At 39.4% G+C, this 72,089-nt stretch overlaps 1 protein-coding gene and 1 non-coding gene across 2 annotated transcripts; both read left to right on the top strand.

The window, feature by feature from the left end:
- The first annotated feature begins 21,813 nt into the window (after window positions 1–21,813).
- On the top strand, window positions 21,814–66,175 carry UGCG (UDP-glucose ceramide glucosyltransferase). The gene is made up of 9 exons (XM_053565900.1): window positions 21,814–22,316; window positions 45,469–45,610; window positions 55,274–55,376; window positions 57,036–57,137; window positions 58,516–58,628; window positions 61,493–61,671; window positions 63,243–63,329; window positions 64,110–64,299; window positions 64,917–66,175. The coding sequence occupies exons 1-9, from the start codon at window positions 22,219–22,221 to the stop codon at window positions 65,085–65,087; spliced, it is 1,185 nt and encodes a 394-aa protein (XP_053421875.1). The 5' UTR covers window positions 21,814–22,218; the 3' UTR covers window positions 65,088–66,175.
- LOC128580329 (small Cajal body-specific RNA 21) lies at window positions 57,820–57,958 on the top strand. Its single transcript, XR_008378625.1, has one exon. It is a non-coding gene; the product is annotated as a small Cajal body-specific RNA 21 (non-coding RNA).
- Window positions 66,176–72,089: the final 5,914 nt, after the last annotated feature.

Genomic DNA, 72,089 nt, shown 5'->3' with positions numbered 1-72,089 from the left:
GGAGTCCTATTGGATGTCACATCTGTGAAGGGGAAGGGACAGAAGCAAGATTGAATAGAGGAATAAGTCAACCTGTGATGTAGTCTCGGTGGAGACCTTAGCTGCCATTATGTCCCCATCAGAAACTGGGATGGCCCAGCAGAATTATCTCAAGTTAGGGTGCTAGAACTGCGCCTTTATATCCCCATACTGATCACCCATTGGATAAGGTTGCCCTGGGAGTGGAGAATGACCCCTGATGAGGCCATTCATCTATTTTGTAGCCTTTTGTGCTAACTCATAGGCCTTTTTATAACATTGACCTTCAGAACTTCCACGTACCACACCCTTGAGTACTCAGGGTCTCTCAACTAATTTTCCCAGTTTACACTGGGAAAGGTAAGATTAAGATGAGGCTGACTGCCCTCAGGCCCATCTTCCCAGTCACCTACCTCTTAGGTCCCGCACGGACTTTTGGCTTCTTTATAAGACTTGCATCTTTTCAGAGGTCCTCAAACTTTTTAAACGGGGCCAGTTCACTGTCCCTCAGACCATTGGAGGGCCAGACTATAGTTTAAAAAAAAAAAACTATGAACAAATTCCTATGCACACTGCACATATCTTATTTTGAAGTAAAAAAACAAAACAGGAACAAATACAATCACACCGCCTCATGTGGCCCATGGGCTGCAGTTTGAGGACCCCTGTTAGGTTCTTAGGTCTTCTTACTCTACTACCAACAGGTATTGTTTTAGGAAACTTTCCAGAAACTCAGGTAGTATTTAAGGTCTAGTAAAATCCCCTTCTCTGCTAGTCAATTATATTCTTATTTTGGGGAGTAGAAAAATAGCCCCCTATATTAACCCTCACTGTCACCACATTGATCCAAAAATTTTATGGTAAAATTTCATGCTCTGAGTTCCTGAGTTTTGCCCCCTTCCTTTTTTAGCTTACTTTTATGATAGGTAGTTATGCCTTTATGCCCTTGTTTTTATTTTAAGCCAATTTTTTATTCTTTTTCCTCGTAAGCACCAGGCCTGTGAAGTTGAAAACTATGACTTTCAAGACTATTATCAATGCTATAGATATACAAAAATCTACTTAAAATCTCAAAATCTAAATAATTCAACTTGTGTGTGTGTACACATGTGTGCGCATGTACCCACATATAAAAATCTCTTCCTGCTCTTGGATAGTGGTAAGAATCATCTGAGCAAAAGGAAAAGGAAAAAAAAAATCACATTGTTTAAAGTCAAATTCTACCCTGTTAAGCACATAAGTTTGCTCAGTCTCATTTCACCTGAAAATGAGACTTACTCTTACTCTTGCTCTCGGGGATCATTGCCCAAATAAATTATCTGTATCCAAACAGGGATACTCAGTGAAGGGAAGTATATTCCTCAAAATTTCTGTGCATTCACCAAGATGTTACCTCATGAACTGGTTCCTCATGATCTTCCGTGTATACAGTCTCCTTTTGAACTTCCCACACTGCACACCCTGCTACCTACAACTCTTATTAGAGAGCTGAGTCACTGGCCACAGGGCTCTCTCTTGAAGATCACACTTGCAACCATCAGCAGACCCACTTTGGAAATTGTATAATTTAGCACAGCTCAGAGATCAGTCTATACCTTTTAGTGGGACTATGGTGAATGGTTCAAGAATCATGGAAGGATCACACAACAATGAGAATGATTTGTAATCATTGTTCAAGTCCAGATCTGTCCTGAGGTTTCTTCCTGATAGGGCCAACCCTTGGCCTTGCTCTTCCACTGCCTCCATGGCCAGGGGGTTAGTTCACAACTCTACCACTGAAATCAATCCCAGTATTTCCACAACTCAAACTTTCAGGCCAAACTGGCCCTCTGCTCTCAAAAACAAGGGTTGTTTTTCCTCCTACCTCATTCTAAAACCCTCATAAGTTCTCCATGTCTTTTTGTAGTTCAAAAATATTCCTTTCTCTTAAGATAACTATAAATGGAATGTGTTTTACCTCCAGGGAAACAAACTCATAGGCATGCATGTGATCTGTTTCTGCAGAGCAAACAGGACACAAGCACACAATATTTACAATCAGTATGTTTTCCAAATCTTTTCTGAAATGTCATATTTAGGTAATCCATGTCCAGTTAAGTCTAGTAGTACCCTGATAGTTTCAACATCTGGGTCATCTCTGGGACGATGTAAAACTTAGCTTGGTTCTTTTTCATTCTCTTTTTATTGAACATTTAAAAATCTTAAGGTCCTATCTCACCCAGATTTTGTCACCTTGTAACAAATGTATGTGAAAGAAGCGGAAAGTTGGACAATATTTGGTTAAAAGTGACAGAAATCTGACTTATGCTAGATTAATCAGAAAAAGGAGAATTTATAAGCTCACATAAAATCATGGAAAGGAAGGGAATGATGTTCGTCTTTTTTTTTTTCCATTTTCATTTGTCTGAATTTTTTTTTTTTATTGTTAACTCATAGCTGTGTACATTTGATGTTTGTCTTAAGCGTCACTGGAACAAAGCCCTTGAATGCCATTAGCATGCTCTCCCTTCCATCTCCTGCCTTTGCTTCTTTTCTCTTTACCAACTTTATCTTTGTGAGCTCTTCCATAGAAGCTGCACAGCAGTTGTGGTCTTACGGCCTTATCGCTTCTTTTAAAGTGATTAGAAATAACTTAAAGTCTCATATTTCTTTTAAAAGAAATAAATAATCCCTTCTTTTAAAGTGATTAGAAATAACTTAAAGTCTCATATTTACAATAATTTTTCTCATCTCTAATATTCATTTCTCTGAGTAGCTCCAAATTTCCGTCTGATAGCATACTCCTTCCGCCTGAAGAACTTCCTTTAGCATTTCTTAATGTGCAGGACTTGTAGCAATTAATTCTTTTGACTTTTGTTTATTTGAAGAAAGTCTTTAGTTTGTCTTTTTAAAGATATTTTGGATTGATGTAAAATTTTGGGCTTTTTAATTTATAATATTTTACTTTCTGGCCAGAAGCAGTAGTCACATCTGAAATCTCAGCACCCTAGAAGGCCCCATCTCTACTAAAAAGAGAAAAACTAGCCAGGGGTTATGGAGGGTGCCTGTAATCCTAGCTACTCAGGAGGCTGAGGCAAGAGGATTGCTTGAGCTAAGGTGTTTGAAGCTGCTGTGAGCTATGATACTGCCGTACTCTAGCCTGGGTAACAGAGTGAGACTGTATCTCAAAAAAAATTATTTATTTATTTTTTTTTTTTACTTAAAGATTCCACCCCATCGTGTTCTGGCATGGGTAATTTCTAATAAGCAATAGGATTAAAATTACTTTTTCATTTTTTTTCTATTTTTAAAATAAATTTTCTTTTGTATAATAAGGTATGTTCTGAAATACAGATAGATGGTAAAATAGTTGCTATAGTAAAGGAAATTAATGTATCTATTATTTCACATAATTATCCTTTTTTTTTTTTTTTTTTTTGTGGCCAAGGGAGCTCATTCACCCCTTCCACAAGGTCACAGAGAGAACACACCATCTATAAACTAGGACGTGGGGTTATCACCAGATGCAAATCTACAGGTGTCTTTTTTTTTTTTTTTTTTTGTAGAGACAGAGTCTCACTTTACCGCCCTCAGTAGAGTGCCATGACGTTACAGGACTCACAGCAACCTCCAGCTCTTGGGCTTCTGCGATTCTCCTGCCTCAGCCTCCGGAGCAGCTGGGACTACAGGCACCCGCCACAACGCCCGGCTATTTTTTGGCTGCAGTTCAGCCGGAGCTGGGTTTGAACCCACCACCCTCGGTATATGGGGCCGGCGCCCTACTCACTGAGCCACAGGCGCCACCCTCTACAGGTGTCTTGATTTGGACTTCCCAACATCCAGAATTATGAGAAATAAATTTCCGTTGTTTATAAGCCACACTGTTTATGGTATTTTGTTACAGCAGCCAGAATGGACTGAGAAAAGGGCTACTATGGCAGTAAACAAGACAGGCTACATCCCTTTCTACATGGAATAGACCTCTCATTCTGAAGTCGGGGAGACAATAAAAACATAAATCAATAAGCAAAGAAAAATCAGGCATAATAAATATGAAAACTAAGCAACTTTATAATTGAAGGTCCAAGCAGGCTTCTCTGAGGAGGTGATATTTAAACTGAGACTGAAAAAAATTAAAAAGGGACAAAAAAGAGAAAGAAGTAACTTTATGCATTATGCCACTAGTATAATCAGAAAAATAATTTCACAGACTTAAAAGGTCTTATATTCTTTGTATGACCACATGATGTAATTCTTTCCTCACATTGAAAATAACCCCCACTCACACACCTAGACATTCTCTTTTTGGGTGGGGGTATATTAAGTTCTGGTTTTTGTTAACCTAGTCAATGTCTAAGCAAGTAACATGCCCTATATTTGTTTATTTCTTTTAAAATTTTAACCAAGGGGCATAAGTAAAAATCTAAGGAGAGAAAGGCTGGATGGGGAGGCTCACACCTGTAATCCTAGCGCTCGGGAGGCCCAGGCCGGTGGATCACCTAAGCTCAGGAGTTCGAGACCAGCCTGAGCAAGAGTGAAACTCCGTCTCTAAAAAATAGCTGACATTGTGGCAGATGCCTATAATCCCAGCTACTTGGAAGGCTGAGGGAAGAGAATTGCGTGAACCCAAGAGTTTGAGGTTGTTGTGAGCGACAATGCCACAAAATCTGCGTCACCAGCATTTACTAAGTGTGACGTGGATGGTCACTCTGTCACTCTCTCCCCTTGTCAGAGTAGCATATCCTTTTTGGGATGCTTCTCTTTTATTTCTCTTATTCATAGCATGCCCTGCCACTACAAATGTTCTAGATAGACTTGCTCTAGTGAGCAGCAACTTAATTTTAAATCATTTATAATTTTGGACTTGGTAATAAGCTCCAGATGGAACAGTACATTTCTTTAGGCTTTTTGTTTTCAGGACTTAAACGTGATCACAAAATTGACATTGAACCACCATAAAGATTCTTTAGCACAAGTGGATTGGAGCTCATTTTAAAAATCACTATTCATTTTCATTGTCCCTAGAGTCTTAATATTAATGATGTTAATACTAGACCACCTTGAGCACAGCTACATGTGTTAACTGTGAAAAAGGTTATATGTTTTAGAATGACCTTCAAACACCTTCAAGCTGATTTTATTTTTAGCTTTTGCTTATAAGAAACTAAGATTTATCTTTGAGACAGTATTTTATCTGGCATAATTTCTTATGCTCATCCATGAAAATAAAAAATCCAAATCAGTTATTTCAAAATGTAATCAAACATCTTGAACCATCCTTATCTGCCTACAGATTCACACATAAAATTATGATAAAGTTTTAAAAGTTTTTATCTTTGAATTCAATAGTTCTCTACAAATTTCATTTTTACTAATATTCCCCCAAAGCCTTTTTCAAACCAAGGAATAAGAGGATCAATTTTCTATTTGTTGTTTCTTAGATATGGGGCAGTCAGGGTATAGCTAAAAAGCTAAGCAGGAAGAAGCTTCTCCCAAAGTACAAATGTTCTGTCACGTTTTCAGACATCAAAAGATGGATATGAAACAAAGAGATCTCCACAGCTTACCATTCTGATTGTGTACTTCATCAGGCTAGGTCTCCATATTGCAGATATTACAAGAATTTCCTTTCCTTTTTTTTTTTTTTAAGACAGTCTTACTCTGTAACCCTGGGTAGAGTGCTGTGGCGAGTGCTGTCGCATCATAGCTCACAGCACCTCAAACTCTTAGGCTCAAGTAATCCTCTTGCCTCAGCCTCCCAAATAGCTGGGCCTACAGGTACCTGCCACAACGCCAGGATATTTTTTAGAAACAGTGATCTAGCTGTTGCTCAGGCTAGTCTTGAACTCATAAGCTCAAGTAATCCACCTGCCTTGGCCTCTCAGAGTTGTAAGAATTTCTGGTTGACAATATACCTGATCCTGATTTGGGGAAGATCCAGGGTTTAATTAAAATATTTGACCAAGTGTGGTGGCTCACACCTTTAATCCTAGCACTCTGGGAGGCCAAGGCAGGAGGATCACTTGAGGCCAGGAGTTTGAGTCCAGCCTGAGGAAGAGAGAGGCTCCATCTCTACAAAAAATGGAAATAATAGCTGAGCATAGTGGAGCATGCCTGTCGTCTCAGCTGCTCAGGAAGTTGAGGCAGGAGGATTACTTGAGCCCAGGAATTCAACACCAGCCTGGGAAACATATGAGACTCTTCTCTACAAATAAGTTATAAAATCCAGGTATGGTGGTGCATCCCTGTGTCCCAGCTTCTTGGGAGGCTAAGGTGGGAGGATCAGTTGAACCCAAGACTTTGAGGCTGGCACTATGATCATCCTACTGCATTGCAGCCTGGTTGACAGAACAAGACCCTGTCTTTAAAACTAAAAAGTTAAGAACAGCTAAATATCTTATATAGTCTAGCAGTGGGGGAAAAAAAGAAAAGAAAAAAAAAAAAAGAACAGCTATGTAATTTCATTCATGCCTTTAAGTTCCATTTACATGTAGATGATCCTGGGATTTATATTTCTAGCACTTGGATTTGAATCCAGTTATTTACAGCTAAGTAACAAATCGTAGCATGAAACAACAACTGTTTTATTATATCTCATTATGCATTCAACTGGCAAGGTCTGGAGAGTCTAAAACTGCTTCCCTCAGATGTCTGGCATCCTGGTAGAAATAGCTGGAAAGCTGATTACTGAGACCACTGACTGAAATGCTTTCTGTATCTTCTCCAGCACAGTAGACTCAGAATAGTAATATTTATTACATGGAGGTTCTTGGCACCCACACAGTGTGTTCCAAGAGACTGGGGTAACAGATGGAAGGTTTCTCACGGACTAACACTTGGTGTCTCAAAAATGTTACTTTCACCACTGTCTGTGGGTCAAGCAAATCCCTACAGCAGCTCCGATTCAAGAAGAGAGAAATTAGTCTCCACCTCTCAAAGCGAAGAGAAGCAGAAATCCATGGCCATCTTTGATCTATCACAGGTCCCTAATAGGTATATGACTTGTAACATGTCCAAGCAAATCTCTTAATTTCCTCTCTAAACCTACTCTTTCCTGGTGATCACCATCCAGTAAATTGGACAATTGCTAAGGCCCCAGATTTTGGAGCCCTTTCTGTTCCATACTCGGCATCCTATTTATTAGCAAATCCTATTGCCACCACCTTGAAAATGCATCCTCAATCTGACCACTCACTGCACCTCTACTTCCATCACCATAATACGATCCACAGTCATCTTTTTCCTGGGCTATGTTAATAGTCTCCCAACCAGATTCTCAGCTACCACACTTGTCCTCATGGTTCCCTTACTTGGCAGCCTCAGAGATTCTTTTAGAATGTAAACCAAATCATGTCATCCATGTGCTCATAATGTTCCACTGGCTTCATATCTCAAAGTAAAATCCAAAATTCTTATTATACCTTCAGTTCCTTATGCAGTAGAACCTCCGTAGGTGACCACCTCCCTACATTGACCTCCCCCTTAAGTTGACCTAATTTTCATAGACCGACATGCACCACATGTGTGTATCGGCACAGTAGGCCCAGTTCCTCATGTCAACCACCTCCGTATGTGGACCAGCTTGTAACAGTCCCTTGGCTGTTCAACTTACAGAGGTTCTACCATGTTGTCTAGACCCTGGCTACTTTTTGATCTAATTCTGTACTTTTCTTCCCTTCGCTCACTCTACTTCCACCCCACTGGCTTATTTGTTCTTCCTCAGAGAAGCCAAATGTGCTCCCTCACGGGGCCCTTGTCCTTGTGCTGCTCACTACAGCGGATCTCTCCCTCCTTACATATTTAGATGGCTTACCCTCTCATTTCATTCAGGTCTTTGCTCAAATGTCATTTCTTCAGAGAAGCTTTGCCAATCACTGTAACCCTTCCTAGCCCCAGTCTAGCCCCTGCTCACACTATCCTATGTATTTTTCTTATTGCCTATCTTCTCCATTAGAATATAAATTCCACAACATCAATAACTCCCCATCACTCAAAACAGTACCTGTCACATAAGAGATGTGCAGTAAATATTTGTTGAACGAATAAATAAATAAAAGCACTTAGTCAGCCTACAGGGTGCTCCAATGCTAGGAGCCAGAAAAGCATGTTTACTCAAATCTTCAGGCCAATTTGTCTCAGCGTGAAACAGTATCTTCATTAATACTAATCGTGAGCTAGTTTAACTGAAAATCAAAGAAAGGCATGAAATTTTCTAATCTGGCTTTCATTTATTCTCCACGAGGGATCTAATGATATCCCCTTCTGGAATAGCTATGAGTCGCCAAACGTAATGCAATGACTTCCTTTTTGCAACTTCTCTAGAATATTAGGTTATTTCTTATCTCTTTTTCACATGTTAATTTTATAGCCCAGTAGAAATTCAGTTCCACTGACAAATGTATGTACCACTAACTAGTAAGGGCTAGTTAGTGATGTAAATCATGGACCAGATGAGCTGGTCAAGGTGATGGGAGGGCATAGAAATAAGAAGAGATTGGGAAAGGCACTGTAGTATAAGAATTTATAAATGCTCACAAAGGGTCCCCTTTCCTAGTTAGTCTCAGGTTAGGGCACAGCCTGACTCCAACTGCACCATGTATGCTACGTGGTCAGTAAAATATTTCAAGTTAACACAAAAACACTAAATTCCATCTTTTTGGAATGCTAAAGTGCCATAGCTGCAGGAAGGATGGAGGATTGAAGGTTAGAGGATATGTACTGGCGTAGGAGTAAGTGTAGCGCTGGTAATAACTTTGAAAAATTAAAAAAAAAAAAAAAAACACCAGAAAAACTTCTTGCAAAATTCTCCAAAAATCTACTAGGGAAAACACTTGGATTTAGGCTTTTCTTGGGGGGAATTTTTTTTTAATTACCATTTTAATGTCTTTACTTTTTAAGTCTTTTCAGATATTCTATTTTTCCTTGAATCAATTTCAGTAGTTTATGTTTTTCTGGGAATTTATCCATTTCATGTAGATTATTTGATTTGTTAAGAAGCAATTGATTACCAGGAATAGTATTCCCTGGTAATCCCTTTTATTTCAGTGAAGTCTCCGTTTTTCCTTTTTTTAATCTAGGTAGATTATTGTCTTGCTGTTCTTTTTATTTTTGTTTATTTTTTTATTGCTGCTCTTTTTAAAGAAACAACATTTGGTTCTGTTGATTTTTCTGTATTGTTTTTCTATTCTCTATTTCACTTATTTCCACTTAATTTTTATTTAAAAAGAAAGCTGAGGGCAGCATCTGTGGCTCAAAGGAGTAGGGTGCCAGCCCTGTATACTGGAGGTAGCGGGTTCAGGCCCAGCCCCGTCCAAAAAACTGCAAATAAATAAATAAATAAAAAGAACGCTGAAGTTTTCTTTTTATGATAGGGGTCATATTGGATCTGTAGATCAATTTGAGTAGCTTTGTCATCTTACCAATATTAAGTCATCTAACTCATGAACATGGGATGCCTTTCCCTTTACTTAGGTCTTTAATATCATTCAGCAATGCTTTCTATTTTTCAATGTATAGATCTTTGCTAAATTTATTCCCAAGTGTTTTTTTCTTTTTTACAGAAAGTGACAAGCTGACTATAAAATTCATATTGAAATTCAAGATAAAAATAATCTTGAAAAAGAAGAACAAAGTTGGAGAACTTAGACTTCCCAATTTCAGACTTACTATAATTGACAACAACCAAGATCATGTGGTATTGGTGTACGGACAGAGATGTAAGTAAATGAAATAGAATTGAGTCCAAAAGTAAATCTATAATTCTATAGTCAATTGATGTTTAACAAAGGCACTGAGACCATTTAATGGAGAAAGAATAGTCTTCTCAACAAGTGGTACTGGGACAATCAGATATCCACATGCAAAAGAATGACATTGGACCCCTATCTCACATAGATTAAAAAACAATTAACTCGAATTAGATCAAAGACCTAAATATAAGAGCTAAACCTATAACATTCTTAGGTGTGAATCTTGTGACCTTAAATTTGCCAATGGTTTCTTCAATATGACACTAAAGCACAAGTGATAAAAGAAAAAGTAGATTAATTGAACCATCAAAATGGAAAACTTTGTGCTTCAAATGAAACCACCAAAGAAGGAAAAACATAACCCATAGACGGGAGGGAGGAATTGTAAATCATACATCTGATAAGAGATTTGAATCTATAATATATAAAAGAACTCTTATACATGTAACTCAATATAAAAAGATAAAAATCCAGCTTAAAATTAACAACGGAATCTAATAGATAGCTCTCTAAATAATATATACAGATGATCAATAGGCACATAAAAGTGTTCAACATAATTAGCCATTAAAGAGATACAGAGCAATACCACAATGAGATACCACTTCACGCTTACCAGGATGGCTATAACAAATTTTGGTGATGATTTAGGGAAGCGGGAACATATGAATGGTGTGATTATAAAATGGTGTAGCCACTTTGGAAGAGTCTGGCAGTCCCTCAAAAGGTTAAACACAAAGTTACCATACAAGCCAACACTCTCAGGTTTATACTCAAGAAAAATAAAAATATGTGTCTACACAAAAATCTGCACACGAACATTCACAATAGCATTATTCATAATAGCCAAAGAATAGAAACAACCCAAATCCAGCCAAACTGATGAACAGATAAACAAAATGTGGAATATCTATAAAATGGAATATTATTTGGCTATAAAAAGAATGAAGTACTGATAAAACTTGAAACCATTATGCTGTGAAAGAAAGTAGTCATAAAAAGCTATGTATTATATATTTCCATTTTTATGAAATGTCCAAGATAGGCAAATCTATATATAGAGAAATTAAACTTGTGGTTGTCAGGTGCGGGGAGGAAAGGGAAATGGAGAATGACAGCTAATGGGCATGGGGTTTCTTTTTGCATTCAGAAAATGTTCTGAAGTCAACTCATGATGGTTGCACAACTGTGAAAACACTTTAAAAATCACTGAAATTTTGTGTTACATGACTGTATCTCAACAAAGCTGTTATTTTAAAAATAAAAAATAAAAAAAGCTGAAAGAGGTTACCTGGAATTTTTCATACTTAAGATTTCCTTCGCCTGTAGTCCCAGCTACTCGGGAGGCTGAGGCAAGAGAATCGCTTAAGCCCAGGAGTTGGAGGTTGCTGTGAGCTGTGTGATGCCACAGCACTCTACGGAGGGCAATAAAGTGAAACTCTGTCTCTACAAAAAAAAAAAAAAAGATTTCCTAGGGGCGGCGCCTGTGGCTCAGTCGGTAAGGTGCTGGCCCCATATACCAAGGGTGGCAGGTCCAAACCCGGCCCCGGCTGAACTGCAACCAAAGAAAAGCTGGGCGTTGTGGCGGACTCCTGTAGTCCCAGCTATTCGGGAGGCTGAGGCAAGAGAATCGCCTAAGCCCAGGAGTTGGAGGTTGCTGTGAGCTGTGTGACGCCATGGCACTCTACCCAGGGCCATAAAGTGAGACTCTGTCTCTACAAAAAAAAAAAAGATTTCCTAGAAATTTTCCATTGTTTTAGAAGAACTCAGCATACTGGGTACTACGGTTATCTCTCTAATTCTGTTGTGTCCCACTCCCCCTCACCCCCCATTTTATAGCTGCCATTCAGTTTGGGTGAGATTATCTTTACTACCCTGTTTCCCCAAAAATAAGACATCCTCCAAAAATAAGACCTACTTGCAGGAAAAGATAAGACATCCCCTGAAAATAAGACCTAGCGCATCTTTGGGAGCACACCTTAAAATAAGATACTGTCTTATTTTCGGGGAAACAGGGTACCAGCTTCTATGGATCCTGATTTGGCCATTCTAATATTCCTTGTCAGAGCCTAAGGCAATTAGCCAATGGTATTCAAGGGTAACAATTAGGAAAAAAAAAAAAAAGCTTAAGATTTTTGTTAAGTAATTGGAAACAACTAACACAAACACATTTTCTGTATGTGACAGGAAACCATGAAGTATAGATTAATGGTTGGCAGCATCTTACAACCATGAGAGAGATCAGAATAAAGACAAAACTGATACACAGAGAAGGAATGAGCTAAGGCCATGCCGGAAAAACTAAACCAGGGCCCTGATTGAACCATGCTCTACTCTTAGGTCCTTTAAATAGGGTGTGACTGTGTGACTAATTTGCCTAGGACAGTATCAGTTTACAGCAGTTCTCCTAGCCTCATTGTTAATAGTGCTTCCTTTCGCAAAAGTGTCCTGGTTTAAATTTATTCATTTATATAGTCACATGCCCTATAACTGGAATTAAATATCAATTAATTTATTAGACAACCAAGGTCAACTATTTCTCCAGTTGGTCCACTCATCTTGTTTCCTTGCTCGCTTCCAGTACTCTCCCTCAGATTGTTTGGTTGTTTAAAATACTTAGATTCAAAAAAAAAAAATACTTAGATTCAAAAAGTAGCCACAGGAGACATTCCATTTCCTTACTCTTTACTTGGTAATATCCTAGTTTTTCTTCAGGACCCAGAAGACCTTCTTCATTAAGTCTTTCAAGACTTTCCAAAATAAAAGTAATCACTCCCAACTTCCAAACAATTCTGTTCATACCTCTCTATCAACATGTTCTGCATTGCAATTATATGTTTTTGTGTTTATCTTCCATGGCTCACTATGCACTTGTCCTGAAAAAATGGATTATATCATTCTTAATTCTGTACTTAAAGCATGAGAATTCTGTGTGCTTGCAATAAAGTAATTTTAATACCACGTATTTGCTGAGGAATAAAGGAAAAGAAATAACTGGATAATAAACCCATTAATTTGTTTACTTCATCATCCTTTTTTTTTCTTTTTTTTTTTGTGCCAGAGTCTCACTGTGTTACCCTTGGTAGAGTGCCATGACGTCACAGCTCACAGCAACCTTAAACTCTTGGGCTTAAGCGATTCTCTTGCCTCAGCTTCCCAAGTAGCTGGGACTACAGGTGCCGGCCATAATGCCCAGCTATTTTTTTTGTTGTTGCAGTTGTTTAGCTGGCCCGGTCCAGGTTTGAACCCACCACCCTCAGTGTATGTGGCCAGCACCATAATCACTGTACTGTGGGCGCCGAGCCAACTTCACCATCTTTATATTAATACTTCGTTCAAATAATTTTGCTCAATAGTTTCCATTGCATAGTGACTGACTTTTAATGATGGCTCCCAAGCCCAAGGGATCCCAAAATAGTTAAAATAGGTTAGCAATTGTGTTTAGACGTGGGCTTATATTATAGAAAAGATATCCTTAAATTCCAAAATGGGTTGCTTCCTGCTTTTTCACATTTTAGGTAACAGATCAAATTTGTGCCTATCGTGAAATAAAGGCTTGAAAATAATTGGATGATTTTTGAACCATAACATTACTAGACTGGGCGAGGGCTCATCTTTTTTCACAAGTTTATTATTAGTTTGGCACTCATCTGTGCAAATGTTCTAACTTGTTTTTCAGATTAATATGAGGGCACAAATGATTAGGTGACAATGTTTACGTTTGTTAGGTGAGGTGCCTATATAGTTATACTAAATTTTGGGTTTTTTTTTTTTGCCAATTCTGAGTTTTAAAAAATACTTTCATGTAAATTGATTCTGAAAACTTTTCCTGGTGTTAATCTTGATGCATTTTATTCTATTTTCTAAGGTATTAATAACCAAAAGTGATTTTAATACCTATTTGATATCACTGCTTCTTACAAATCATAAGGTCCTCATGTGTACCTTTCTAATACTATACTTTGCTTACATAGAATATTTTATTTCAAGGCCTGAAATTTATATTTCCCATGGAATCAAACTACCTTTGTTTGCTCTTTACTATTTAATTATATTTCTCCTATTTTATATAAGTGTCATCTAATTGCATTATTTCTGATTGGCTAACCCAAGCACATTAGCAAGAAAATGAGATCTACAGGAAATTCTGGTTTGTGTAGTAAGGAAGAATTCCAAAGTATTGTATGCTGCTGTCACAAAAAGACTAATTTGGGCGGTGCCCATAGCTGAGTGGGTAGGGCGAGGACCACATACATACACTGAGGTTGGCCGGTTCGAACCCAGCCTGGGCCAGCTAAAACAACAATGACAACTGCAACAACAACAAAAAATAGCCAGGCGTTGTGGCAGGTGCCTGTAGTCCCAGCTACTTGGGAGGCTGAGGCAAGAGACTCACTTACGTCCAAGAGTTTGAGGTTGCTATGAGCTGTGATGCCTCAGCACTCTACCCAGGGAGACAGCTTGAGACTCTGTCTCAAAAAAAAAAAAAAGACTAATTTGCTAATTTGCTAAAAAACAAATTCATATAATGACAGCTAACTTTAGTTTTCTCCATTAAAGGGAGAAATAGAGAAAACAAAAGATAGTGATCTACATGAAATAAGACCAAATGAATGAACTTTCTCTATTAAAGAATAATAATGAAAATTTCAAAAAAAACTTTCATAGAATATACATGTGCCTGGAACTGTTGCAGATACTATGTTACCTATGTTAACTTGTTTAGTCTTCACATCAACTTATTTTTTAGACAAGGAAACCAAGGCAAGAGAGGTTAAATGATTTGCCCAGGTCACACAGCTAGGAAAACTGGGATTCACACCTAGCCAGTCTGACTTGCATTGTGTCTCTGCTTCATCAACAGTCCACACTATACCCTAAAAAACAAAGCATTCCTCAGACAGAAGGCATTCTAAACTCAGGAGCTCTAGTTTATCTCAGCAGCCTTTGTTCCTTAGTAAAAATTAAATTCACATTTTAATTACCATAATTGTTGGTAATCCTGTCAAACAATACAGTAAGAAATAGATTTTATTGGAATTTTTCTGTATTATTTTATAAGAAAAAAGTACTTTAAAAAAGTCATCCTTAGGTGTGGGCAGGGGGCGATGGCTCACACCTGTAATCCTAGCACTCTAGGAGGCCGAGGCAGGTGGATCACCTGAGCTCAGAGTTGGAGATCAGCCTGAGCAAGAAAGAGCCAGATCCTACCTCTAAAAATCTAGCCAAGTGTTCTGTCCGGTGCCTGTAGTCCCAATTACTCAAGAGGGTTGCTTGAGCCTAAGTGTAGGAGGTTGTGGTGAGCTATGATACCACAGCACTCTACCAAGGGTGACAAAGTGAGACGCTGTCTCAAAAAAAAAAAAAAAAATCATTCTTGGCTGTGTGTCTTGGGTCATGCCTATATGATCCTAGCACTTTGGAAGACCAAAGTGGGAGTATCCTTTGAGGCCATTTGAGACCAGCCTGGGCAATAATAAGAGACCCTATCTCTGAAAAAAAATTGTTTTAAGTTAGTCAGATATAGTATATGCAGGTGCATGGAGTCCCAGCTGCTGAGGAGGCTGAGTCAGGAGGATCACTTGAGCCCAGGAGTTTGAGGTTTTGCTGAGCTATAATGAAGCCACTGCATTCTAGTCCTGCAACTGATTTTTAAAAAAGTCATTCTTTCACATTCTTATTGTTTATTCTCTTAAAGGAATTGTTCTGAAAAGACAGCATATTTCATGAAATTCCTTCTTAACCGAAGCAAATGATATGGTAGAAGGAAAAAGAAAGATGCTTAAATTACCAATGTATTTGAACACATATCATCTACTTTTAATATGCTTTCCTAAATCTCAGATGGGGAAGCTGACTTTCCTATAAATGTCAGATGGTGAAATATACATAACATTGATTACCAAACCATACAATGCTAGACCAAAATCTACTTTGCAAACTGAATTTTGAGAGTTGAACATCTACTACATATTGTTTAAATGAATTCAATACTGTCCTTGCTTACATAAATAGCATTGGCTTTGAAATCTGACAGGGCTAGGTACCAACTTCATCACCCTCACTTAATCAAATGTCACCTGAGTATTTAATATTTTTGGTTTTCAATTGTACATTTCATGCCTATGAAAATCAAGTTAATATTTTAAAAAATTGCCCAGCATATAATTTATGTTCTTGCTTTAAATAAATATTAGTCAGTCTCTCTCTCTCTCAATACCTTACCAAGTTTGTTTAAACACACACACCCTATATAGCCTAGGTGAAAATTTTAACATTATGAATGCTAATAAATAAAATGGATTGAATCATAACGATCTATCTAAAAATAAAGAAAATTTAAAACATTTTTAAAAGAAAAATAGTTGTTATTTACATGGGGTTTTTTAGGAAATCTCAAATTTGCTTCTTTTAAGAATGAACATTAGCCGGGCGTGGCAGCTGTAATTCCAGCACTGTGGGAGGCTGAGGCAGGAGGATTGCTTGAGCTCAGGAGTCTGAGAGTTGTTTGAGCAAGAGTGAGACCCCGACTCATGAAAAAAATGAAAAACCCAGGTGGGCGCCTGTAATCTCAGTGGTTTCAGGAGGGCTGAGGTAGTGGGATGCCCACAGCCCCAGTCTAAGGTTGCAGGGAGTGATGACACCACTGACTCTGCTCAGGGTATAGGGTGAGATTCTGTCTCAACAACAAGAACATTAGTGATTCCACCTAGCAAATTGTGGATTAAAACAAGATCAAATACAAAATTTTGAAAGAAAAATTGGTATGTGGTGAAATAGATTTTAATTGGTTTCTGATCCAGGCACAGTGGCTCAAGCTTCTATTCCTAGCACTCTGGGAGGCTGAGGCAGGAGGATCCCTTGAGCTCAGAAGTTTGAGACCAGCCTGAGCAGGAAGCAACCCCGTCTCTACTAAAAATGGGGGAAAAAATTATCTGGGTGTTGTGGCAGGTGCCTGTAGACTCAGCTACTTGGAAGATTGAGGCAGGAGGATCACCTGAACCCAGGAGTTTGAGGTTGCTGTGAGCTAGGCTAATGCTACCGCACTCTAGCCTGGGCGACAGAATGAGGTTCTGTCTCAATAAATAAACAAATGAATGAATAAACAAAACAAAACTTAGGCATATGAACATGAGCTAACAAAGCAGCTGAGAGTTTGTGAACCCTAGTGAACTCTAGTCACTCCCCCGGACCATACCCACATGTACAAACACACCATACCAGTGGTTTATCACCATCAGGTCCTGGGCTGATAATTTGCCTAGAACCTTTGTATCATTTGAAGGCTGTTCACAGTAATATACGTAGTATCTTAGTGTCTGAATGCTTTTACAAAGTTCCCATTTTATGGGTAACAAACCAATGTAAGTTAATCACAAAAGAAAAAAGACAGTATTTATTGTTTCTCTTGGCACTAACACAAATGTCAATTTACTCAATTTCTGGATGATCACCGTGTTTTCACCTTATTTTTAAAGTTTTTTACAGGACTAACAATATACAGTATGCCTGCCTTTTAAACATAACAACATATTTACCATAGGGAACTGAATTGTGGTCTCTGAAATGTTTATATGAAAGATTTTTTACATTAATGACAAAAATGGAAAACATTGACAGGAAAATCATGCTGGTAACCTAATGGGTCTTTAGGTTGCGATTAGGTAGACAACTAATATATAGTTACTCTAATTCTGTGGCTTTTTTTTTTTTTTTTTTTTTTTGAGGTAGAGTCTCACTCTGTTGCCCTGGCTGGAGTGCAGTGGTGTGATTATAGGTCACTGCAACTACAAACTCCTGGCTCATACGATTCACCTGCCTTCCAGTCGTAGCTGGGACTACTCAGGAGTAGTCACGATAACTGGCTCCTTTTTCTATTTTAATAGAGACAGGGTCTTGCTCTTTTTAGGCTGGTTCTTGCCTCGGCCTCGACTCTGTGGCTGAATTTTGTAAGATGAAAGATGGACGGGTCTGGTGGTGGTTAATGTGGATTTTTTTTTTTCCCCACAAAGAAAAAAACATTTAAAAAATATTTACAAAGGAGAAAGCTGAACAATTTTCCCAGTGAGTTCTGTCAAAGTATTATAGATTAATGTATCCATTCATTCAACAAATATTTGAAGGCCCACAAAGTGCTAAGCCCTGGGATCTGATGGCCAATTGTTTTCATCTTACTTATTCAGACACTTTTATTTCTATATTCATCTTACTTATTCAGACACTTTTATTTCTATACACAGATACATAATATACACATTTTTAAGTGGAACACTTGATAATTTTTGAATAGGCTTTCTTTTTTAGAGCAGTTTTAGGATCACAGTAAAATTGAGCAGAAAGTACATTGAGTGCCTATATCCCCTCCTACTCTCCCTCACCTAGCCTCCTCCACTGCCCCGGCCCGCGGGGAATTCAACGGGGACCTGGGAAACAAAGGGGTCAGTCGAATGAGGGGACAAGAGACACGAAAGAATGAGAGCAAGTCAAGAGTCTGATCAAGCTCCAAAGAGTTTATTGTTTCAGCTGGGCTTATAAGCATTCAAACGAGGAAGTAACTAAGGGCTGTTCCTAGCAGGGTGGGGAGGGGGCTAGTTTCTGGAATATTACTAGGAGAAGGACCCTAAGGCGGGGGGTGCATTTTTGAGGAGATATGCAAGGGGAAAGTACTGTTGCTGTTTACGGTTGAATTCCTGAGAATAGTTTGCTCGTAAAATCAAGATAGCAAGGGGCATTTTTGTGATATGTTTTGGCTCCCGGCACTCCACTCTCAACATTCTGCACCAAGTGGTATTGTTGTTATAATTGATGAACCTACATCATTATTACCTAAAGTCCATAGTTTACATCAGGGTCCACTATTGGAGTTATACTTTCTATGGAGTTTGATAAATGCATGACAAGCATCTACCATTATGGGATCATCAGAACAGCAGAATAGTTTGGATGGTCCTATAAACATCTACATGCAGACTTTTGTGTGGACATAAGTTTTCAACTCATTTGGGTAAATACCAAGGAATGTAAGTGCTGGATCATAATTGTATGAGAATGTTTAGTTTTGTAAGAAATTGCTAAACTGTCTTCCAGAGTGTCTGTACTACTTACTAATTAAAAAAAATTATGAAAAATTACCATTTTAATCAATGATGAACTCCTTTGTAAAATAGAAAAACGATTATTTTTCATCATAACAACAATAATGTTCATGTAAAAGACAGATGTTAAAAAGGCAGATTTTAAAAAGTTAGCTCTTACAAATAGTCATCTGATGTTGTTTCTTTCAGTCTTTTTTCTGTGCATAGCTTTCCAATAGCATGTTTTAAGCTTGATTTATCTAGAAATCTTATCAAAGATGATGTTTTTCCTAGATACAACCCAAATCAAGAATTTCAATTATTCAAAATGTGTTATCTTTTAAAAGTATACCATAAAAATTTAAACATAAGTATTTTGGGAAAATATATGTAACATTATTATCTTGCCATAGTTTAATTGTTTTGTTTCTCTGAAATAACTTTCATACCTGTGTTTCCCAGACTTCTGTTGTTTTTCTTTTCCTGGGATATAGGACTGTAAGCAATATACTTTTCATTTTAGTTTCAGTTTAGAACCAGCTATAATTAATTATTTTGGTTTGGGTTTGGTTCGAGCCAAAAAGTGTGTTCAAACTTAGTTTGAACCAGACATTCTGAATTATTTACTCATTAAGGTTTGATAAACTATAGCCATTAAATAATAGAAAAATTGGGGTTTTGCTTGCTTCTAAAAACATTGCTCCTTAAAAAGGTATGAATTCTAATATATACCTAATGTTACTGGAGTGCCACTGGGAAAAATTAGAATCTCTGAACTTGGTAGAATTGTTTTTCTAAAAGAGAAGAAGGCCCTTTAAAGAAACAACCAAATTAAAAAAAGTTAATTGAGGCTCGGCGCCCATAGCACAGTGGCCACATACACTGGAGGCTGGCAACCTGGCCTGGGCCAGCTAAATAACAATGACAACTGAAATAAAAAATAGCCAGGCATTGTGGCAGGGGCCTGTAGTCCCAGCTACTTGGGAGGCTAAGGCAAGAGAATCACTTAAACCCAAGAGTTTGAGGTTGCCGTGAGCTGTGATGCCATAGAAAAGGCAACTCTGTCTCAAAAAAAAAAAAGTTAACTGAGATCAACCAACAGGATCTCACATGCTACCACATGGAAGAAACACAGACATTGGAAGGTACACTATCTACAGAATGTTAGAATTACATATTCTAAAGAGACTTTTTCAAAGCCAAGTTTGGGCAAACTTAGTTTAACTAGAGTCACGTTTATAACAGAACTGAACTTTAATCAACAGATTGTACTCAATTCCAGCATATTAATTAACCCTTAAGAACATCTACTTTCACCTCTCTTTGACCTCATTTTCAGTGTTATTGATCATATTGTATAATATTGTAAGGTTCCAGAAAACAGTTTGGAAAGATGCAGATAATAACAAAATGTTTATATTGAGTGATTCATCAAGTCAGAGACAACATTAATTATAAGATACAGCACTATTTTATCTTCGACTAAGAAAAAAATGGCAATTCATTGTAAGATGGCATTGACTGTGGGACACATTCCCATTTCAGAAATGTTACAACGCGCTAAAAGTGTTTTGCAAAAGCGTGTCTTAGAATTAACTACAATAGTGACATCTGAAAGTTTCTGTTTGTAATTATTTCCATGTTAGGATTCTATCCAATTTTTATCAACCAGTAAATTTCAACAATGAAAATTGATTTCTAACCACTGTTCTTTCCCACTGATTTTATACCGGTAGAATAAAGGAGATTGAATCCAGGATTGGTTCTCAATACAGACATTAAACACTTCTAATTATAGTTTATCATCTAATTGTAGATTGAGGTAGCTCATTCAATCATTACTGACTATAATAAGTAACAATAATAAACTGTTCAAAATTGAATTCAATTGTGCAATCTCTCAAGAGAGGTCTTGGATTATTTAAAAAGAAATTACTTGCAATAATAAACATTGTTTAAACAAAATAAACGAGGAACAATACAAACTTGTCCAGGCAAAAGAAACAAACAAAAATATTTAGTAAGAGCATCTTCCTGGCTGACTCTGAAAATTAGGATGAATACTAAGTTACTTTACTATCCAAAGTAACACTTCTTTCCATTTTAGAGCCGAACTGTGTCATAAAATTTTCTAATAGTCACATTTTCTAAAAAAATTAAAGTGAAATAAATTTTATAATTTATATGTATTTATTGGTTTTTTACATCAGTGTACTGTTCACAAGCACATCTCAACACACTCAGCCCCAAGTGGCTACCGAATGGGACAGCCTTAGGGAACTTCAATGGCAACTGATCTTCACATTCTGAGTTTTTAGAATTTTTCTTTCTCTTTCTTTTTTTAACAATTTGTTTTATAATACACACAGCCTCCAATGCGCTTAGATATCTGGTAAGGCACAAGGAGATTATTTTACTATCGGGTCCGTTTTAATCAAAGATCCCGCGACATAAAAAGCAATAAGCTGGGGAGGCGACGGGAAACCCTGGCGCCCAGGAAGGTGGCCTGGAGGGCCTAGCCGTTCAGATCAGTGCCCAGCTGGGAGGCTGGAGACACGGCGTTGGGAGTTGAGTTTCGAGATAGGCGCCGGGAGCTGCTTGGAACCCCGTGTCTTTTTCTGGGGCGCCTGCAACAGTAGAGCCAGACGGAGAGAGAGCCGCCTCGGAGCCGGGCGCGGGGTCTGGAGTCGCTACCGCCGCCGCCGCGGCCGAAGGAGCCCAGCCCCGAGCAGCAATGTGCCGGCTCTGGGTGCCTCCGCCCGGCGAGGCTGGGTGGGCGGCTGCCGGAGCGCAGAGCCGGGGGAAAGCCCCGCCTGCGTGCAGCTGGGAAGCTTCCTGGGGCGCGCTCTCGCCGGGGTGCACCGGCGCGCTGGCTGCAGGGTGGGCGCGGAGGAGCGGGAGCCCCGCCCGGGAGAGGCGGGCGCGGCGAATCCGGAGGGCGGGCACTGGGCGGGGCGCGCCGGGGAGTCCGAGCGCGAGCCGCCGGGTTCCACTAGTGCGCGGAGCTGCGGTGGCCGAGCAGGGTGGCGGAGCTGCACGGCCGGGAACCCGGCGGAGAGGCGGCTGGGCGGCGACGCGCGGGGGCCGGCCGGCGGCCGCGGGAGTCGGGGGAGGCCAACCGAGCCGTGGGGTCGTAGCCGCCCTGACCGCGGGGTGCCGCCGCCGCAGCTCCTGCAGTCGCGAGCGCGCCGGGGACTGCGCGCGGCCGAGGGCGCGCGGGCGGGGGCGCGCAGGCCCTGCCCGCCCCTTCCGTCCCCACCCTCCTCCGCCCCTTCCTCTCCGCATCTTCCTCTCGCCTCCCGCGCCCGGGCACCGGGCGCCCACCCTGTCCTCCTCCTGCAGGAGCGCTGTCCGCGTTGGCGGCCGGAGCGGGCCGGGCCGGGCCAGCGGGCCAGGGGATGGCGCTGCTGGACCTGGCCCTGGAGGGAATGGCCGTGTTCGGGTTCGCCCTCTTCTTGGTGCTGTGGTTGATGCATTTCATGGCCATCATCTACACGTGAGTGAGGGGCAGCCGGAGAGCCTCAAGGGGCCTCGGGGACCGCCGAGGATGGGAGGGAGGCACTTGCGCTTTGGAGGGGCCTGGGTTCGGCTAGGGCTGGAGAAAGCTGATTCTCAGACTGTTTCCACTATTCTCTCTCCCCTTGCTTGGACCGACTTTGGAAGGGAAAAGCGAGTGAAGGGGTCGCTGGGTTGCTGGCGCTGCACCGTCAGGGGCAAGGAGACAGCTCCTGCGTGTCAGACGGAAGGTTGCTGGCTTGGTTTGATTGTGCTGGGCATTGGTGTGGTGTTTTTTCATCTGGGCCAAGATGTATGGTGTATTGTTTTTTCTCTCGACACGGGCCACATTTCTGTTTTGGTGATGATGGTTTCCACTCTTCTGGGAGCTGCTCACAGCTACCTGGAGACCGACCTCCGTGTTGGTTTTCTTCTTCCTGGAAGAGCTCTTTGCGCTCAGATAGGTGTGAAGCACCTGTCCACCTCGAAAAATATCACCAAACCTCCGACCTGGCATTAGAGCTTCGAGTCCTGTTTGTACATTTCAGTGTGATTTTCTTTTCTTTTTTTCCCAATTCTTTATTTGCTGTCTTGTTTAGATTTGTACCCACCGTGAACTTACCACCCAGTCTTATTATTTAGCGAATGCGAGGCCTACTAAATAGAATTCCGTGATCTTTGGGCTGGACACGCGCTGGTGAGCAGGATGGCCTTCCTGGCCTCGTGGAGCTTACATTCTAGAAGGAAGAGACAGATGATAAAAATTCAAATAAGGTTGTTTCAGATGGTGATAGAGCCTGTCAGTAAAATAGAACAAGGTGATGGCAGAGGAGTTTGTAGCTAGTTTTGATGTATCAATCGTTTAACTGTCTTTAAGACCAAACCTGCCTATAGAAAGAAATCAAAGAATTGTGTGATGTAGCTTTTTGGCCTGTAAAAAAAGAACAATCACAAATAGTAATCTTTCCCATGAAGTACAATAGAGTCATATGTTAATACAGGAGAGGAAGAACTTTAAGAAATTAAGTTTTTTTTTTCTTTTTTACTGCAGAAAAAATATACCTTTCCTTTTGAAAATACCGCCTTTGATTACTATAACGTGCTCCTTTCTGCAGTTAGAAAGGAATCTTACTTGTGTAAGATGCCCTGATATTCCTTTGAATATGAATGAAAACACGCTGCTTAGATATTATTGCTCTTGTCTGGGCTAGTTTGAACTCCAGTTTGTGAACACATTCCGGAGTTCATTTTAAGTACATGAATTCTTTAAAAAACAATATTGCTGATCTTCCCAATCATAAAAAATTTTTTAAAAATGCTTAGTATGTGGGGAATTTATACAATACAGAGAGGAATAAAGAAGAAAATTACAATGTACCCATATCAAAACTGTATTACCTGTTCACCTTTGTGACTGTCCTTCTAATTGTATTTATCTCTCCCTCTCTCCACCTCTCTTTTCCCCACTCCCTGTTTTCCACTCTCTCCCCTTCTCTCTCCTCTTCTCTGTCCCTTCCTCCCACTGTCCTTCTAGAACAGTGGTTCTCAACCTTCCTGATGCCTTGACCCTTTAATACAGATCCTCATGTTGTGGTGACCCCCAACCACAAAATTATTTTCGTTGCTACTTCATAACTGTAATTTTGCTACTGTTATGAATCGTAATGTAAATATCTGATATGCAGGATGTATATTTTCATTGTTACAAAGGGGTCGCGACCCACAGGTTGAGAACTGCTGCTCTAGAGAGAGAGCTGAAAGGGAAGAGTAAGGGACTATATTATGATTATCTTCTGTAATTTGCTTTTAAAATTCATTTGTTTAATAAATGGTTACTGAGAAGGTGATTTGTTCAGGGCATTGGTACTGGAAGTAAGAGTGAGGAACAGAGATGTCCAAGGCTCTTGCTCACATGGAACTGGCATATAAAATGAGTGTCATCGTTTTTTTCATGTGGTATTTTTGGTTTAGGAAGTACTAAGATTTGTTATTATTGATGGGCATTTAGGTTGTTTCCAGTTTATCTAGATTGCTGTCAACACTGAATTTGTATGCATACATCTGTGAGAAATTATCTCAGCTGGTATTTCTGAAAGAAGAATTATTGGGCCAGAAGTGACGCACATTTTATGCCTTGATCCATAGTGCCCTATAGAAATGTTACATCTATTCATGATCCTGGTAACATAGTATGATGGCCCAATTTCCCTAATATCAGGCATTTTTCTACTTTTTGTTCTTATTTTCATTCGTTTAATTACTAGTTCCATTGAAGACTTTATATATTTATATATTAGTTACATTTACTTATAAATTACTTATAATTCTTCCTCTGGGTTGTAAAGTCTCTATTGAATTCATCTTTTTGATATGAAGGTTATTTTACTGTTGTCTGTTACGTTACAAATTTCTTCCTTTCTGTTTTATGTCTTTCAGCCTTGTACATGTATTTAACGTGGAGAAAAGCATGCGTGTGTGCGTGCATGTCTTAGGTAGATAATGTCTTTTTTTCTCTTTTGTTTTCTGACTCTTGTATAATTTCTTCCTCATTCTCTTCAATTAGGTTAGTCTCTGTTTACTTTTAGTATTTTGAGCTGTTTCTTAAATTTTTTACTCTTTAATTCACCTGTTATTTTACTTTGTTATCTGATGAGATTTCGAGCCCTAATTTCAGTTTCATCTAAGTATTTAACCACTTGTCCCAAAATCTTTTATTGAATGATTATTTTATTATTCCACTGCTTTGAAATATTATCTTTATTATAGACTAAACTCTTCTTTATACTTGGGTTTCAAATCTTCCAGTGCCATTTTATTTATTTATTTATTTATTTATTTTTTTAGACAGAGCTTCAAGCTGTCACCCTGGGTAGAGTGCCCATGGCATCACAGCTCACAGTAACCTCCAACTCCTGGGCTCAAGCGATCCTCCTGCCTCAGCCTTCCAAGTAGCTGGGACTACGGGCACCCGCCACAATGCCTGGCTATTTTTTTTTTTTTTTTGGTTGCAGTTGTCATTGTTTGGCAGGCCGGGGCTGGATTCGAACCCGCCAGCTCAGATGTATTTGGCTGGCTCCTTAGCCACTTGAGCCACAGGCGCCAAGCCCCAGCGCCACTTTATAGACCCATTATATTAGGTTTTGTACCAGTATCCACTATTTTAATTAATGGATTTTCCTTATTCTTCTGCAATTTTATTTTGTCTTTTTACACATTTTTACTTAAAGATAAACTTTAGAAACTTTTTCCCAGACTCTTACATAATCTTGTGAGGAGGTTTTGATTGAAATTGTTAAATTTGTGGCTCAATTTAAAGAAAATTAACTTCTTTCCATGTGGGACCATGATATATCACCCTCTCTCCATTGTACATTCATAATGAGAGCATCACTCTTCTTTAATTAAAATTAACACTGCTGATGTACCCTAATATTCTGGGCATCTTTCTTTAAATTGAGAAACTCCAGAGTTATTTCAAGTGGGTATTTTGTGTGTATGTGTGTGCTTAATGATAAATGGTAAAAGTTTTCTTAAAATACTTTGTTTCTAAAAACTGGTTATCAGATTAAAAACCATACGTCTGTGGACTCCTAATTATTAAACTTATTTAAAATGTTTAAGTAAAGGCTGGGCACAGTGGATCATGCCTGTAATCTTAACACACTGGGAGGCGGAGGTAGGGGGGATCTCTTGAGCTCAAGAGTTTGAGGTTGCTGTGAACCACAATGATCCTGTGGCATCACTGTAGATGATGACAGAGTGAGAGTGTCTCTAAATAAACGAAATGTTGAAGTAATACAAAGAGGGTAATAAAATTGCTGAGAAAAAGCATAAAACAGTAAAAAATTGCTTATTAAAAAGTTAAATATAATGTATAATGGTATCTAGTTGATTTAGAAACAATCATTATATTAGAAACAAACAATATATTTTATTATAGTGTATCTTAAAATGAGATAAAAGGCTAAGTATTAATCTGTATTTTTAAAATGAAGCTGAATTATTCAATACAATGAATAACTCTTCAATGAAATTTTTTGTTCTGATTTTGCAAATGTCTTATGCTTCCTATAAGCCTACAATTTAAAAAATTGTGATAACTTTTAAACTAGAAAACCATTATCGTCAATGTTTTGAAACCATCTCTACTCACTAGTAGTATCTCTTTCCATGGCTGTGCTCCTTTCCAATTTTAATATTGAACTGATACTTAGTCATTTCATAAAATTGTAGTATTTTATTTAATTTTATTGACAAATAATAATTGTATTAAATGTTTTCATGGGGTACATAGTCATGTTTTGATACCTATAATGTAGTGATCAGATCAAGGTAATTAGCCTATCCATCATCTCAAACGTCATTTCTTTGCATTAAGAACACAATATCCTCCATCTACCTATTTGCAATTGTATAATTTATTATTGTCCTAACACACTTTAGATGGCAGATATTTGTAGGATCTGTCTGTTGTGTTAGAGGTAACATTTAGATTAGAGTGTTTTGAAATCCAAGGGTCTTATTCTTGAGATTTTTAATTTCCTAAAAATAACTAATGATTATGGCCTCAGCAGAGTTGATAGTGATCATCGTGGGGCTTTTCTCTTCTTGTGAGCACTAGTATGGTTTGACAGCTCAGAACTAGTTGTTTTCTTTCCCCTTAGAGTCCTCAGGAGCCATCCTGCTGGATGACAAAGGTATCTAAACAGGACACCTTGCCTTATTCTCTGCCTCTCTTCTTTTTCTTCTTCCTCTTCCCCATCCTACTTCCCTCGGATTATCTTTTTCCCTCTGCACATAATAGGCTAATATTATACATGTATCATTTTTATTAATTAAAGGTGCCAGGCTAGTGTGGAAATACTTGTGTTTAGTTATTAACTGTCCTCTAGTAAAGCAGAAGTCCTTTTCCTGGAGATTTATTTTTTAAAGTTAATTCTGCTTTCTATAAATATAATACTCCTAATGTTTCTAGCATAACTTTTTTTTTTCCTAACTTCTCATTTGATTGAGATAGAATGCATAGATTGGTATGGCATTTACCTACTCATTATATCAAGATTATTGTAATAAGGTGGGTGTGGTGGCTTATACCTATAATCCTAGCACTCTAGGAGGCTGAGGCAGGAGGAATCCATGGAGGGAGGCCCCTGTAGTCCCACCTACCTAGGAGGCTGAGGCAGGAGGATTGCTTCAACCCAGGAGTTTGAAGTTGCCGTGAGCTAGGCTGAGGCCATGGCACTCAATACCAGGCAAACAGAGCAAGACTGTCTCAAAAAGAGAAAGTGACAAACTACCTATTAAGTACTAGTTGTGTTTTTAATGTAAATTTTAGCACGTGGAATATTACTTTTAGACAATACGATTTTTGCCTTAAGTTCATGAATACATTGGTGTTCCCGGCCTCTGTGGAACATAAATTGAGACCTTTTTTGGGTTTAGTCCTGAGGATGCTCTTGGACTTTGGGCAAATGTTGAACAGTCAGGATCATTGCTGCACAACTATCTTTTGGTGATTGAATGAGACAGCTCAGTGATTGAGCCTCTTTAACCCAAGCCTGGGAAAATACGGAATTGTACGATAGTGTGAAGCTTTAGAGGAGCCAAATGAACATTGTAATTCATTTTTAATATTCAGTGATGGTTCTATTTGCTTATTCATTATCTGCCCCTTTTACTACACCATATGTACCCCAGATTACTGAAACTATCTCTACTTAAAGATACCACCTTCAGCCTTGATGCCCTTCTACTTTATATTTCTTATTGTAGCCTTATCTTTGTGGCACACTAATCTTGGATCATGTGCTTAAATCTTACCACGACTTCACATTGTGTCCAAGTTAATATTCAAACTCCTTAACAAGACATACACAGCTTTTTAGGAGCTGACACATCCATTTGTTCTGATTTCTTCAACACCTTGAATCACTGGCATTCCCCTAATTGTGCAGTGTACTTTCTTTAGAATTGTCTTTCCATCCTTCCTTCCTTCCTCCTTTCCTTCCTGTTTAGTTAACTCTTACTCATTCAGATCATTTTAGACTTCAGTGCTTACTGGGTTAGGTGCCCCCTCAGTGTCCCTCTGTAGTACTTTGAATTTACCTTCTAAATTCTAAATGTGTGTTCCATTGTCTCTTTTCCCAATTAGGCTGTAAGCTTTTGAGGGTAAGGATGATATCTTATTTATTGTTTATCTCTATTGCTTACTGGGCATTCATTCAGTTATTACTTGTTGAATGAGGGATCTTTGGATTTTTTCCCAATAGCAATAGTAGAGTTTTACTCATTCATTAATTTGGTCTCAATTTGAGGTCATTGTGGTTTGAGATAGATGGTTGGAATTTGGGATGTTTTCAGTGCCTGTAGACTTTAATGAAATTAATTGGACCAAATGGAATCTTTACCTTGCTATTTCTGACCAATCGCGAGTTAAAGTAGAAGCAGGGCTATATCAATAATTTGTTTATCTGTAGATTCTTTGTTAAACCTGATCGCCCTCCCCCATTTTCTGAAGGTCATGAATGACCTTTATACTTAGATCTGTCTTTTGGGGAATGCACAGACCCAGGACTATCCTGAGTCGGTTGACTTTTCTTCCCACCACTTCTTCCCTGTGCAGAATTTGATTTTATACACAAAATAGTTTAAACATTAAACTCAGCTTTAAAAGGGTAGCTTTAGGGAATTATGTAGAAGAGGATAGTGGCGTTCTCATTAGTTTCCATTTGATGTGAAAAGTAAAGATTTTGAGTTTATGGTATGTTTGAGGATGTTCTGTGTTTTTTAGCACTACCTAAAGGGTCTGTATTTTCTGCCAGGTGCCTTTCTTAGTTGCTGTCAGCAAAATAACATGTTCTGTTTTTTATATGCCAGGGCTATCTCGGTGGTCACCAGAGGGTTAGTGAATTAGAGTTCTGTTGTTGTCCTGGTTTGGGAAATTAGTAGAAATAGAAATTACCGCTCCTGTTTTCTGTCGTGGTAGAATCCTTTGTATTCTATAGTTATGGTATGGAATTTACCATAGTCCCTTGCCTGGTGGAAGTATTTTCTTTTTTTCCCATAAAGCTAATTCATTCTTAGTTATTTTGCCGTCTCTGAGGAACCTTGTGTTAGGCAAGTGAAGGTTACACTGAGAAGCTGTGCTTTGTGTCGCCGATGAAGCCCATTTCCGATGCAGTATCGTTTTTGAAACAATCAGTGCTACGTGTGGTAACAGCCATGACACACACGGATCATAAACACACCTTAATGGCCTCTCAGAGCACAATCATGAGTAACCACAACAGTAACAAAGGTCTTTAGTCATTGGAATTGCTGGCATGGACCATGTGAAGCAGGGAACCTGCTGATACAGCAATCAGCCTAATTTTACATGAAATATTAATAAGCTTGGTGGCATGGAGCAAAGGAGAGAAATTCCTAGAGTCAGATAAATTGGTTCAGCTGAATCACACAGCACGATCAAGGGCTGTTAAGCAAGGCGAACTTTGCCCTTATGAAATCTATATTCTTCCTTAGAAGCCTTGAGTGAAATTCCTCTGCCTCATTTGTGAAGAGCCAGTATCAAGGTTGCTGCAGAGACTGCTAACAGCTGACTGAGGGGCACGGAGCATCACCCACCCCCTTGCTTAGCAATTTCATCTGTCTCCAAGGGGTTTCCCTGCATACCTTCTCCCCATACCAAATTAAAATACAAAACTGGAGAATCATTAAAAGTGGTATAAACAATTAAATCAAAAACTGCTGGGGAGGTGAGACTGAAAGATGGGAAAGATAAAAAACAAATAAGCTAAAATGATGAAAAAGATAGTAACAGTTTTCCACCACTGGGATGTTAGGGAATAAAAATCAACTAAGTTCAAGTAAGACCATCTGATTAGTTCAAAGGTTGAGAACTGTTGTGCAGAGAGGCAATTAGGATTTATTAGACTAAAAAAGCTAAAAAGTCCATCAGAACCCCTGAATATTTCTTACTATCATGTGGAGTTCTTTGACGTGTTCCCCAGTAGATGTCCCTCTAGCGTACAGTGGAAAGCAGGACCCTGAAGGCCTCTCACTCTGAGAAGCACCCGGACGGAACTTGCTGTGATCACCTCCCTCCCTGGCCTTGTTGGTAGCATTGGCATAATTACACAAATGCTATGGTTTGATGGAGAGGGATTCTAGCTCCTGATTTAAATTTTAATTTAAAAATAATTCCTTGGGAAAATGATACAAGTATTAAAATTTTACTATTCTGTCTCAAAAAAAAATTGCCTGTTTAAATTTCAGGGTCATTATTTTTTTCATTGAAAATGAAACAAATCAAAACCAAAGCCACATAGGAATTCCATTCCTTTTATATCTCAATGCATTCCTGAAAATGCCATAAAATCAAATTTCTGAAAAATTAAATGGACACATGTTAGAGGGGGAGATTTTATTTCAAGAGCACTAAAAATATTGTTCAAATCCCAAATCATGGCTTCTACTGGTCTTAATGTCTTGGGTTATGCTGCCACTAAGTGACAGCTTTCCAGGTATTAAGGGCTATGGGGAGGGAGGTGAGAAGGCTGCTTTTATAGCCTTTGCTATGGGGCCTGTGCCAGACACAGGGATATAATGGTCAGCAAAACAGAATAGAGTCTCTTCTGGAATCCCTGGAAACATCTTCATACTAGAAGGTGATATTGCTTGGATTACATAGTAACTGGTAGTTACTTTGTTATATTGTATCTGCTACAAAGTGGGCCCTTCTCACTGTCTCCCTCTACCACAGCCCAGTGAAAGAGGATTTTTGTGAGGACAGAGGAAAGAAGAGAAGCCAGGATTTTTTGACAGGTTATGGGGTTGGGGGGAAGAGTCAGGACTATGCAACATCTCTGCCCAGCTCAGATCCCATCTAATAATTTCAAAGGAGAGCTTAGCTTAAAAAAAGAAAAAACATTGTGGCGGGCGCCTGTAGTCCCAGCTGCTCGGGAGGCTGAGGCAAGAGAATCGCGTAAGCCCAAGAGTTAGAGGTTGCTGTGAGCTGTGTGATGCCATGGCCCTCTACCCGAGGGCAGTACACTGAGACTCTGTCTCTACAAAAAAAAAAAGAAAAAACAGTTAATAGGGCATTTTTAATGAATAATAATTCATGGCATTTAATGTTTCTTTCGTACTTACATTGTTTTTACACTTCAGGATGATGTCTGTAGAACTTTAAATGTGTTCCTAAATATTAGAGGTAATTTCAACTTTCACCTAAATATTGGACATACAGTGGAACCTCCATAGTTGACCACCTCCTCAAATTGACCTAATTTTCCTTAACTAGACATGTATGTATCAGTAAAGTAGGCCTACTTCCTTATGTTGACCACCTTGTATGTTGACCAGTTTGTTGGGTGGTCAACTCACAGAGGTTCTACTGTAATTTTTTTAAATTTCAGAATATTACCAGGGTACGCAAGTTTTGGTTACATTGTTTGCATTGTATAGATTGAGTCGAAGTTATAAGATCTCGTGCATTGCACCCATTAGGTGTGGATTTACCCTTCCCGGCTTCTCCCCTCTGACTTGCTTTATTTTGTTTCATTTTATTTCTATATGTGCACGTAAGTGTTGATTGATTAGTTCCAGTTTAGTATTGAGTGCCTGTGGTGATTGATTTTTTTCCATTCTTACTATACTCACTTAGAAGAATGGTCTCCATTTCCCTCCAGGTTGTTACAAAGGATACTTGATCACCATTTATTTATTTATGGCTGAGTAGTACCCCGTGGTATGTACACACATGCTATGTTTTATGAATCCATTCATGTATTCGTGGGCACTTGGGTTTGTTCCATATCTTTGCAGTTATGAATTGTGCTGCTCTAAACATTTGAGTGCGTGTGTCTTTTTGATAAAATGACTTTTTTTCCTTTGGGTAAATACCTTGTAGTGGGATTGCTGGATCAAATAGTAGGTCTACTTTTATATGAGTTCTTTGAGGTATCTTCATGTGTTGTTTTGGAACTTATTGATAAGAGCCCTTTTCTCTGGAGTTAGGTCATAATCTCACTGTGGCTTTGATTTGCGTTTCCCTAGTGATTAGAGATGTTGAGATTTTTAAAAAGTATTAGTCTATCTTCATTTGCCAAGTTTCTGCTCATGTCTTTTGTCCACTTTTTGACAAGGTTGTTTGATTTTTTTTTTTCTAGCTGATTTGCTTGAGTTCTTTGTAGATTCTGGTTGTCAGCCCTTTATCAGATGCATAGCGTGCAAATATTTTCTCCCATTCTGTAGGTTGGCTATTTGTTCTATTGGTTATGTCCTTGTATGTAGCCAGTGCAACCTATGCAATAAAAACAAATCAGGAGCTCATTTTACCAGACTTCAGACTGTACTGCACAGGCACAGTGACCAAAACAGCGTGGTACTGGCATAAAAAAATAGAGACATTGACCTGTGGATCAGAACAGAGAACCTAGATACGAAACCATCTTCATATTGCCATCTGATCTTTGACAAAGCAGATAAAAACATGCACTCGGGAAAAGAATCCCTATTCAATAAATGGTGCTGGGAAAATTGGATAGCCACATGCAGAAGATTGAAACAAGATCCCCACCTGTCACCACTCACAAAAATTAATTCATGGTAGATAGAAGACTTAAACCTAAGGCATGAAATTATGAAAATTCTAGAAATTGTTGGGAAGATGCTTATAGATAATGGGCTAGGCAAAGAATTTATGAAGAAGACCCCAATTGGAGCAGCAACAAAAATAAATAAATGGGACCTGACCAAATTAAAAGGTTCCATTATAATTTAAACGGCATTAGATGTGTTCCTTGCCATATTGTGACTTATCTCATTTTAACTATAACTGGAGGCTATTAACCATTCTCTTTCCCCCTTTTAATCTTAATAATCTGATGATTAAAGATTTGGTTTTAAGTTTTAAAAAAAAGCAACATAATGGCCTAACATAAATATATATGAAAGAGACTATTTTAAATATGTGAATTTCCAGCGCTTCCATTTTGGTATATAAAACTCATCAGTGTTTGACATCTCTAAATCTGATCAGAACTGTAGTAATTTAGAGAAGTTCCATTTGATAGAAAATTTCCTTAAAATTGGCAGGGTAGGGTGGCACCCGTGGCTCAGTTGTTAAGGCGCTGGCCCCATATACCGAGGGTGGCGGGTTCAAACCCGGCCCCGGCTGAACTGCAACCAAAAATAGCCGGGCGTTGTGGCGGGCACCTGTAGTCCCAGCTACTTGGGAGGCTGAGGCAAGAGAATCGCTTAAGCCCAGGAGTTGGAGGTTGCTGTGAGCTGTGTGATGCCATGGCACTCTACCGAGGGCCATAAAGTGAGACTCTGTCTCTACAAAAAAAAAAATTGGCAGGGTTTTTTTGTTTTTTTAATCAATTGCAGATAACAATAGCTATCATTGAATGTTTACTTGTGTCTTGATCTCTTGTATTTCTCACAGCTACCCTATGCGGTAAGCAGGATTATTCTCAGTTTTTAAAAAATCTTAGGATAATGAGGTCACTAGCCCAAAGACACACGGCTAGGAAGCTGGAATGGAAACTCAGGCAATCTGCCTCCAGCCCAGGCTCTTAAACCAGTATGCTGTATACTACTAGAAGTAACCTAAAAATAACTTCGGAAATAATCCATAGGGATAGGGTATCCATATAGGAATTTCTCCAGTGGCTATGAATCTTAGCTTCTGACAATTTTGGCAATGGGTAGGTTGTGACAGGACGACCCTTGTTCATCTTCTCCCACATTCTTACACCACGTATTTTGCTCCTTCACAAGCTTTGTGTTTTCAGTCCGTCCCATAACCGTTGATCATTCTAGAAGTTTCCACTCCAGCCTTTCTCTCTCTTTACAGTCTCCTAGTCTTCCTAGGCCTATGGTTCTCAACTTTGATTGCACTTTAGAGTCGCATGGAGGGCTTAAAAAATACTGCTGCCTAGGTCTTGGCCGGGATTTAATTGATCTGAGCATCAGGAGTGTTTTTAACTCCTCAGGTGATTTTGATGTGAGTCAAGGCTGGACTGACTGCCCAAAGCTGTCAATCCACAGTTGACCCCTGCACCTGCCATCTCTTGGCTTTATTTAATTCTTCATCTAGCCCAGAACCTATGGGCCATCGTTTCATTATTTGCCCCTCATCTGCCCTCATTTTGTATCAGACTGCCCTGTTGTCCTGAATCCATCCAATAATTTATAGCTTTTCAACTTTTAAAATCCTGCAGAGGGTCATGTGGACTAGTACCACTGCACATGTGAGGTCTCTAATCCCAGCTCAGCCTGCAGTGCTGTCCGGCAGTACCTTAGGTCCCGTGTGCATTACTGACAGAGCCTCTTCCTAATCTTCCCCATTCAACCACTTTCTTGGCAGATGATCTTAACTCCTACTTCACACTGTGGATCCTGTCCTGCCATACATTTCCCCCCCTTTTCTTTCTTTACCCTTTAACTAGCTCTTTCCCCTTAGCCCGTGCACTCAAGTATTCTTTAAAACTTTATCTAGAACCCTCCACTCCATCTAGCTACACTTTGGCCCTTTTTACTTACTGTCAGGTTTCAGGAGAAACTAGTGTTTATTTACTGTTATCACATCTTGTCTTCCATTCATTTACTTTGTAACTTGTTTTTAATCTATCCCTAGGCTCTATCAACTGCCCCCATCTCTGCTACCAGTGCTCCAAGGACACTGAGTACATATTCAATCTAGTGGACATTTCGGTTCTTGTCTTCATCTCTCAGCAGTGTTCTTTCTTCAACTCTGAAAAAGTAAACAGCCTAGGAAAATAAACCCTTCTGTGACTTTATTTGCATCCTGGCTTCCTTCCTACTTTTCTTCTCCATTCACTCTTAGTCTCTCTCATGCATTACTGCTTCTATAATGTTAATTGTATTCATTCTCAGGCACCTGCTAATAGCCTGCTCTGTCTGGGAGAGCTTATGTGTTTACTGAACTGTGGATGGCTCCTGTATTTTTATCTCTAGACTAATGTACCATCTAAGCTCTCTGTGTCTATTTACACTTCGTTTATTCAACAATATTTTAAATTGAGAACATTACTGTGTATCATTGCTTTGTTGGGCCCTGGAGAATATATAGTCTGCTACAATGTTTCCCCAGGTATGATTCGCTGCCAGCCTGCATCAGAATCATTTGAGATGCTTATGAAAATACAGATTGCTGGGCTCAACTGGTTCACTAAGTATTTATACTGAAAGTTGCAAGCCATTAGTCTCCTAGATAAGAGACATCACTACTTGATGTCTTAACAGTAACTTTAAGTAAAGTTAGTACATGCTGAATGATATTCATTACTGATATTCATTTCTCATTGTGCTGAGATTTTATGACTGTCACCGCTGGTGACCTAAGCTCAAACCTGGGAGTCGTGCATGTGTACCCCTCATCTCCCACACTGTCCACCAGCCCTGACCCCATCAGTCATTGGCTAAGCCCTGGGCATTCTGAAATCTCATTTTGCCTTGACTCTTTTCCTTCGCTACCTTCTTTGACCTTATTGGTCTGTGCACTTATCTCTTTCTTTTGGACCTTGGTGAGATTTTCCCTTGCCTTCCATCTTCCCTGCCTGGACCTTATTCTCTTCTTTAAATACAAAAATGATCCTGATTGCTTCCTTTTAGTCTTTTATGGTTATTTCTTGCCTAGAAGATGACTGCAGGCCTTCTCAACCTTGTCTGTGACATCACCGGAGAGTTTGTAGCAAAGAGGCATCTTAAAACTGTGCTTCTCAAGCTTGAATGTGCCCGGAAAGCACCTGGCCATCTTGATTAAAATTCAGATTGTTTCAGTAATTCTGGTGGTGGGGCCTGGGAGTGTGACTTTCTAACGAGCTCCCAGGTGGTGCTGTTGATGCTGGTCAGTGGACCACATGTGAAATATGAAGGTCTTAAAGGGACACCACCTAGAAAAAGGTAGATGCTACTCTGGGAGCTGGGGTGGGGATTGCTCAGGGTCAGGAGTTCAAGACCAACCTAAGCAAAAGCAAGACTCCTGTCTCTCTCAAAAAATAGAAAGATCAGGTGGGCATGGTGGCATGAGCCTGTAGTCCCGGCTACTCCAGAGGCTGAGCCAGGAGGACTGCCTGAGCCCAGGAGTTTTGAGGTTGTGCGAGCTATATGATACCACAGCACTCTAGCCTGGAAGACAGAGTGAGACTCTGTCTCCAAAAAAAAAAAAAAAAAAAGAAAGAAAAGAAATACTAAACCTCCTCCCCCCACAAACCCCTTTTCTTTTCTCTTACTGTCTTCTAAACATACTTTGATTATGGTCTGTATCACACAGCATTTATAAGAGGCTTGTACAGAAGTTACTTCTGAATGAGAAGTGGCCTCCTCTCCTATTCTAAACACATGGGAATGCTGTAATGATGAGACATTTACACACACACACAACCTGAAAATATGGAAGGAAAACTCCATATTTCAGAAATGAGGAGGGAGTTGATCTTATCTGCTAATTCTAATTCCAGTGACATGTCTGGCTTTATTGATTTTTTTTTCCCCTCATTATTGGTGGCATTTTCCAGCTTCTCTGCGTGCTGGGCAGTTTTTATTAGCTGCCAGGGGTTTTGAATTTCACTTTGTTAGGTGTGGAATATTTTCGTTGTTCTGGATTCTCAGTTTCATCTCTCTGATTCAGAGGAGTCCTCTATATTCTGGCTGGCTCCTGCCGCCTGCACCACGGCCTGGAGAATGTCTCAAAGCTGTGAGCGGGGGCAGTGGTGGGACTCTCTTGTGTTTTCCATGTCTCAGAACTCACTGTCCTCTTTTACCTGATGTCCAGTATCTTAAACACTGTTGTTTCCTATGTTTTATCCAATTATTTAGGTTGTTTCAAGTGAGAGAATAAATCTAGTCTGTGTTTCTTTATCTTGTTCCAAAGTTGAAGTCCAGGAAATGGAAGGGGGAAATCAGTAGGGTTTTTAATTAACTTGCATAAAAACAGAAAGCTGTTCCCTATGTGTGGCAACCCCTAACTGTGAACAACCCAAATATCCATTAGTAGGAAGTGTGATATATTAATACAAGAAGCACTATTATGTGTTGTAATGAGAATGAATAAACTATAAATAGTGACATGGGTCAGTCTCACAAACATGATGTTAAGCAAAAGAAGGCAGATATAAAAGAGTGTATATAAATAAATATACATATGTATATGCACACACATATGGGTTTATCTCTTTCTTATGGGATTCCATTTATCTCAAAGTTTAAAACCAGCAAAACTAGTCTTAAATGTTAGAAATCAGAAAAGAGGCTGGGTGAGGCGGCTCACACCTATAATCCCAGCACTCTAGGAGGCTGAGGCAGGTGGATTGCTTGAGCCCAGGAATTTGAGAACAGCCTGAGCAAGAGTTCGACCCCATCTCTACTAAAAAAAGAAAATAGAAAAACTAACTGGGTGTTGTAGTGGGCGCCTGTAGTCCTAGCTACTTGGGAGGCTGAAGCAAGAGGACCACTTGAGCCCAAGAGTTTGAGGTTGCTGTGAGCTATGATGCCACAGTACTCTACCCAGGGTGACCAAGTGAGACTATCTCAAAAAAAAAAGACCAAAAAAGTCAGGGAAGTGATTACCCTTGAGTGGGGGTGTGGTAATTAGAAGGGGGCATGCAGGGACTTCTGGGGGTCTGCTCATATTGTTTCTTGATGGGGGTACTGGTTACATGAGAACTTCACCTTGAAAAAATTCTTTTATTTGTGTACTTACACATGACTTTAGAATGTGTATACAGCATGCATTGATAACACGTATCCCCCACCCCCAACAAAAGGGTCAAGGCTGCAAGCAAATGTGCAATGGGAAAGTAGAACTGGATTCCCAATGTAGAACCTAGAATTGAGAAAGTGCTGTGCCCAAAATCCTGGCAGAAAGCAAGTCATCCGCTCTAGGCTGAGAGTAGAAATGGGCCCCTGTGAGTGTGCAGTGTGTAGGTAGATGTTGCAGGCTCAGATTCGTACTGTCCAGGTAATGCTGAAAGCCTGATCTGAGATGGCGACGTAGAACTACTTTATAGGACTCTGTCCGAGCTGCTCATGATACTGGCTCACTCCATGAGTTACGCCACCAGAGCCTCTTTTGAGACAACAGGCAAATAGGCTATCAATCACATTTTGAAAAATACAACCGTAATTGCTTTACAACACACTGGCCATGGCCAAAGGCATCGTTTCTGTATATGGCAGACAAAGTTCGACAAAGTGAACACATTCTTGCTCCAAAACAAAGCTTCGTTGCTGTTCCCTTTTGGGGCCATCACCGAAGAGGCGGCAGCCAAAATGAAGTTCAGTCCCTTTGTGACTTTGAAGCAAGAACCGCAAAAGGCATTTCAATGATTTCAATGCCCCTTCCCCCGTTCACAGGAAGATTATGTTGTCCCCTCTTTCCAGAGAGCTAACACAGAAGTATCCACTTGTATACAATACATTAGATCCATGCCCATCTGAAAGGATGATAATGTCAAGGTTGTTTGGGGATGCTACAGAGGTCAGCAGATTGGCAACACAGTCCAGGTGTACAGAAGAAATATGTCATTGACCCTGAACAGGGCAGCGGGAGCAGGTTAAGACAACTGTCCACAGGGGCATTCCCCTCACCAGGGTGGTTATCACTGGGCTCAAACTGGACAAAGACTGCAAAAAGATCCCTGAATGGGAAAAGATCTCACTGAGTGGGAAAGGAAACGGACAAGTGAGCATTGGAAAGATTTGAGGATAAAATCATCTTATATACAACTTTCATTAAAAACTGCTAAAATTGGCTTGGCGCCTGTAGCACAGTGCTTATGGCGCCAGCCACATACACTGAGGCTGGCAGGTTTGGACCCGGCCTAGGCCAGCTAAACAACAGTGACAACTGCAACAAAAAGACAGCCAGGCATTGTGGCAGGCACCTGTAGTCCCAGCTACGTGGGAGGCTGAGGCAAGAGAATCGCTTAAGCCCAAGAGTTGGAGGTTGCTGTGACCTGTGACCCCTTGGCACTCTACTGAGGGTGGCATAGTGAGACTGTCTCAAAAAAAAAAAAAAAAAAGAAAGAAAAAACCTGAAATTGAAAAACAACAAAGCTTGTCAACTCCTTTATGAGTTCTGTAAGGAGAGCTTCCACACCTGTGCAGCGTCCTGGTGGAACCACAACTTCTTGGCAGTAGGGAATTCTCTTGTTTGTTGTTACATCTCCAGTTCATAGGATAATGTTTAATGTACATTTGGGGCTCAAATATGTTGTTACAAGTGAATGTGAAGTAATCGTGGAGCACCAGTGTGCGCAGAGCATAGTGCGAGGTGTGTTTTTAGTGACTTAGTGGATATTCTTTTATTGTTTTGATAAACAGTTCAAGTAATTTGTACCTGGAGTGCTTTGTCAGTTGTGTTACAGAAGTCAAAACAGTATTCTCTCAAGCAGCATCTAGGGGTACACTGCACGCTGACCCCTGGAGGTGTGGAAAGAAAATACTAGAGAACAACAGAGACAGGAGAGGTACAAATAGTTTTTTAAAAGGGCTTCTGTGTAGCCTGGCTATACACAATAGGGACAGGTTTGGGGAGTCAGAATGAATCTACGACAAGATATGGCATTCTTAATAGAAAGAAAAGCTCTTGAAAAGGTAGGCAGCATGTCTATATTAGTATTTGAAGTAAGATGTCCTTTTTTTATTTGTTTTTGAGACAGTCTCTCATTCTGCTACCCTTCTTAGAAGGCAGGGGTGCCTTCCTAGCTCACCGCAACTTCAATCTCCTGGGCTTAAGCAATAATGCTGGCTCAGCCTCACTAGTAGCTGGGACTCAGGTGCGCACCACCATGGCCAGCTAATTTTTCTATTTTTTTGGTAAAGTCAGGATTGGCTCTTGTTCACAGGCTGGTATCCTGAGTTTAAGCGATTCTCCCACCTTGGCTTCCCAGAGTTCTAGGATTACAGGTGTGAGCCACCATGCCCAGAGTAAAGGAAAATTTCTTTTTTTAATTTTTATTTTTTATTAAATCATAGGTGTGTACGTTAATCAATTTCGAGGTACAATGTGCTGGTTTTATATACAATTTGAAATATTTTCATCACACTGGTTAACATAGCCTTCACAGCATTTTCTTAGTTCTTGTGTTAAGACGTTTATATTCTACACCTAGTAAATTTCACATGTACCCTTGTAAGATGCATCAGTTAGGTGCATCCCACCTATACCCTTCCCACCAATTACCCTTCCTCCACCCATCCTCCCCCTCCCTACCCCTCCCTCTCCACTTTTCCCTTCTTCTTGGGCTATAATTGGGTTATAGCTTTCATAAGAAAGCTATAAATTGGTATCATAAGTAGGGCAGAGTACATTGGATATTTTTCTTCCATTCTTGAGATATTTTGCTAAGAAGAATATGTTCCAGCTCCATCCATGTAAACGTGTAAGAGGTAAAGTCTCCATCTTTGCTATGTTGTCCTCGGTACAGTGCTATGACATCATAGCTCACAGCAACCTCAAACTCTTGGGCTTAAGTGATTCTCTTGCCTCAGCCTCCCAAGTAGTTGAGACTACAGGCACTCACCACAATACCCGGTTATTTTTTGGTTGTAGTTGTCATTGTTGTTTAGCAGGCCCGGGCTGGTTTTGAACCCACGAACCTCAGTGTATGTGGCCAGGCACCAAACTTAAAGGAAAATTTCTTTCTTTTTTTTTTGTATTAAATCATAGCTGTGTACAGTAATGCGATCATGGGGCACCATACACTGGTTTTATAGACCGTTTGACACGTTTTCATCACACTGGTTAACATAGCCTTCCTGGCATTTTCTTAATTATTGTGTTAAGACATTTACATTCTACATTTACTAAGTTTCACATGTACCCTTGTAAGATGCACCACAGGTGTAATCCCACCAATCACCCTCCCTCCGCCCACCTCCCCTCTCCCTCCCCTCCCTTTCTCCTTTCCCCCTAAAGGAAAATTTCTTAATGAAGATGAAGAAGGGAAAAATAGTACCTGCTCTAAATTCATACCAAAGTGTAAAAGCCACTATTAAGTACAGTTTAGATTATTCTTATTGCTTTTGTTTTTAATGTAAAGTCTTGACACACGCAGTGAAATTTTTTTTTTTTTTCTTAAACAGGGTCTCACTCTATCACCATGGCTAGAGTTCTGTAGCATAGTAGTTCACAGCAAATTCAGACTCTTGGACTCAAGTGATCCTCTCGCCTCAGCTTCCTAAGTAGCTGGGACTACAGGCACCTGCTACAGTGTCCGGCTAACAGTAAAATTATTAGTGGATTAGTTTTCTCTGTTAATTGGTTGGCACGTCCCATGTATGTTTCGATACAGTTTAATAGCACTTGATCATACAGTGGGACCAATATCTAAACATTGCTGGGATTTTATTTATTTATTCATTTGTTTATTTATTTGGAGACAGAGTCTTATTATGTCGTCCTCGGTAGAGTGCCGTGCTGTCACAGCTCACAGCAACCTCAAACTCTTGGGCTTAAGCGATTCTCTTACCTCAGCAGCTGGGACTAGAGGTGCCTGCTGTAATGCCCAGCTATTTTTGTTGTTGTAGTGGTCATTGTTATTTAGCAGGCCCAGGCTGGGTTCGAACCCACCAGCCCTGGTGTCCCTAACCACTGACGTACGGGCGCCGAGCCCTATTGCTGGGATTTTAGACCTTTTTATTCTGTCATCCACATCTCAAACTCATGATTTCTACCCTTTTGCTTCTCCCTCGCTCTCCGCTGCTTCTGGGTGATTCATTTTCTAATTTTGCTTCCACTTCTCTCTTCCAGTGTGTGTCTGCAGTCTTCCATTTTCCCTGTGTTGGGTTTCAAATGTCAATGATCATGATTTTCATTTCTAGACACTGTGTGGTTCTTTTCACGTACTTGTGGTTATGTAGGATGGTTTCACTCATTCCTTCTCTGGGGTGTTTTTCAGGCAACACGGGTAGTTTGCATTCTGGGGTCAAACGCAGATGGTCAGATATTCTCCAGGAAGACTTTTTTCTTTTATTCTTCTTCACTCAGGGCTGAATCCAAGATAGGGAGCATCTCCATCTTCCCTCAGCTGGCCAGGATTTTTCTACTTGGACTTACACAAGGCTTCACAGGACAGGTGTCCCTCATTCCTCTCTCAGGCTTGTCTCCATCTTTAGGTCACAAAGGACCAGTAGGTGACCAGGAGGCAAGCATTGACTCCCAGCTGTCACTGAGAGGTTTCTCCTAATTTCTGGCCTTAGAGATCCTTTCTTTTCTCAACAGCTCAATCATGTAGTTAAAAATATGCTTTTACGTATTAACCTGGATGGAAGTGGAAGACATTATTCTTAGTAAAGCATCACAAGAATGGAGAAGCATGAATCCTATGTACTCGGTTTCAATATGAGGACAATTAATGACAATTAAGGTTATGTGGGGGGAGGCAGAGGGACGGAGGGAGGGGGTGGGGCTTTGGTGTGTGTCACACTTTATGGGGGCAAGACATGATTGCAAGAGGGACATTGCCTAACAATTGCAATCAATGTAACCTGGCTTATTGTACCCTCAATGAATCCCCAACAATGAAAATAATAATAATAATAAAAATATACTTTTAATACACTTGTATTAAAAAGGCAAGGAGAAAATTATATATTATGATATATGAATATATATACATGATATATATGTATTCTTTAAAAACCTCTGAAAGGAAAAATGAGAAACTAATAATGCTGAGTGGGCAGTGTTACAAACAGGGCAGGTGGGGACAGAAGTGACAGGGAGACTTCTGTTATGGGAACCTCTTAGTAGTTTTAGTGATTTGAACCCTATCTTTTTTTTTTTTTTTTTGAGACAGAGCCTCAAGCTGTCGCCCTGGGTAGAGTGCCCGTGGCATCACAGGTCACAGCAACCTCCAACTCCTGGGCTTAAGTGATTCTCTTGCCTCAGCCTCCCAAGTAGCTGGGACTACAGGTGCCTGCCACAACACCTGGCTATTTTTTGGTTGTAATTGTCATTGTTTGGCAGGCCCAGGCTGGATTTGAATCCACCAGCTCTGGCGTATATGGCTGGTGCCTTAGCTGCTTGAGCTACAGGTGCCGAGCCATGAACCATATCATATGTTGCTGGTTCAATCAGTTAAATGTGATGTAAACTTTTTTCCCCTGTCAGCAACCTAGATGTTCTGTGCTGGGTGGGTTTAGAAATGGAACAGTAATCATTTTTGCGAGTATATAAATTTTAGATCGTGGTTTTGCCTCTCTTTAGCCCTCTAGATGAACTCTGTAAAGCAATTATTTTTCACACTATTTGAGGGCAAAGGTTTAGTTTTTTTTTTTTTTTTTGAGTTTTCCAGTCTGCCATGGGCTAATATTTTGGTCAACTACAGGGTTGTATAAATTGCTGGTCACATGCTTGCCTGTCATGGCCATGTCAAAATTGCTGCAAGTTTTTTTTTTAACACTTTCTGTTAATTTCTTCTTATTTGTAAATCAGTAAAAAGATACTAGTGGACCAGACTGCACTTTGAGTAGCATTGCTATAGTTGATGTTCCATTATTTGCTGTCATTTGGTGTTATGGATCAGAAATTGATACCACCTTATTCTTTAAATTTCTTATTGCTTTAAGACTTTTTTTATGTAGGTAACCTGTTTTCTTTCTCTAAAAATGTTTATATGGCCTTATCTGAAACATGGGTTTGCTGCAGCATACCCCTGGCTTAATTCCCTAGAAACAAGCCTATGGCCCCTGTTCTGGATGGTAGGACTGGTCCACTTTGAAAAGCCATTCATAAGCTAAGGGTGGATTTATTGATAACTAGTGTTCTTTGACCTTCTAGATCACAGTTGGTTCTCACCATACTGAGTCAGGATTGCCATCTGGCTGGCAACAATTGTATACCACTGGTGTCAGAGATAATAAAATGTGGAAAAACATGTATTTCAGAATATCTTATAGACAGATCCATGAGTGTTCCGGTAACTAATTACTGTTGAATGCTTGGAGACTTGCTTATGAGGAGTACTTATGATGTACTTTTGAGAAATAGAGAGAAGTCTTCTGTGACTTCCTCTAGAAACTTAACCACTGTGCTAAATGGCATCTCTGTTGCAACAGCCTGATGTTAACTGGGATACAGGCTCTGTTCTCTAAGGGGTGTGACTTCTCTGGTTAGGAGACCTGTGTTGCCACACCCTCGGATGGACCGCAGTGAAAGCCTTGGCCACCTGATCTGTGAATCAGTGCCACGGATGGATCTTTCAGCATCCTTAGTAGACATCTTTCTCAGCACTGGGATTTACTCTCAGCCTCCCTCTGTTCTATCTCTGCCATTCCGAGCCTATTAATATTGGGAGTCCCGGTTATCCCATTTTCTTGCTTCCCATGTAGCTGCCTGGCACTTCTTTATTGTGTATTATCTGACTGGTATAGAAATTTCTAGTTAGCCTTCCTTATTTTTCTAGTACAGATAGGGATTTTATTGTATCTATTTTTATAGTTCTCTGTTCACTTTGACATTTTAAAGGGGAGGGCAGTTAATGTGTGGGCTAACGCTGTCATTCTTTTTTTTTTTCCTTGAGATAGTGTCTTAGTCTGTTGTCCAGGTTAGAGTACTGTGACCTTGGCCTAGCTCACAGCAACCTCAAACTCCTGGGCTCAAACGATCTTCCTGCCTCAGCCTCCCAAGTAGCTGGGATGACAGGCATCTGCCACACCTGGCTAATTATTCTATTTTTGGTGGTGGTGGTGGGGGGCCTCACTCTTGCTCAGGCTGGTCTTGAACTTCTGAGCTCAAGGGATCTTCCCACCTCCATCTCCCAGAGTACTAGGATTTCAGGTGTGAGCCACCTCACCCAGCCCATTTATTTCTTCACCATGTATTATATTGAATGCCTCGTATAGTTCTGAGAGTACAGCAGTAAATAGAGAGAGTGCATCTAAGTTCTGGCTTTTAGAAAATTCATTCTGACTAGTTCTGGTTGTTTGTCTTTTTTTTTTAACTAGAAGTTTAGTTGATTCTACTTCCTTTCATTTTCAAATCTCCTTTTAAAAAGATGTCAACTTTTAAAAACCTTACCTTAGAAGTTGGTAATTCATTGATAGCTTGGTAATGCTTTTATTTGATTTGACACTAATATAAGTCTCTAGAAATAATTTATGTATCATTTGCTTTTTAGCCGATTACACCTCAACAAGAAGGCAACCGACAAACAGCCATATAGCAAGCTCCCGGGTGTGTCTCTTCTGAAACCGCTGAAAGGGGTAGATCCTAATTTAATTAACAACTTGGAAACCTTCTTTGAATTGGATTATCCCAAAGTAAGTATAATGTTATGTTCATTAAGAATGGGCGAGACTATGGCTTTTGTTTTGTTTTGTTTTTTTCCCTCATGGTAAACACTTAGGAATTGTAACATTGCATAAGGTAAAGATATTAAAATTTCACTGTGATGGTGGCATCATAAAAAAATAGCTGTAGTTGTCATCACAAGACAGAAATGAGGTGGGGGAAGGATATAAATTTCTAACCACCTCCATGTCCAACTGAAGTGAAATCTTTGAGTAAACTTCTTGGAATTTAGACATTGTCCAGTGCTTGGTATTTGAATATAAAAATTTTCTTCTATGAGAGTTGTATGTGAACAACAGTAGGACCAGGCACCCTGGCTTGTGCCTGTAGGTCCATCAACCTAGAAGGCTGAGCCAGGAGGATCGCTGAGCCCAGGAGTTTGAGGCTGCAGTGAGCTGTGATTGAGGCACTGTCTGGGTGACACAGCAAGACCCTGTACTCATAAGGAAGAAAAAAAAAAAACAACCCAGCATGAGAAGCAGTGTTCAGTGAGATACAGGATAGCTAGAACTAACCATGAATTCTCTGGAGAAACTAGCTTTGTACCAAGAATAAATTACAGTTAATGGCAAGCTAGGATTTCATCTTACATCATTTTTAATTTGTTACTCTGATTTTTAATAACTAATTGTATGTATTGTATACCATTTTCTTGGTATAATCTGTAGATCTGTAAACCCAACCTATAAACTCCTTACATTGGAGAACTTGTAGTTTTCTTGAGATAGAAATATTCTTTTTTTCACTTTCCTCTAGAATTCCACTTGTAGTTTTTTTGGAGAACTTAATGTTTTCGATTTTTGTACTTCACTATGGCTTTTGAAACAGTGCCTACCTCTTGAGGCACTGTTTTTGAAAGGGTGTCTTAGTGACAGATCACTTGTGAGAAGACAAGTGATTTGTCTTCCGATTTCTACCCACTTGATTTTCAGTACAATTTAGTTTTCCCTTTGCAGTCTCTCTTCACTTGCCTCAATTTTTACCTGGTTGTCTTAGTTTTTCCCGAGCTGTTTTTGGCCACTTGGAGAATCTTCCCTTCTAATTTTTTAGGGATAGCATAGCCTAGGAGTCAGTAGAAGGTGACATACACTCCACACTGCCCATGATGACTGGTTCTTACGCTTTTTTTCTTTTAGCTCTTACCTTTCTCAGTAGCACCAATGAAAAAAATAATAGAGAAGACACAGATGTGGCAGCCTTAAGGCAGCACAAATTAAGTAGGTAGACGTTAATATCACACAGTTATTTTTCAATGTATTTTTTTGTTGTTGTTGTTTGTTTTTATATTATTACTCTGGAAGTTTTGGAGTTTAGGTATGAGAAGCCAATTTGAAGGAAAAGTACATATTTTGTCTCCTTTGTATTTGTTTATATCTACTTAATTTTAGAGCTTTAAATTATATGAGTGTATTATCTATTGAATCAAATATGTTATTTAAAAACACAGTTGCATATACTTAGTCTTTTTCCAACCTAAAAATGCAGAACATAGCTTTTTATAATTCAGAAAGAATGATATAAATAAAATTAATTATAAAATAAGCTTTGCAATAAGAAAAGTGGAAATTTTTCAAGCCGCATATAAGTAAATGCAAAGGAGAATTTACATTTTTGTATGAAAGAATATTTTCATTGACTATGAATAACAGAGCATAACTTAGAATCTTATGCATTTATCACTGTAGAATCTCACATTTTTATTTTTTAACTATCATCCTATCTTTCCTCATTCAACCACTTTTAAAACTTAGTTATGAAGGGGCCGGGCATGGTGGCTCACACCTGTAATCCTAGTACTCTGGGAGGCTGAGGTGGGTGGATTGCTTGAACCCAGGAGTTTGAGACCAGCCTGAGCAAGAGTGAGACCCCGTCTCTCCTAAAAATAGAAAAACTAGCCGGGCATCATGGTGGGTGCCTATAGTCCCAGCTACTCGGAAGGCTGAGGCAAGAGGATTGCTTGAGCCCAAGAGTTTGAGGTTGTTGTGAGCTATGATGTCACAGCACTCTACCCAGGGTGACAGAGTGAGAATCTGTCTCCATAAAATAAAAAACAATAAAACTTAGTTATGGACTTTATATGTTATAGCACTTGTGAGAGGTTAGTCAAGAGATTTAAATTTTTGAGGAAGTTGGTGTGGATTTTAGTATTTTTAAAAACAACTCCAGGAACTTATGTGTTCAGTAATTATGAACAATTGAGATGACTCTGTAAGTAATTTCTTCTTCTGAATGAAGTATTTTTGAAAATTACAGTTCAGGATTATCTTCAGAGTTCTAGATTTCACTTTCAGTAGTTCTTTTCCCATTTAAGTCATTGAGGCATTTGAGTTGGTTGAGGAGAAAGCTGTTTTGATGCTCATTATAAAATGAATAACAGGATATGCAGGAGACTGCTTTATTTGTTTGAGTGTGTGAATTTTGTTTTCTACTTGTGAAGCATTGTTAGCTGTGTAAATAGAAAATTTGGAAAGCAGAGGAAAAGTGTAAAGTGCCTGCAATCTAAGGGAAATATTTACTCTCATAGCATTTTAAAACGCGAACAAATGGGTGGTGCCTGTGGCTCAAAGGAGTAGGGCGCCGGCCCCATATGCCGGAGGTGGCGGGTTCAAACTCAGCCCTGGCCAAAAACCACAAAAAAAAAAAAAAAAACTCAAACAAACGCAACAGCAAACGTTCAAAAAGAGACTAAAGTTAAACCACACAAATCTGAGTGTGAACAGACAATATGTTTGTGTCACCAAGGAGGCAAGTAGTTGGAAAATAATCACGTGACTGCCAGGCCCAGTGCATTTCGATATTTGTTTTTGGTTGGGTGTAAACATTATTTTATAAAAGTATGGAAACCTTTTCATTCTGGATAGAGCTCTTTCCTCTGTTATTTGATTTGAAACTTCACAGGTCATTTGGGAAATACATAGAATATATGTTAAAGTTTTTAAGTTTTATATAATTTTGGATATATACAAGAAAATTTGCGATTGGTACTTGTTCTGAAGTTTTGGGATTTCCTTTTGTTAAAACTATATTAATTGCCCTGAAAGAGTTCTATGCTTTAAATATCTTATACGTCCAGTTTTATACTGATACTTATTCCTTGGGAAAAAATAGAAAAATGAAAAAGTGATACAGTTCATTTTCCATAAAAATCAATTACTCATTTGGTATCAAAGTAGAAGGAATTTGAGGAGAGATTCAGCTAAAGCAGGAAGTTTTGGCAATGTCCGTCTAACGTGGCTTGCAGGCTTTACTTCAGTAAATTCTGGCCACAGTTATTAACAGAGTCAGGCTTTCTTTTTTGCACATATTATAAGTCTAGTGCCATGTTTTAGGTTTTGCATCGTCAGTGGTGTAGCTGTCCTTAAGAGGAATAGCTTTCTCACCAACTAATCTTCTAGCAAAGAATTTTATTTTATTTTATTTATTTTATTTTTTGAGATAAAGCCTCAAGCTGTTGCCCTGGGTAGAGTGCTGTGGCATCACAGCTCACAGCAACCTCCAACTCCTGGGCTTAAGCGATTCTCTTGCTTCAGTCTCCCAAGTAGCTGGGACTACAGGCGCCTGCCACAACACCCAGCTGTTTTTTTGGTTGCAGCCGTCACCGTTGTTTGGCGGGCCCCGGGCTGGATTCAAACCCGCCAGCTCAGGTGTATGTGGCGGCGCCTTAGCCGCTTGAGCCACAGGCACCGAGCCTAGCAAAGAATTTTAAACGATCAAGGAAAAGTTTTGTTAACACATGTTGTAAACCTAAGTCTGAAAAATGAGGAATTTACCAAATAAAATAGAAAAAGTATAAACTGTCTTGAGAATAGATAACAAGAATATTCTATATTACTAGTTAACTTTCAAAGTCAGAGCAGTTTTCTTTTACAAAACTCCCCTTCCTGGCATCTGTCTTCTACACAGAAGTTACCTAGGGCTGGGCGGCACCTGTGGCTCAAGGAGTAGGGTGCCAGTCTCATATGCCAGAGGTGGCGGGTTCAAACCCAGCCCCGGCCAAAACACACACACACACACACACACAAAAAGAAGTTACCTAGGGCCAAAGACATTAACTTAACAAGTATCTTCGTCACTTACTTTGTACCAGCAAATGTTTAAGATAGTTGGAGTTTAAGTCTATTCTCTTGCAGTATTTGATTCTTCTATAGTCTTATTATCATAAAATTTTTCTCAAAGCATAATATGTACTTATTTATAAATAATTCAAGATATTCCCACTCGACATGCAATATAATTGATTCATATGTTAAAGCATTTTTCTGCTTTAAGGAGGTATTTTAGGCAGCGCCTGTGGCTCAGTGAATAGGGCGCCGGCCCCCTATGCCAAGGATGGCGGGTTCAAACGCAGCCCCGGCCAAACTGCAACAAAAACATAGCCGGGCGTTGTGGCGGGCACCTGTAGTCCCAGCTGCTCTGGAGGCTGAGGCAAGAGAATCGCGTAAGCCCAAGAGTTAGAGGTTGCTGTGAGCTGTGTGACACCACTGCACTCTACCCGAGGGCGGTACAGTGAGACTCTGTCTCTACAAAAAAAAAAATAAATAAATAAATAAAATAAGGAGATATTTTATCTCGTTTACTGCAGTAAAAAGGATATTTCTAATGTCTACAGGGCTAATTCAGTGAGGAGGTATAATATCGTTTCATGTATTTAAGTGTAATTTAAGTGTATTCATAAATGCAGAAAAGTAACATCCATGGTTATTGCAGTTTCAGATATTCAACTCTTAAATATATCAGAGAGCTAAATGTTCTTAGTTTATGGGTTTGGTTTGTTTTTTTTTTAATACTTTGCTTGTTCCTAGTCTTTTAGACATTTCAATATTTGAAATGAAAATGAAGAAGTTAGCCAGTTTTGTTATTTGTAAAGCAACCTTACTACAGATTTTATGGAATCTAAACTTCTTACCTAAATTACCGGGGGGGTTATTTAGTGTATTCATACTGTGCCCATTTAGAGTAAGATTTTCTTTTTTTTTTTTTTTTTTTTTATTATTGTTGGGGATTCATTGAGGGTACAATAAGCCAGGTTACACTGATAGCATTTGTTAGGTAAAGTCCCTCTTGCAATCATGTCTTGCCCCCATAAAGTGTGACACACACCAAGGCCCCACCCCCCTCCCTCCGTCCCTCTTTCTGCTTCCCCCCCATAACCTTAATTGTCATTAATTGTCCTCATATCAAAATTGAGTACATAGGATTCATGCTTCTCCATTCTTGTGATGCTTTACTAAGAATAATGTCTTCCACTTCCATCCAGGTTAATACGAAGGATGTAAAGTCTCCATTTTTTTTAATAGCTGAATAGTATTCCATGGTGTACATACCACAGCTTGTTAATCCATTCCTGGGTTGGTGGGCATTTAGGCTGATTCCACATTTTGGCGATTGTAAATTGAGCTGCAATAAGCAGTCTAGTACAAGTGTCCTTATGATAAAAGGATTTTTTTCCTTCTGGGTAGATGCCCAGTAATGGGATTGCAGGATCAAATGGGATAGAGTAAGATTTTCTATCCCTTATACCATGCTCAATTTTATAAAGTACATGTTTTTTCTTGAAATATTTTAAAACTGTGATGTTTTTGATACATACTATATTTTTGAACATACATATTTATGCCTAACCCTTTAAACGGTGTAAAAATACCTGAAATGTTATTTTTGTGTTATCCTCTAACCGAGTTACTATCTTGTTGTTTTGCCAGTTGCAGTGTAGTTAGAATTATTTAACTATTTTAGTACAGAGATTCCTAGCAAATAAAATGTTTGCTCAAACTGTGAAGACACAGAGGTGATGGCTAAGAAATGATTTCTGGTTAAAAGCTGATATTTTTAGAAACACTTGGAAATCTACCTCCAATCTGGCATAATTTTCTTTTTTTCTTTTCTCCCTTTTTTTTTTTTTTTTTGAGATAGAGTTTCACTTTATCACCCTCAGTAGAGTACCATAGTGTCACAGCTCACAGCAACCTCCAACTCTTGGTCTTAGGCGATTTTCTTGCCTCAGCCTCCCGAGTAGCTGGGACTACAGGTGCCGCCACAATGCCCGGCTATTTTTTGTTGCAGTTGTCACTGCTGCTTTTAGCTGGCCGGGGCCAGGTTCAAATTCGCCACCCTCAGTATATGGGGCCAGTGCCCTACCCACTGAGCACAGGTGCCACCCTGGTATAATTTTCAATATCAGAAACAATCAAAGCTATGTGTTTAAGAATCTGAACATTTTTTGGATAATGGGATTTATGTTTCATTTACATTCTGACTAATCAGAAGGTATTTGTTTTTAATTAAAAATTAAATTTAAAAATTATAATCAAGAAACATTAAATCTTTTGGCCAGGCTCAGTGGCTCACACCTGTCATTGAAGCACTCTGGGAGGCTAAGGCAAGGAGGATCCTTTGAGCTCAGGAGTTCAAGACCAGCCTGAGTGGGAGCGAGACCCTGTCTCTACTATAAAATAGAGAAATTAGCTGGTGTTGTGGCAGGTCCCTATAGGTGTCCCATGTACTTGGGAGGCCAAGGCAGGAGGATCACTTGAGCCTAGGAGTTTAAGGTTGCTGTGAGCTGGGCTGAGGCTCTGGCATTCTAGCCTAGGTAACAGGGAGATTCTGTCTCAAAATAAATAAATAAATAAATAAATGTAAGATTAGCTTTTTTATTATATTTTATGGAATTATGTTGCTTATAAACATTTCCATTCACCATAGTCACTCATACTTGCAAAACAGCATAAACCATAAAACCATTGCTATGTCTGGAAAAACTTAAGAGCTAGCCTGACTGAGCAGCTTAGGAAAGCAAGCTGTTTACTTTGTCCTTAGGAAATTGTATTTGCTGTTAAGGTTCATTGCCTTTTAGTGGCTCAAACAAATATTGTTTTGAGAGTCAAGATGGAAGTAGAGCTGATAGTTTTATGACTTTTAGAGTCAGTCCTTTGGGAAATTTCAGGGGTGTAGTAAGACTGGTTCCCTTTCCAGTCTCGGATTTTTATCTGGTCTCTGGAGACTCCTTAACTGGTTTCAATATCTCTTGAGTAGCAGTTTGGGTCAGTCACCGTTAAGGGTAGATACTGGATAAAATACATAACAACGACAGTAGGTAGAAAGTATGAGGAAGGTACACTTAACTGTTCTCCACCAATTTAATTATTGAGAATTTTTTTTTTTTTTTTGCTTAAAGAAAAAAAAAGAAACTCACCTTATTAGCTAAACCTTCATGAACCTTTGTCTTGGTCCTTTGGTGCTCAACCACAAATTTCTTTATTGTCAATTTTTGCTGAAATAATATGTATTAGTCAAATAGTAATATTATGCTCAAGAACACTGTAAACATTTATCACTCTTTTACTTGTGTGTGGTTATCAGTAGAAGAAATAGAACACGCCTCTCATTAACTGAGTTAGTCCCTGCAGGTCAGATACTGATAAATTTGTGACCTTAGCTCTTTTTTAGAAAGCACATTTGTCATTGAGTCAGCATGAATCTATCACCACTTCTGAAAAAAATTGCTACTTAGAATACATATCCCACAAAATAATAGAATAGCATCTTTGTGTGTGAAAGCAAATACTTAAAAAAATTTAGCAGTTTACTGAATGGTAATTTAGAAATTTAGCTCAAGATTTTATAAACCTGACTATATGTCAGAATCACCCCCAGACACTCTGATTCAAAAGTCTAAGAATAGGGGCCATCCCAGGGTAATTTTGACACAGCCAATCAAATGGTAAGAAATGGCTTTCTTAATTTACTGTTAAAAGACTAAACATAGGCTTGGCGCTTGTGGCTCAAGCGGCTAAGGCACCAGCCACATACACCTGAGTTGGCGGGTTAGAATCCAGCCCGGGCCCACCAAACAACAATGACGGCTGCAACCAAAAAACAGCTGGGCATTGTGGCTGGTGCCTGTAGTCCCAGTTACGTGGGAGGCTGAGGCAAGAGAATCGCTTAAGCCCAGGAGTTGGAGGTTGCTGTGAGCTATGATGCCACGGCACTCTACCCAGGGTGACAGCTTGAGGCTCTGTCTCAAAAAAAAAAGACTAAACATAGCACTAGACAAAATAAAATCCTGGGTATTTTTTTTTTTTTTTTTTTTTTGTAGAGACAGAGTCTCACTGTACCGCCCTCGGGTAGAGTGCCGTGGCGTCACACGGCTCACAGCAACCTCTAACTCTTGGGCTTACGCGATTCTCTTGCCTCAGCCTCCCGAGCAGCTGGGAATCCTGGGTATTTTTATAGTTATAAGCCAGGCTTTTTAAAATACTAAATGTTGGACCGGGCTGGTGGCTCACACCTGTAATCCTAGCACTCTGGGAAGCTGAGGCAGGTGGATTGCCTGAGCTCACGGGTTTGAGACCAGCCTGAGCCAGAGCAAGACCTTGTCTCTAAAATAGCCAGGCATTGTGGCAGGCACCTGTAGTCTCAGCTACTCCAGAGGCTGAGGCAAGAGAATTGGTTGAGCCTAGGAGTTTGAGGTTGCTCTGAGCTATGATACAACGGCACTCTACCAGGGGCGACAAAGTAAGACTGTATCTCCAAATAAATAAGTAAACAAAATGGTAAATGTCCACTCAAATCAAATACCGTTTTGTTTCAAAAAAAGTTATACAATAGGCTGAGTGTGGTTTGCTCACACCTGTAATCCCAGCACTTAAAGCCATGAGTTTGAGACTAGCCTGGGCTCATAGCGATACCCTGTCTTTACAAAATATAAGAAAAATTAGCTGGCATAGTGGCACACACTTGTAGTCCCAGCTACTTGGGAGGCTGAGAGGGGAGGATCACTTGAGCACAGGAGTTTGAGAATACAGAGAGCTATGATTGTGCCATTGCACAATGTAAAAGCCCGGATGATAGAGTGAGAAAGATTTTATGTGAATAATTTGGAAAGCCCTTTAAGTTTATCATAATGGATTTTTTTTTTTTTCGGAGACAGTCTCATTATGTCGCCCTCAGTAGAATGCACAACTCACAGCAACCTCAAACTCTTGGGTTAAGCGATTCTCTTGCCTCAGCCTCCCAAGTAGCTGGGACTACAGCTGCCCCCCACAATGCCCAGCTATTTTTTGTTGCAATTGTCATTGTTGTTTAGGTGGCCGGACCAAGTTTGAACCCGCCAACCTTGGTGTATGTGGCCGGCGCCATAACCACTGTGCTACAGGCACCAAACCTAATATAATGGAATTTTATATGGAATTTGTTGGACCTTCATGAAATAACAGTACAGATATAAATCTTCTATAGAACCAGAGGGTGTGTCTATTAAATGTTGCTTCCTTTCTGTGTTGCTTTTTACCCTGTGAGCATTTTAAGTTCAGGGATGAAGGCCATGGACAAGTTTGGGATCCAGTTTAATTACTAGGATGTGCTTATCTGAGGATAGCAAGAATTCAATTACAGGTCCTGCCAATCTTTCCTTATCCATCTACTTGTAGATACGCCCCTGTTCTGCAGAAGCTTCTATTAAAGCAATACTTGTGATCATAAGTGTTTATGTCCATTATGAAAGCCCTCTTAACTTTTCATCTTTGCATATACACAATGGTTTGTGTTTCTTATGCTTTTTGTTTAACCAGTAACTGTTAATGAGTTCTTATTTTTTAAAAGAGGTAAATTTACATACTATGTTCTTTGACTAGTACGAGGTACTCCTTTGTGTACAAGATCATGATGATCCAGCCATTGATGTATGTAAGAAGCTTCTTGGAAAATATCCAAATGTCGATGCCAGACTGTTTATAGGTAAGTACCAAATAAATCTGTACAAACCAATTTGCCTTGATTATAGTAAGTATCACTAATCTTCTCTGCATTAAACTATAGGTTAAGGTGTTAGTCATTTTTGCTTCAAAGCATGTTGGTTGGAGTAGTGAAAGGTGTTTACATCCTTTTGAGAAAAATTATAAAACAAAAGGTTTTGTTTTTCAGACCTGAGATAAAATAACAAAACAATGACCAATTCCTCATCAATGAGATATAGGAGTCTCTTATTTATGTTTCATTCATATTTTTAATCTATGGCCTTTATCTGATTAGCTATAATGAGAACTGAGCAATAGAATTTACTTTTATTATATTGGAAAAATGAATATTTATCCAAAAGCCTACAGGCTTATTCTAAAGATTTGTAGAAAAAAAAAAAAAGATTTGTAGAAGTGTATTTGCTGTTAAATTTATTTTTAACATAGGCCTGCTATGATCTCTCTCAAAAATAAAGTCATGTCAAATAACATGACATATTTGCTATTTGAAGCTAGGGCAATGATTTTTAAAATTCTTTATTAGCTTGAAATATACCTTTGAAAATTATAAATGTAATACTTCTGTGAATTAATTTAGGAATGTGACAAATCTATCAACTCATGGTCAGAGATGAAGTTCATTCTTCACATTTGCTATCTTAAACTATTTATTATCATACATGTTGTGTTTTTCAGTGTACAAGTCTCTCTTTATGTAATCTGACCCTATGGTGAATTTCTCTAAGCTATTTTAAGTATCCTAGGTACAAAATGGTTTCCTATAGCTTTTTTTCTTATGACCATTCGTTTTTTTAGTTTTTTATTTTTGAGACAAGAGTCTCACTTTGTTCCCCTTGGTAGCGTGCCATGGTGTCATAGCTCACAGCAACCTCAAACTTGGGCTCAAGGGATCCGCTATAGGTGCCCACCCCAACGCCATCTAGTTTTTCTATTTTTAGTAGAGACAAGGTCTTGCTCTTGCTGAGGCTTCTCTTCAACTCCTAAGCTTAAGCAATCCACCCACGTCGGCCTCACAGAGTGCTAGGATTCCAGGCATGAGTCACCACGCCCAGCCTTATGACCATTTTTTAAATTGACAAATAAAATTTGTATCTGTTTATGGTGTATAGCATGGTGTTTTGAAATACGCATATATTGTGGAATGGCTAGGTCAAGTTCATATATGCATTACCTACATGGTTATCATTTATTTGTGGTGAGAAATCTACCCTTTAGCAATGTTCAAGTATACAACAAGTTGTTATTGTATAATGTCTTACATGCTATCATTTATTTGTGGTGAGAAATCTCTCAGCCATTTTCAAGTATACGATATTTTGTTATTAACTCAAGTCACGATGCTGTACAATTGTCATTAAGTATTGATTCATACTTAACTATTAATGCGAGAATTTAAGAATTAGAAAAACTGAAACACTAAATTTTCAAAGATAAATGACATAATTCTCCTTTTAAGAATGAGCACTTTTTTCCTAAATAATATTATGAATAACTGTGAATGTAAAAAAAATAACGCGAAAGTATGTTAATTTAAATTATTAAATGTATAAGTACTTTCTCTCTATTGTGTATCTTTATACTAGAAGGTATTCTTAATGCTAACATGTATCTTTTACTGCCATATCCTTAACATTTTTAGGTGGCAAAAAGGTTGGCATTAATCCTAAAATTAATAATTTAATGCCAGGATATGAAGTTGCGAAGTACGATCTTATATGGATTTGTGATAGTGGAATAAGAGGTGAGGTTTTTCTTATTTATTTTATAAAACTATTTGATGATAAAATGCCAAAAACAATCTGAAAATACATTAGTCAGTCCTTTCAAAAACTTATAGTAGTTTCGATGTTTTATTATTATTTTTTTAATGTTCTAATTACCTTAAGTTTTTCGCCCTCAATGCTGTTGACATTTGGGCCTGTTGATAATTCTTGCTGTGGGAACTGTTGAGGAGGATGTTTAGCAGGAACTCTGGCCTCTACCCACTAGATGCTAGTAGCACACTCCCTTCTCAGTTGTAACAACAAAAAATGTCTCCAGACATTGACAGATGTCCCCGGTGGGGCAAAGTTGTCACCAGATGAGAACCACAGACCCTGATTGTTAGTATTTATAGGGCCAAATACAACTTTGTTTTGTATCCTAGATTTAGTTCTTAAAGACTCAAAGGAAATAAAAAATAGTCACCTAAGATGGTATGATATGATGTGTTTGCTCTTTGAAGATAGGGCAATTAAAAAATTTTTTTTATTAGCTTAAAATGCAAATTTGAAAATTCACGTAGCACACCACGTCGAAGGATTAATCCAGGAACGTGGTCAATCTATCAACTCAGAGAGAGTGTGTTCATTCTTCACATTGTTTACTATCATATATTTATGATTTTCAGTATACTAATGTCTGTTAAATAGAATCACAGTTCCTGGCTTGGTTTCCTGGGGGGTGGGCACAGCATATCCCACCTCCCCTCATCCAAGCCTAGAGTAGAGAGGCCAGGCAACCTCCCTGTGGGAGAGGCATTCAAGTAAGGGGCCTCACCTGGGCTTTCCAAGCCTCACATTGACTCGTCCAGTAACCCGGCTGGAGGAATTGGTGGAAAGGATGAAGAGCTGACTGATGGGAGAAAAATAAAATGTGTGTGTGTGTATCACAGTCCACTTCTGTTAGCAGTTCTGTGAAATCAGGTACTTACTATACCCACAGAGAAACTAGAGGCTCATTTCCTGTGGTTGCGGAGCAGAAAAGCTGCTAGCATGAGAACTGAGGTCCTTTGACCTCTGCTCCTGAGCCTCTTCTCCTAGGACATATTGTCTTTGTTTCAATTTGGAGATTCTGACATGAAAGTTAGTGTTTTCAAGGCAATCCTGCCTCTGGTACATATTAGGTATATAGTGGGCTGAGAATGTTTATAGTAAATTGACTTATAAATTTTGCCTTTTTGAAAATGTATATTCTACTCAGAAAGGTGATTTGTTTTATTAAACCCAACCTGTTTAAAAGATTTTATTTTTATTAAGTTAATAACAATTCACAAAATATCTTTTACTCTAGTAGACATTTTACTAAAAACCAATTTTTTTTCTCTCCTCCCCCTGCCCTTTTTTTTTTTTTAATTGTAGTAATTCCAGACACACTTACTGACATGGTTAATCAAATGACAGAAAAAGTAGGCTTGGTTCATGGGCTGCCTTACGTAGCAGACAGACAGGGCTTTGCTGCCACATTAGAACAGGTAAGTATGGTGGTTATAAATAATATTCATGTTATCAGATCCTGAGCCTCCCAGAAGCTTGAGCTGTATTCCAGGAGTTGGGACTAACCATCTGCAAGTATTGCATTAAGTCCATTTGGGAACCTGCTGTGAAGTTCTAGAATCCTCGGGTTGAAAACAGCTATTTTCATTAGTGAGGAAGTTCTGGGCCCCTGCCTGCACCCTGGCAGGGGAATGGCTATGAATAGGAAATGTCCTGTGGTCTTAACTGTTAGCTGAATACAGTATATTCCTTTTCTTATGGTGCTCACCTTCAGTTCTAGAGACCATTGACTTGCATAAAAGGACATATTATGTTGTTCTTTCAAAGATTCAATCTGAAAAGAACCTTTTTTAAATATCAAGAATTATTTCAAATATACAAGGAAAGAAAACTTGTTCATATAAGTTGTCATAAAATCCATTTGATTTCCTTTTAAAACGGGCTTCTAATAGTTATCTGAGAAACTTATGTTTTCCTTCTAATTTTTTCTCTTGAATGTACAATAAAAATTAACTCGTATATAGGAAACTATAAATTACGGGAAAGTATAAGAAGCAAAAAAGGAAACCAATTAGAGGAAGTTTCTATTTTTAAAAATTGAATTTTGTTTTTGTTGTCATATTTGGGTACTTTGGATTTTTTTTCTATGTGCCCTTTTAAAAAACGTAGTTGACATAATGCTTTAAAAACAATTTCTATCTTATTTTTGTCACTTCATAAGTTTTTCCATATTATTAACTTTTTATAAAAGTAATTTTATTGGCTGTATCATAGCCTATCATGTGTACATCCAGTGCTCTACTTAATCATTCTTGTACTGTTAAAAATTTAGGAGGAAAAACTTTTCTTAAGGTTATAAGGCAGGGTTACATGGTTTTAGTCTTTAAATATATCAACTTGGTCCAGGCACAGTTGTTCATGCCTATAATCCTAGCACTCTGGGAGGCCGAGGCAGGTGGATTGTTTGAGCTTAGGAATTCAAGACCAGTCTGAGCAAGAGTGAGACCACGTCTTTACTAAAAATAGAAAAACTAGCTGGGCGTTGTGGCCTGTAATCCCACCTGTACTCAGGAGGCTGAGGCAGGAGGATCACTTTAGCCCAAGAGTTTGAGTTTGCTATAAGGTATGACACCATGGCGCTCAACCCAGGGTAACAGAGTGAGACTCTGTCTCAATAAAATAAATAAAATAGGGACTTTACCTAACAATTGCAATCAGGGTAACCTGGCTTATTGTACCCTCAATGAATCCCCAACAATAAAAAAATAAAATAAAATAAAATAAATATATCAACTTGCTGTTAAGCATATCTGTATTTATATTCCTTTGAATTGCAATCTTATGATTGCCTCAGATCTGAAAGGGTAAAGGTACATCATAGGGATTTGCTTTTGACCTTTGGCAACTTGAACCACGAGCTCTTTCTTAGTGTTGCCTATGAATATTTGTCCTACTACACAAAATCATTAAATGCCAGAGCTTTGGTTAAGTAAAAGAAACTTGGGATATCTGCTTTAAAATAAAGTACTGTGTATTCTCATATATTACATTGCATTTTTGTCTTAGCAATATCCAAGTTGGTATATATGTCAATGATAAACACCCTCCAGAATACGCCCATTCCCCTAGTGTAGGTTTAATCCCTAGACATCACTCTGCCATGCTTAGAGTGAATGGAGATAGGCCAGAGTAATCGTTGTAGTCTGTAAAGAAATCCTAGTAGCCTTCAAATCAGTCCCTAGTGCCACTTCATTCCTAAGACCTTACTCAATAATGGCATAAAGAATTCAGGGTGGCGCCTGTGGCTCAGTGAGTAGAGCGCCGGCCCCATATACCGAGGGTGGCTGGTTCAAACCCAGCCCCGGCTGAACTGCAACCAAAAAATAGCCGGGTGTTGTGGTGGGCGCCTGTAGTCCCAGCTACTCAGGAGGCTGAGGCAGAAGAATCGCTGAAGCCCAAGAGCTAGAGGTTGCTGTGAGTCCTGTGACATCATAGCACTCTACTGAAGGCAGTCAAGTGAGACTCTGTCGCTACAAAAAAAAAAAGAATTCAGATGTATGCTTCTGGTCTTGGAAGTTAGGTTCAATTCAGTCCCACAAATACCAGGTCTTCATTGAAGTCTGGACGTGGGGGAGGTAGGAAGAATCATAATCATCCCTTCAATTTTTCTTTTCTTTACTGTGTGTAACCCCTGCCATTGAGAAAGATTACTATTCTTTATTTCAAGCTTATTCGTAGAGGCAGCTTATTTGAAGTGTAAATAATAAATACAATTTCGGGTCTGATAATTGGAATGATTTCTACCATTGACTTATCAGCTTGCATATTTCATGACTTTGGAGTATATCTGGGGAAAGAGCAGTATGAGATGGGAAATAGAATTTTAATATCCCTTTTATTTATGAAAAATGCATTGAAAAACAAAATGGGGGGAATGGGGAAGATAGTATGTGTGTATGTACCTGTATACACACACGTGCGTGGGTATAGTGATCCAAATAAAATAAGTAGATATGTGTTTATATATTTTTACATGAACATCCTAAAAACAGGATACATTAAGTATTTGTAAATATTGTATATGTCAGTGACCAATATTTTTATGTGTCTTATTTTGTGTCCAAATTAAGTTTTATTTGATTAAATCTTACATCTTTATAAATTTTTACTGACTGTTGGCTTTGTGTAAACACTATAGCGTACCACTTTTTATTCAGGTGGTATATGTAAGAATAACAGGATGTTTACTCAGTTATATTTTTTACAAATAATTAGGAAAAAGTTTATAAACAACATACTTTTGACATGAAACTAATTGTATACATTTGTGTTTTGGGGGCAGGTATATTTTGGAACTTCACACCCAAGGTACTATATCTCTGCCAACGTAACTGGTTTCAAATGTGTAACAGGAATGTCTTGTTTAATGAGAAAGGATGTGTTAGATCAAGCAGGAGGACTCATAGCTTTTGCGCAATATATTGCTGAAGATTACTTTATGGCCAAAGCTATAGCTGACCGGTAAGAAAACTCAATTAAGCTTTAGTATTTATATTACCTAACTTCTGTTGATTTACTCTTTCTGTTCAACCTATGGATGAGGGCTTTTTAAATTTTATTTCTTGCTAATGAGTATAGAGTAGATTAATAATTTTAGAAAGTAGTTCGTATTCTAATTGTATAATTACAGATATGTACTAATGAAGCAAGTAAATGTTCTTTCTGATTCCTCTAAACTCTTCAAATGAATATGTTTTAAAGTGATTAAAGGGAGGCTTCTCTGTGACTGTGAATTTTCATTAGTACATAGATGTAAATTTCCACATGTAATAGGAGAACGAAAACTATCAGTGGTTCAGGTGAAGGGTATATTAAAAGCCTAGACTTCTTCACTATGCAATTTAGCCATGTAACAAAAAACTATTTATACCCCCTAAATCTATTAAACGTTCTTTTAGAATAATAAAACTATTCATGTATTCATAAGCCAGTAGGTAAAAATTTAAGGAATATTATTTCAAATTTTAAAATTTCTCAATAAATTATTGGATGTTTTGCTAAGATACTACCTTAGATTCATATGATTGACTTTGCATTTATCACAAAATACTCGTTTGATTTTAAAGGGGATTGCTGCCCTTAGTGATAATTTATTTAAAATGTGGTTTTAGGGCGGCGCCTGTGGCTCAGTCAGTAAGGCGCCGGCCCCATATGCCGAGGGTGGCGGGTTCAAACCCAGCCCCGGCCAAACTGCAACCAAAAAATAGCCGGGCGTTGTGGTGGACGCCTGTAGTCCCAGCTACTCGGGAGGCTGAGGCAAGAGAATCGCTTAAGCCCAGGAGTTGGAGGTTGCTGTGAGCTGTGTGAGGCCACGGCACTCTACCGAGGGCCATAAAGTAAGACTCTGTCTCTACAAAAAAAAAAAATGTGGTTTTAAAAACTAAGTATGTTTTGGGGCAGCACCTGTGGCTCAAAGGAGTAGGGCACTGGCCACGTATGCTGGAGGTGGCGGGTTCAAACCCAGCCCCAACCAAAAAAAAAAAAAAAATTAGGTGTGTTTTTAAACTTTTCCTGATGGGCTCGGTGCCTATAGCACAGTGGTTGCAGTGCCAACCACATACACCGAGGCTGGCGGGTTCAAATCCAGCCCACGCCAGGTAAACAACAATGACAACTACAACAAAAAATAGCCAGGTGTTGTGGCAGGTACCTGTAGTCCCAGCTTCTTGGGAGGCTGAAGCAAGAGAATCGCTTAAGCCCAAGAGTTTGAGGTTGTTATTAGCTGTGATGCACTCTGTCGAGGGCAACATAGTGAGACTTTGTCTTAAAAAAAACAATAAAATTCTCCTGATGGTGGTCATGTGGTACTTGGTTTCCTAGCTTGAGAAACCATACGTGGCTTCTATGTATGAGATTTACATAATGCCATAAGTGCTAAAACATCCTTAAGTATAGTATACCTTTGGTAGTGTGCTAATGCTGAGGACTGGGCTCCCCTTGAGTGCAGCAGGTTGTAGTGATTAATGAATGCGTAACCAATCATACTTGCGTGTATTCAACATAGCTTATTCTATAATTGCCTTCATTTTCAGAGGTTGGAGGTTTGCAATGTCCACCCAAGTTGCAATGCAAAACTCTGGCTCCTATTCAATATCTCAGTTTCAATCCCGAATGATCAGGTAAATCAACTGTCTTCTTTTTATGTTAAAAGAAAAGGGAAAGGGGATATTTACATGGTTTAGAAAAAAATAGATCTAAAGGCCAGAGTTTGGTTTAGTTTACTTATAGAAGATAAGAGTTTAACTTCTACATTAAAATAAATTTAATGTCTAAATATATTTTTAGGGTCAGGGATGGTCATCCCAGCACTCTGGGAGGCAGAGGCTGGTGGATCACTTGTGTTCAGGAGTTGGAGACCAGCCTGAGCAAAGGGAGACCCTGTCTGTACTAAAAATAGAAGAACTAGCAGGGCGCCTGTACTCCTAGCTACTGAGGAGGCTGAGACAAGAAGATCACCTGAACCCAGGAGTTTGAGGTTGCTGTGAGCTACAACACCATGGCACTCAACCCCAGGGAGAATGAGTGAGACTCTGTCTCCAAAAAAAAAAAAAATATATAGATAGATAGCTAGATATAATATGTTGTTGTTTTGTTTTGTTTTCAGTTCTGTGTTAGACTAAAAGCATTCAAATGAGATGTTGAGACTTTAAATGTTTTTAATATACTGATCTCTTTCTAATTTTCTATACTTTGGTTAAATTTTATAACCTATATTCATCCAGGGTATAGGCCATAAATTTACCAATTTTTCTTGGCTATATTAAATAAAAATAAAAAGGTGATTCATTCACTTAAAGAAACTCTATATAACAAGGTAAAAAGTTGACTATTGGGGGAAAGGAACAATTACTCTTTTAACCTGCTGTTGTTTTTAAAGAAAATCCTTTTTATTCTTTTAGGTGGACCAAATTGAGAATTAACATGCTTCCTCTTACGATAATTTGTGAGCCAATTTCAGAGTGCTTTGTTGCCAGTTTAATTATTGGATGGGCAGCGCACCACGTGTTCAGATGGGATATTATGGTATTTTTCATGTGTCATTGCCTGGCGTGGTTTATATTTGACTACATTCAACTCAGGGGTGTCCAGGTATGTGGCTAGGCATGTAAAGGCTGGCAGTCATTTGGTGGAACTCAAACTATTTTACTTTAGAAAGAGTTAAAGAAGGGCAGCGCCTATGGCTCAGTCGGTAAGGCGCCGGCCCCATATACTGAGGGTGGCGGGTTGAAACCCGGCCCCGGCCAAACTGCAACCAAAAAATAGCCGGGCGTTATGGCGGGCGCCTGTAGTCCCAGCTACTCGGGAGGCTGAGGCAAGAGAATCGCTTAAGCCCAGGAGTTGGAGGTTGCTGTGAGCTGTGTGAGGCCACAGCACTCTACCGAGGGCCATAAAGTGAGACTCTGTCTCTACTAAAAAATAAAAAAAAAAAGAAAGAGTTAAAGAAAATCTATCTGGCCATTATTCAGCTTCCCGTTGAAGGTTTAAACATTACTTTCTCTAATGGAATGTTGACACAAAACTTAACTTGATTTGCAACTTCCAGTTGATTTTACAGTCACTTTTATTAAGACTCCCAAATGGAAGTTAAACAGACTTGGTTTTATGTATTATACTCAGAAAAATGAAATTCAAGAATTTTCGTTTTTGAGCTGTCTTCAGTCCGACAATGAGTACATTATTTTTTTTTTTTTTTTTTCAATTTCCAGGGTGGCACACTGTGTTTTTCAAAACTTGATTATGCTGTTGCTTGGTTCATCCGAGAATCCATGACAATATACATTTTTTTGTCGGCATTATGGGACCCTACGATAAGCTGGAGAACTGGTCGCTACAGATTGCGCTGTGGGGGTACAGCAGAGGAAATCCTAGATGTATAACTACAGCCTTGTGACTGTATATAAAGGAAGAAAGAGAAGTATTATAAATTATGTTTATATAAATGCTTTTAAAGATCTACCTTCATTAGTTTTATCACATGTATGTTTTGGTATCTGTTCTTTAATTTATTTTTGCATGGCACTTGCGTCTGTGAAAAAAAAAACAACACATCTGTAGTCTTGGCCAAATGATACACTTTATTTTGTGGAAATAGAAAAAAATCAAGAGAACTGGTTCCAGGAACCTGGGTTTGTTTTATGTTGCTGTTTATTTTTTTAAAATAGATAAATAAATGCATATATATATGAACACTCTGCAACAAACACTATGACAGTATCTTTCAGTAGAGAAAGTTTCTTATTTGTGAGTACACTCTTTGAGGATGTTTGTGGGTGGGATGGCATCAGCTTTGGGGATTTAGAAAAGACTGGAAAGTAATGACTATTCATGTCCAGTGTGAATGGTATTTATTATGCAGTTGAACAACCCACAGCAAGGTACTAAGAAACTTTTTCATGCTTTATGCCTACCTCTTATAGTTGTTGCAGAGCAAATATAAATTGTGATAAGGTAGCTAGGCCTTGCAGAAACAAACGGGAAAAAACTTTTAAAAACAATAATAATAAAAAGAGCTAGAGTCTAGTATTTATATGAATCTGTAAGTGATATTTTTTTGGTCTTACTGCAATGAACCAAAAGTGGCTGAGTTTGGTTTTTAATTGTAGCCATGTATCGAAGGCATCTTTTTGACCAACTCTAGTTGGTTCTGTCTTGAACCATTGTTAATCACTGTGCTGTAATTAGTATAGCTAAATCTTTTCCTTCCCTGCTCCTTACCCAACCCACCCCATATTCTCCCTTTTTTCCGGGGGCGGGGCGGGCGGGGAGTGGTTTTGTTTTAGTGTGAGTGGATGTTTTGATAGTTGTAAGGAAAAATGCATTTCAGACACATTTCACATGAGCTATTTTCTTACACAGTATGTCTTATTGTTAATAAGAATGTAATTTCATGATACAGGTATTTAATATCTTTTTTAAGTAAGTAAATATTCTAGCCATCAATAAATAAATTGCAGTAGAGTATTAAGAGGGAACAGGATGCCTTTTACTCTTAGAATTAGTATCAAACTAAGTCTACTGTGAGTGTGTTTTTTTTTAACTATGATAGTCTAGTCTTATTTAAATTGGAGTTTTGTATTCCAGTGTGTACGGCAAAGTGGACTAGATGAGCTGAGCACTAGCTGTAAATGCATGCTATATTTCACCCTTCTCCCCTCATGCCAGTAAACTTGCTTGGCAGGTTGTGCTTAACTTGTGGTGAACTGGACTTGTTTTTGTTTTTTAAAAATAAGCAAAAATGTAAGGGATGGTCCATAAGCCTTTTATTTTTTATAGTGGTCTTTTTTTCTTCGGGATGGGATGGCATGTTGTCCTTATGAATGCCTACTGCAGGGCTAACACAGGCAATACGACAGCTTCAGAGTCTAAGTAACTACCGTTTCCATACGAAAGCATACTGTGTAGCATATTAGCAATAACTACATACTTACAGAAAACAAACACTTTTTCACTTTACTGAGCCAATTCATTCAATTGTCTAATAACTGTCTACATGGTTCAAATCGCAATATAGCTAGACATGTGTATCCACATTATATTTAAAGCTTTTCTGTGGGCCAAACTGCTTCATCCTTTTTCTCCCCCTTTCTTTGCCTTATGATAAATTCATTTGAAGGGCATTTTTTTTTTTTTTATGAACAAAGGCTTGGATGCATATTCCTTTCTTTATATGAAATGGGTACATTGTTCCCTGAGGAAAGTTGCACAGTAAAAACCAGTCTAGTTGTGACCCACTACATGTTTGTTTTTTTAATTACTATTCCATGAGTTGAACTTTGCTGACCATGTTTGTGATTTGTTGGTTTGTTTAACGAAGTTTGGTTGATGCCATTGTTTGCACTGCTGAAGTGAAGTTTCATTACTTAGCTTTCCACCAATCGCAATATGCGCAATGTAACAACAAAACCAAAATGGCCGGACAGACTTCTTGTGTTTTGTAAATATAAAAAACATGACTGTTCTGTATGTGTGTTTAATGTAGTAGTGGAGTATTTCCTTAAAGTGAAGCTTCACTTAAACAGAGTGGTTCTTTGTTTAGCACGTTTGGAGTGATATAAAATGGTAAGAAATAAGACAAATGTTAAAGAAAGCATCACAACAGAATTATAGAAGTCCAAATTTAATAAACTGTCTTTTTTTTTAAGAAAAAGAAAAACAAAACCAGTGTTTAGCATATACCATGTTTTATTATTTAAAATCATTGTCTTAAGTTTTTTGTTCAAAAATAAACATTTGAATACAATCAAAGCATTAGCAATAATGCATTTTGTGTCTACTGTATTTCCTTCTATGGTTTTTAATAAATAATCCAACAGGTTCTGCCGTTCACATCAGAGCTATCAGAAGAGTTCTCGTTAAGTGTTAATTTTGAAATCTTCCTTTTACCTCAGCCACAGGCAGTCTTACGATTTCCAAGTAGGGCTTTTCTATCTTGATTGTGTATCAGAATCACCTGGAGAACTTAAAAAAAAAAAACATATGCAGGCTCGGCGCCTATACACAGTGGTTATGGCACCAGCCACATACACTGAGGCTGGCAGGTTAAATCCAGCCAGGGCCTGGTAAACAGTGATGACAACTATACAACAAAAAAATAGCCGGACATTGTGGCGGGCACCTGTGGTCCCAGCTGCTTGGGAGGCTGAGCAAGAGAATCATTTGAGCCCAAGAGTTTGAGGTTGCTGTGAGTTGTGATGCCACAGCACTCTACTGAGGGCGACATAGTGATACTCTGCCCCCCCAAAAAAAATGCAAAAACAAACCAAAAAATACATATGTCTGGGCCTGCCCACAGAGATTCAGATTTAATCATGCTGGGGAAGGCCTGAGCTCTGCTGGTGGTTGCACTATGAGAATTACTGGCCCAGTAGTCCCTTTGGCCCTTCTCTGGACTTAACAGCCTGAACTTGGCCTTTTACATCTTACCACCCTCTTGGGTTAGGAAAGGTAAATGCAAGGAAAGGAATGGAAAGGCCTTGCCACTTGAGGCCTGAATGAAAAATAGGCTAAGCTGTACCCCACACATTTGTCCAGGGGCCAGGTTTCTCCCAAGCTGGAGACATTCCCAAGCCTGTTCTCTCACCAGCCCATGAGAAAAGAATAGGCCAGACTGGGGAGCAAATCCCAGGAGAGAAAGTCACCTATAGACTGAGTGTTTGTGTCCCCCCACATTCATATGTCGAAACCCAATCCCCGGTGTGAGTATCTTGCAAGTTGAGGCCTTTGGGAGGTGATTAAGTCATGAGGGCTGTACCCTGAGGATTAGTCCTTATAAACCCCAGAGAGCCCCTGGCCCATTCTGTCATGTGAAGATATTGCAGAAGGATGGCTTTCTATGAACTAGGAGTGGGCCCTTAGGAGACCAGAATCTGCCGGTGCCTCCAGAACTTTAATAAATCGATTTCTCATGTTTGTAAGCCACCAAGCCCACGGTATTCTGTGGGCTTGGAGCCATAGCAGACTAAGACAATCTAAAAGGGATCTGGCTGGGGCCTGCCAGAGACTCCATTCCCAGTACACAAACTTACTAGTTCGTATACTTATAATCCTACAGTTCAAGAAATGATCAACACAAAGTTGAGTCTTAAATTTTGAGATTCGGATTTAATTCGGTGAACCTCAAAGATTCCTCACCCTTATTTTAGAGTGAAGAAGCTGAGACACCCTGGGCGAGAGCTGTGATCACAAGGGATTAGGCAGCTAGCTGTGCATTGGTGGCAGGGCTGGGCATAGCCCCTGTTTCAGGTCCCAGTGTGGCACATTTCTCCTTGTTTAAAGTTCTGCCCACAACAGCTTTAAAACTTACCTAAACCTTACAATTTTTAAAAATCCATAGCTTTAATAACCATCTATTCTGACTCTTAAAAATTGCTTGAGAGAACCTGATTCAAACCTGCAGAACAAGAATGCAAATTACTGTAAGGTTTGTTTAAAGTAAAATGCTTTACATACATTATTGATAGAGATTAGTACATATCACAAGACTATGTTCATAAGAAGGAAAATAGTTCAGTTCAAACCTTTCCTTATGAAGCTTATCAGCATCTAGTGCTTGAGTTATTCATTTCAAATTTACTAACCGTATCAACTTTTGGTGGAAAGAACTAAACTTTAAAAATATTGATGTCTGCCAAAGAATTTAAAATTACTATCTTAGCATTTTCTAGAAACAAATAAAAATACATACCTTTAAGAGATGCTTGAACAGTTGCCTAAGAACCAAAATGTTCTAAACCCTTCACGTGGCCCCTCCCCACTTCTGGGAGAGATTGGCAGAAACTGTGGGTGTCTGTGGAGTGGTTTCATATGGCTGTGCTGTTTAGACTATTAGTCATCAGACATTCATGCTGACAGCATGGACTGGTAATTATCTAATGTAAACAATACAGAGATATCATTTATTCCTGTTCAGGACTGAGAGTCCTTGCACCACCGTCCCCTACTGCTTGCACACCTCCTATTATAGTCATGCCCCCTTTGTTTTCCGACTGACCATTATCACCAGCCCTGGAACTTCTCTCATCTTCCCTCTTGACTGACCCCTCCAGGCCAGCCGGAGGAACATGCTGGAGAAGGCCGGCAGACCGTTGTGCAGCCCTGGAGCAGGGGAAAGGAACAGAGTTAGCAGTGGAGACCTGGGAGTAGTTTCCCCAGAGGTGAGGGCTGAAGATGATGAATATAATTGAAGACAAGCGCATCAGCTCATTGAGAACTAGAGATAGACTCTTGGGGACCTAGTGAGAGGTACAGTGGGAAGAAAAACATCCAGGAAAAGAGGTTGCCAACCCTGGGGTCTGAATGGGCATTTTGGAAGCTGTGGGACTTGGGGCAGCGTACTTAACCTTTCTGAGCCCAGGTTCATTACCACCTAGGCTGGGGCACAATGAAGCACCTCCTGAGGTGGTAGAGATGATTAAGTGAGGTCTACAAAGTGCAGTGATGGTTAGTTCCTTTTTCCTGTCAAAGAAAGAAGTAATAAAAGGAGCACTACAGGTGTTCTAGAGAGAGATTTTAAGATGAAAGAAGTCGAGGTAGGGTTGTTGACACCCTAAAGAAAGAGGAAGCTGGCTTTCTGGAGTGTAGGAGCTCAGTCCACCAGGAATTGCCTCAGGTGGTGACAGGTGAAGGATCTGCCTGGAAGTAATACAGCTTCTTCTGTGAATGATTTTGCTTGTTTTGCCAGATGCTGTATTTTCTTTTTTTTGTAGAGACAGAGTCTCACTTTATGGCCCTCAGTAGAGTGCCGTGGCCTCACACAGCTCACAGCAACCTCCAACTCCTGGGCTTAACCGATTCTCTTGCCTCAGCCTCCCGAGTAGCTGGGACTACAGGCACCCGCCACAACGCCCGGCTATTTTTTGGTTGCAGTTTGGCCGGGGCCGGGTTTGAACCCGGCACCCTCGGTATATGGGGCCGGCGCCTTACCGACTGAGCCACAGGCGCCGCCCCCGATGCTGTATTTTCTTCAGTGAGAGAAAGGGGTAGGATTTTCAGAACCAGAAATTTCTCCTAACCTTGATGCCAAAGAAACATCTGAAGAACGTCAGTGCCTGAGAAGCCAGTTCAGTAGAGCCGAAGGATCAGAAGTCAGATTCTTTGGGCTTGGCTGCATGTGAAGAAGAGATGAAGGCTATGGGCATAGATATTTAGAAACTCCAACAGAGATGCGTTTCCTACACACAGTCCCAGTAGTAGACTAAAAAAAGGATTTCAACTTGTGTTTGTGAGAAATTTCTTTTTTTCTTTCTTTCTTGTTTTTTTTTTTTTTTTTGAGACAGAGTCTCACTTGGTCACCCTTGGTAGAGTACCATGGCATCTTAGCTCACAGCAACTTCAAACTCTTGGGTTCAAGTGATCCTCTTGCCTCAGCATCCCAAGTAACTGGGACTACAGGCGCCCGCCACAATGCCCAGCTATTTTTTAGAGACTGGGGTCTTGCTCTGGCTCAGTTTGGTCTTGAACCTGTGAGCTCCGGCAATCCACCCACCTCAGCCTCCCAAGTGCTGGGATTCCAGGTGGGAGCCACCACTCCTGGCTCATTTTTTTTTTTTTTAAATTGAGACAGTTTGGTTCTGTCACCCAGGCAAGAGGGCTATGGTGTCAGCCTCACTCACAGCAACCTCAAACTCCTGGGTTCAAGTGATTCTCCTATCTAAGCCTCCCTAGTACCAGGGATTCAGGAACCCGCCACAACATCTGACTAGCTTTTCTATTTTTAGTAAGACATGTTTAGTCTTGCTTAGCCTGGTCTCGAACTCCTGAGCTCAAGGGGATCCTCCCACCTTGCCCTTCCAGAGTGCTAGCATTACAGGCATGAACCAGCCTGTGAGAAATTTCTAAAGAATTCAGGTCAGAAAGAGATGATGATGGATAACTGTCCATCCCAATTTTCCAGGCTCTTGACTTCATCCTAGACCATCTTCCTACACATGTGATCCACATCCACTGAGGAACTCTGGGCTCCCCTGCACCCTTGTGCACAACCCCAGTCTACATCTTTTCACTTCCTTCATTTCTTTTTTTTCCAGAGACAGGGTCTCACTCTGTCACCAAGGCTAGAGTGCAATGGCATCATCATACCTCACTGTAATCTCAGACTCCTGGGCTCAAGCAATCTTCCTGCTTCAGCCTCCAGAGGAGGGCATGCACCACTAGGCCTGACTAATTTTTCTGTTTTTATAGAGATAAAGCTTTGCTATGTTGCCCAGGCTGGGCTCAAGCGATCCTCCCACCCTGGCTTCCCTAAGTGCTGGGGTTACAGGCATGAGCCACCACACCTTGCTCATTTTGTTCTCATTTGCTTATTTTGCTAATATTGCTTGTTTCACCTCCTGTGTGTCTCTGTGTTGACCCAAAGCTTACCCTCTGACTTCAGCTTCTTT

Source organism: Nycticebus coucang, chromosome 2, assembly GCF_027406575.1.
Source record: "Nycticebus coucang isolate mNycCou1 chromosome 2, mNycCou1.pri, whole genome shotgun sequence".
Taxonomy (NCBI): domain Eukaryota; kingdom Metazoa; phylum Chordata; class Mammalia; order Primates; family Lorisidae; genus Nycticebus; species Nycticebus coucang.
The sequence above is the reverse complement of the archived record's forward strand: the minus strand, read 5'-3'. Positions and strand labels throughout refer to the sequence as shown.

What these genes read in the sequence shown, in the direction of transcription:
- UGCG (XM_053565900.1), top strand. Translation starts at nt 22,219, where the DNA reads ATGGCGCTGCTGGACCTGGCCCTGGAGGGAATGGCCGTGTTCGGGTTC. An exon ending in TTGTGATAGTGGAATAAGAG is followed by an intron (nt 57,138 to 58,515) that starts GTGAGGTTTTTC and finishes TTTTAATTGTAG; the next exon opens with TAATTCCAGACACACTTACT. An exon ending in TTTCAATCCCGAATGATCAG is followed by an intron (nt 63,330 to 64,109) that starts GTAAATCAACTG and finishes TTATTCTTTTAG; the next exon opens with GTGGACCAAATTGAGAATTA.